General features: G+C 37.9%; 5 protein-coding genes across 5 annotated transcripts; all 5 read left to right on the top strand.

Moving 5' to 3' along the window:
• Positions 1–38,114: 38,114 nt before the first annotated feature.
• On the top strand, positions 38,115–38,892 carry LOC114470144 (perforin-1-like). The gene is made up of 2 exons (XM_028458156.1): positions 38,115–38,298; positions 38,410–38,892. The coding sequence occupies exons 1-2, from the start codon at positions 38,146–38,148 to the stop codon at positions 38,671–38,673; spliced, it is 417 nt and encodes a 138-aa protein (XP_028313957.1). The 5' UTR covers positions 38,115–38,145; the 3' UTR covers positions 38,674–38,892.
• A 6,587-nt stretch (positions 38,893–45,479) lies between these two features.
• LOC114470202 (GTPase activating protein 1-like) lies at positions 45,480–46,237 on the top strand. The gene is made up of 2 exons (XM_028458221.1): positions 45,480–45,666; positions 45,747–46,237. Exons 1-2 carry the CDS (start codon positions 45,514–45,516, stop codon positions 46,032–46,034), a joined length of 441 nt encoding a protein of 146 aa, XP_028314022.1. The 5' UTR covers positions 45,480–45,513; the 3' UTR covers positions 46,035–46,237.
• Positions 46,238–47,438: 1,201 nt separating this feature from the next.
• LOC114470234 (perforin-1-like) lies at positions 47,439–48,089 on the top strand. The gene is made up of 2 exons (XM_028458298.1): positions 47,439–47,622; positions 47,701–48,089. The coding sequence occupies exons 1-2, from the start codon at positions 47,470–47,472 to the stop codon at positions 47,998–48,000; spliced, it is 453 nt and encodes a 150-aa protein (XP_028314099.1). The 5' UTR covers positions 47,439–47,469; the 3' UTR covers positions 48,001–48,089.
• Positions 48,090–53,734: 5,645 nt separating this feature from the next.
• On the top strand, positions 53,735–55,041 carry LOC114470287 (perforin-1-like). Its single transcript, XM_028458395.1, has 2 exons — positions 53,735–53,897; positions 54,589–55,041. The coding sequence occupies exons 1-2, from the start codon at positions 53,745–53,747 to the stop codon at positions 54,850–54,852; spliced, it is 417 nt and encodes a 138-aa protein (XP_028314196.1). The 5' UTR covers positions 53,735–53,744; the 3' UTR covers positions 54,853–55,041.
• A 3,575-nt stretch (positions 55,042–58,616) lies between these two features.
• LOC114470318 (perforin-1-like) lies at positions 58,617–59,368 on the top strand. The gene is made up of 2 exons (XM_028458457.1): positions 58,617–58,812; positions 58,926–59,368. Exons 1-2 carry the CDS (start codon positions 58,654–58,656, stop codon positions 59,187–59,189), a joined length of 423 nt encoding a protein of 140 aa, XP_028314258.1. The 5' UTR covers positions 58,617–58,653; the 3' UTR covers positions 59,190–59,368.
• The last annotated feature ends 12,721 nt before the right edge of the window (positions 59,369–72,089 follow it).

The raw sequence follows: 72,089 nt of genomic DNA, 5'->3' as shown, positions 1-72,089 counted from the left end.
ACTGCCCAAATAAATGGGGGTCGTTCCAGAATTGGAGGACATTTTGGCTTCGAAACTTTTGAAAAATAAACCTTCTCGTTTTCAGTTTTAGATTCGATGGTCGGAGCCCTTTTTTTGAAATGGGGCTCGGGGGCCCACCCCCATTTCCAGTAACTTCCAAATTTATGGGAACATAGTTGTGTGATATTCCATTAGGGACCCAATGGACCCACCCTTCTTTTTTCGGCAAGCTCCAATAAAGTTGTTTTCTCATTTATTTGTGAATCAAATATTGCGACAGTTGGTGGTCCCAAAACATTCACACATACCAATATATGAATGGGCCCCTTACTCAGTATGTGCCACGGGGGCCCCAATTTCAAATGACTACTCCTCCGTTAATGCCCGTTGAATCGGGCTGAAATTTGACATGTATAATTAATGAGCGGATGTCAGGAGCTTCTTGAAGACCTTTTTGAAAGGGGGTGGACCCCCTTTTCCGGTAATTTCTAAATTTATCGGAATATACGTAGTTGTTTGATATATCGTTTCAAAGGCAATTCAACGTAGATTACAATTTTAGGTCACACAATTTCATTTGTTTTACTCGGTGGAACCGATTAATTTGACTGAATTTTCGGGAACATAGTACGTGCTATTCGCCATGGAGACGTTCCGCGGGCCCGGCTGTAGTTAATCAGAACTTGTTTGTTATGTATTCATTATTAATAGGTATTAGACTACAAAACGCTTGATTGGCTCATCTCAGGCATCAAAGGCATACTTTTTATTACATGTTTTATTAGTTATTGGTTGTATTTGGCGTAACCCTGTTACCAACATTCAGATACCTGGAAAGGTACATTAATTCATTTTCAAAAATATAATATCTTTACTATTAGGCATAGAAAGTAACATTCTAACTGAATAGGAATTTGATATCAGAAATTATTTGATTTAAATAAAATCAAATATTTTTAAAAATCTAACTTTCCCAACTTTTCAATATTGGCATGTTTCACTCTACCTTTTCCAGTATTTATTTTCAAATAATTGCTCTAATACATAATGCACATGGTTATTTAAACTCTTTTAAAGGTCAATAGATCAAATCCTTGAGCTAAGAAATTAATTTGCACTATAGTTTCAATCATTATATACTGTACATGTGTAAAATAAAAGCTCAAGACCACACAAATGTCATTTGATTTTTAATTAACATTAACATTTACAAATTACTAGTCTGCATTAATTTAATTAAAAAAAAAGTTTCAAATATACTTTTAACAATTTAAATGTACTTAAATGTACGTTCAAAGGTTTTTCACCATTGAACACAAGTAGGAACGAGTGAAATCCTGAGTCTGGTCAGGTCCTTCCGTTGTTAAGTGTGGGAAGCCTTGACAACTACACAAAAATAATTATATTTTAATTTACTACTTCGTATGCACTCATTTCATAATACAGAGGCCAACTCTATACCAAAAAACAATTAAAAAAACAAAAAACACAATTCTTTTAAAAAATAAAAAGAAAGAACGCAATATTTTGCTGTTTCCGCGGTTATAAGATTGTGACAAAGGCTGTAGGACAACATTAAAACAGAGAAACAGCGAGAGGGAAAATGGAGCGCTTTCTTGCCCGTGATATTGTACATGATATGAGTGACGAAAACTTTCAGATCCTCCCCCTCCCTCTCCGCTGCTCTCCTGCCCTGCCTCCAAAGTCCCCCCCCCCAGAGGAGGCTGGCGTTTAAACCACACAACAAAACCGATAGGACTGTCAGGTCACTTCATAAAGATATCATCTGCTACCTTCTTATAAAACAACACCAACCAGTATCGTTAGCATTATAATTGGAAAGAAGCTACTGGGCTCCCTTTGTGTGCTTCTTCCTCCAAGGGCGCAGCTCTGACAGCGCACCTCTGTGCCAGGCTGATCATCAATCGTCTGCCTTCTCCTCCAACTTGGATGTCTGTGCCTTCATCTACTCCTCCGGACTGAGCTCCATAGGCACACTACATCTGAGCATTGCTTTGGCTCGGCCATGTCAGGTCACGCCGCTGCGATCACACACACTTCCGATCACCTGGTGTAAATAAAAGTGCTCATATGAGCTTAAACGTTGACGCTGTGTCCCCCCTTCTTTTTTGTTGTGGCTCAAACAAGCCTGGGCCGTAACACAGAGGTATCGGCTCTCAGAGATGTTACGAGAAAGTTATGGACTGCAGCTTTAAGAAAAGAAACTATATGAAATGCAACCCTGGTATTGTAGTGCAACCCTGTTACTCTAAACAGGGATAGGACTCACCTTTTCTCTACTCGTGCTGTTGGGAAACAGTTTGACGATGTCAATTCCATTGTTTGATGAGACTCACTGTTTTCTTCATCCATTATCATGCTAAAGATGTTAAGCTAACAGGCTTGCACCAATTTTGTGGGACACAGATTCCTTCCATTATAATTGTTTAAAAAAAATATTAATCAAAACAAATTATTACAAGAGACATCTATCAACAAAATAATACAAAAGAAATTAAACTTCAGTTGCATTTTAAGTGTTTTAGTTGAGGTTCAGTTTGGTCCTCAAGGGGGGTGGGACAAGAGAAAAATGGCATTTTAGGAGGTATTTCAGACACATTTGGAATTTAAAAAAATATTTTCAATCAACATTTTCTCCAAGTTTATTTCGATTTGGTGTCAGGGCAAGAACAATTTACTTATCAACTAGTTGCTTTACCAAATTGTACATGGATTTTAGAAAATGTAATGGCTGGGACGTAAAATGTCCTTCAACTCTGGAATTACCCATGGACTGTGTTTTATATCAAAATGAATGACGATAAACTCACTGGATTTTTCTTCTCCCTTTTCCTTCTTCTGTTGTTTTCTTTGAATGTCTTCTCTACTTGTCAACACACTTCCCCTTGTGTCTGGAAACAATATGAATTTACTACTTGAAGTCCTTCAGGATTGCGTCGTGTTTTGCTGCTAATTTGTTGCTGCCTTCTCTCTATCAATGACAGTCCCTTCTCACCCTTTGGCTTCCTCTTCAATCTTTCATCCAACTCTCCTGAGCATCTGTCTTGGTCGACTTTTTATCTCTGTCTTTGCTCACTTTCTCTTTTTTCCCCATTTCTTCACTTAGTTTTACAGTTCCTAACATACCACAGTCATGACATCTAAACATTTATTCTAACCATGATTGATTAGAAGGGTCCCTAATATACAGAGCAAGAAAAAGGCACAACATGAAATAGACTTTTCTGCCATAGACATACATTAGCACAAGATGGATGGCAAAGAAAATGCATTTGTTATGATTTGGCATTTTTATTTTATTTTATTTTTTGGTGTCGTGTTTTCTGGTTTTTTGTTATTGTTATTTTTTACACCTGAACAAATGTGAAAGCACAAAGGTTCTCCGAATGCACACTGTGCAATGGAAAGGTGCAATAATACTAACATGACGCCAGTGTTCTGTGTTGCCCACTCCTCACTGTAGTCAGTCCAGGAAGTTTTGGGAAATAGCTAAATGATGCTCTGTATTTTTAAGGCTGACCTGATACCTGTGGTTAGCGTGCACAGAACTGGACAGGGGTTACACGAAAGTATAAATGGAACACTGAAAAGTTGCTAGATTTGTCGCTTGTTGCTTTTTGAAAAAAAAAAAGAAAAGTGGTACCACTTTACTTGAAGTTTTATACATAAGACTGACATTAAGCTGTAATTATCAGGACCTGACACCTGTCATTAGTATGAATAAGGTGTCATAAAGGCTGTCATTAAGTGTTGTGCGTTACCCTAACCCTAATGGCGCGTTCACACCAAACGCGTCGAAAGCGACAGGTGTACATTCACAATACATGGTGGACGCACTTCTAGAGAGCGTCAAGGGTCCCACTGTGCATCTCGCGCCTCCTGTATGGCGTGTTTTGAAGGTTTTCGCATGGTGGACGCTTTTTGCGTGCGTCAGTCGCTTCCAACGTGGTCGACGCTGGAGTTGGGAGTTGTTGAACTTTTGGGACATATCGCGGCGCGTCGACCAATCAGGAGCGTTCCCCAACCGTGATGTATTCAGAATAATAATAATAGTAATAATGATAATAAGAAAGAAAAAAAACACTAACCGGAAACGGAGGCAGATGGACAGGCTCTTCTGCTGGAATAGAGCGCCTGTAGTTGGTGTCCTGGTAGGAAACAAACTGGGAACGGGAGAGACGGAAGTAGCGCTGAAAGCGACTCTCATCCAAGCGCAGCTCTGGTGATTCCAGAAATGGCGCCGAGGAGCAAATAAAGCCAACCCACTCTCTCCATAATGTAGAGCCGATGAACGGGAGTCGGAGGCGGCGTGTTCATTAAGGAACTCCAAACTTTATTCTCCATTCAACCACACTTTTCTATAGTCCTCTGACATCACAGTGCACACAATGAGTCACAGCAAAATACATCAGCCCGGAAACACCACCTTCTCAACACAATGTTCTCCACCACTTCAGTCACTGGGTGAATTATGAACATAACTGATCGCCACAATATCAATCATTGTATGAATACCACCGGCAACAGAGAAGCCCCTCCCCTTGACGCGCGTCCCGAGCATCTTCGACACTGGTGACAAGCGTCTGTATTCAATGAGCACAAGCGTCCAACAAACATATTGGTCTGAACGTACCATAACCCTTCATTACTCTAATCCCTAACCCTAAACTTAATCCTAACCCTAACTCTACGTAACGCCGCTATATCCCTCCACCTAACCCAAAAAATGCCAACATAGCTCCAAAGGTGTCATAATTTAGCGAACAATGCTTAATGACAGCCGTCATGACACCTTGTTCTAATTGATTTAAGCATCTACGATTCGTACCAAAAATGGAGTCAATCGCTGCACATTTAGGGGTGGCTCACTTTTTCACATTGTTGACGTTTTTTCCATTTTCAGGGATAGTGTCTGAACTGTTCTAATTGTTCTCATTAGGGCTGGGGGTCAATAACATTTTCAATTATTCATGTTCAATTACAATTCAGCTACGATTAAAGTGACTTTTTCCCCAATAACAAATAAATAAATATATTTTTTATCCCTTGAAGTCAATTACAATTATGTTCTGAATTACTGAAATTCAATTACAATTAATCACAATTAGTCTGAAATGAATTACCCCATAAAACTTAACCTTCCTCTTTTGTTAGCTTTCTAATGATAACGGGTCTTAAGTCGAAAATAAAAGCAGATTTGGACAAAACATAAATCAAAATGCAATCCAGAAAATTTGGAGAACTTTTACTTATACTATCATATTGTGAACCACCCTAATGCACACTAAACAAAAATGACTGAAATTCAATATAGTGTAATCAAGAGACATCATACATCAAGGGCTTGTATGTCAAAGACAGTTTTTAAGATTAGATTGTACATGATCTCGGACCTTTGATTTATACCAACTTTAAAAAATGAAAGAAATAATTCCCAAGATACTTCCACTGTGACGGATATTTCATGAGAGCAATTCAAATCAACTTTATTTATATAGCGCAAATTACAACAAAGTCATGTCAGTGCGCTTAACAAAATATAAAGTTCATAGTAAGAAAGGAAGAACCCAACAAGCAATGCAATCAACATTTTTTCATATACTGCATTATCACCAATACTGGCATGTCTCAACTGACTCAGTTTTCCCAGTAGATTTCTAAGCACGTTTTTAGGCATGATGTTACTCACAGTGGAATTATTTTGGAGTATACAACTACCAAATGTCTTAAAGTAGCCCGGCCGAGGCTTCAGCACGGTTCCGCAGTCGGAATCTGCCGACATCCTTTAGAGATTTGGGCTTTGACTGAAAGAGTAGGGACACAGATATCCACACGACCACTGAAGCAGCAGAGGGAGCCTGGAGATGGCTTCAGCTCAAAAGATGAGCACTGAGGGGATCGGAGCAGTTGGCCATCTGGACACAAGCTGTGGTCTGTTCAGACTCAGCTGTGTTGCATGGTGGACAACATTAATATGAAACATCAAATTGTTCCAAGGACAACATGCCCAAAACAAAAAGTCCTAAACTATCAGAGAATTTACTTTCAGAATGTCATTTATATTATTTACCATTCCAAGTTGTGTTTCTAAAATAGGACTGTGTTGAGAGTTTTGGTAACACTTTACTGACAATACGCTGTCTTTATTATGACATGACATGTCATTAGCATGAATAAGGTGCAGAGGTGAAAGTAATGGATTACAAGTACTCACGTTAATGTAACTGAGTTGCTTTTATGGATACTTATACTTTTTTTTTTAGTATATTTCTAAATCAGTAATTTTACTTGTACTTAAGTACATTTTGAAAGAAGTGAAGTAATTCGTTACATTTCTACACCCAACCGTTACTGAGTGAATTATTATTATTTTTGTGATTACTGTTGTTTTTTTCTGGTTTATGAAGGCACATTGAACATAATCCATATGTTCTTAGTGGTGCCATTTGTCAATCAACACCCTGCCACTTTCATGGGTTCAGGTTGTGGTTTCTACCTATTATGTTGTTACCTACATCATGGCACATTTGGGAAATTTGCACTGTTTTATAGTTCATGAATGTAGCTATACTTACAGTAGAGTCTGATAAGTTTTTTTATTTTTATTTTTTTTTATTTTGAATGGAATGCATTGATGTTACTTATTTTATTTTTGAAAATGTACATGTTGACAAACCTTTTTATGTTTGTGGAAAATAAATTAAGTTCCAATTTTCCATGATTTGGCCTCTTCCTTTTAAAGTGTATACATGAGATGTTTACTGTATGCAAGGGAAGTGTTGGGGTGAAAGTAACTAGTACAATTTTATTCAAGTAACTACTTCTACTTGAGTAGGATATATCAGCACTCTTTAAACCTCTGATAAGGTGTCGTTCATGACCCTAACACTAACCTTTCGTTACCCTAACCCAGGGGTCGCCAACACAGTGGCCGCAGGCACCAGGTAGCCCACACGGACCGTGTGATGTGCCCACAGGCGCACAACCAATAAGCTCCATCTGATTTACGCTCCAGGATTCACAAAGATAAATACATATGAGAATAAATACTGCTGATAAAGTTTTAGTTTTGAATTAACCATCTTTAAATGTTTATTTTCACTGTAACATTAAGACAAATGTTTTTAGGTGTTAAAGATCTGGTGTATGATCAGTGTGTATGATATATAAGATTAGTTTTTTTTTTTGTTTTTTTTTTTTAAAGCAAATTTTATGAAAATGAAACAATTGGAGAAATAAAGAGTTTCATGTTGAATATTTCCTATACCTTTAAAGTTACTGATAGCCTTCCTTATTATCTTATCCTCTAATTAAAGTGAAACCGTAAAAAATGAAGTATGTAGTGCTTTTCTAGCTGGTAGACCTTCAGACGATACAGTGTCTATGAAGTAGCTCATAGTTATACAAAGGTTGGTGACCCCTGAACCCCTAACCTAAACCCTAACCCTAACCCTCCCTAACCCCACTAGATCCCTCCACAAAAAACAGCCTTTATGACACTTTAATCATGCTAATGACAGATAATGATAGCGTATTGTCAGCCTTATATATAAAACTTCAAGTAAAGTGTTACTGATATTTCTTCATTTTACTCCTACTCGGTTAAATCTTTATCAAGGTGACTGACTGCAGAAGTAATTTCAAGACTGATGCTTGTACTGCTGAACTTTCTCTTCTCTCTGTGTGCTCGAACTAAAAATAGGTACCACTAAAGTATAATCTAATAGACAAGACAGGCATACAGATGCAACCACACACACCTCAAGCTCCATGTCAAGACAATTTTTGTGGGGAAATACAGAGCTTCCTTAGCTTTAATGGATAAGGAAAGAAGCTGAATTTGCTGTGGCTTTTCAGCCGTGGAACTAAAGTGTGAGCAGGATGTGAAATCAAATCGTACGGAGGGGAACAAAGGGACTCCAGCTGTCACTTTCCACAAAATCATGTGGATTTAAAATGTGGTAACAGGTTGATAACACAAAATGTCCACCCATTCTGTTGACACAGGTTATCTTTCGTCATCACAGTAAATATCATGCTGGAAAAAATAGAAAAACTGTTTTTCTTTTTATTGGAAATGCAATATGACATAATGCAATACTTCTACATATAGCCTTTACATCGGGCTGATTTATTGAGAATCTTTACATCTATAACTGGTGTTTTCTTCTGTCAACTACTGACCACAAAACCACAAAAGACGGTCAAGGTACCGTAAGTTCCTGTTGTTGTAAAACTGCCATGTTTATTATTAAATGCTTCATTGTTATGATGGACCAGTCACCACCAAATTCCGCCCAATTGTTCTTCTAACGTTGTAAAGCCTGCCAGAAGCAATGTTTTCTATTCCTGTTAATCTGCTATCTAGACCGCCTCAAACAGGTCAAGATTAGAGTTGTTATGAATAAAATGTTGTGCGCTTTCCCTATCTCAGCTAACACCAGGCAAAAGGCGGAGTCTTGCTATCGCAGAACCAACACATAGAAATTCACAATTACATTTACAAACTGAAAAGTTAAAACTCCTACAGGCAATTAGAAGAACTCAAAGTATCCTTCCAAACCAATGCTTCCTGGTCACAATGTAATAATAGAGTGAATTACATTGTTCATTTTCCCTCTTGAGCTGTTCTAAACCAAACCAACAAGAGTCTGTTCTCTACCTATCCTTGACTATTTGGATATCACGTATCTAAGTACCTGTAAACATTAATAACTTTAAAAGTTGCAGCGAAGTGCACATTTTAAAACTTTCAACCTGGCCAATTATTATTATTATTATTATTAAGTACATATCAAGTACAGACAACAATGCAAAAACTACTGTTATTCTTACTCAAAAATTCTTATTAATTTTAATATGTTTTTTAAGCATTTACTTATATTTTGTGCAAGTTTGATAGAGCAACAACTTGGGTCAGTTAGAAAAAAGGTATAAGGCAAATACATTTGTTTACCTAAAGCTGCTCGAGATATATTTTTAAGAGAGAAAGACATAGTGTAGGCCTCATAGATCAATAAATCAAAAATAATTTGCTTGAAAAAAGATTTAAAAGGTTAAAATTGCTGCTCGAAAGTGTATTTTGTAAACACTCTTATTGACGTGTATTGGAAAAGTTTCTTGCATTGTGGGCTGCGGAATCTCTTAAACGGATAAATAAAAGTGTTTTCACTTCGTAAAGTAGGACAGTGATCGGCTTGACACTGTTTTTGTTGTAGTTATCACCTCACTCTGCAAGACAATTCGATCTTCGCCTGTAAAAACACTATAAATGTGTAAAAAAAAGTCACTTTGGCAGTATTTCTGGTAGCAAATCACAGTAAGAATAAAGTTAAAAAGAAAAAAAAAAAAAAAACACTTCGATACATTTGGCCTAGTGTGACACAAAAGGTTATCTCAAATACATAATGGCATGTTTTCAAGTCAAGTCACAAATCTAATGGCTACCTCTCTCAGGCGGCTAATCAAATTGCACATATTGCATTAGCACGGTGGCGTTAATCATCCTTCCAGTGCCTGTTAGTCTGGCTGGTACCAGTGCCTACAGATACGCAGCATACAATAATTCATTTGGCTGTAGTGTGAATTTTCACAAAAGTAGTTCTCTATGTAATCTACAGATTGAACCCAGAGGCTCAACTGTCGCACAGCTGGTCTGACAACCATGGCACAACCAAACTAAGCAATATTGTTCATGAATGGAAACGTTATGGGGTGGATATAAAGACCCTGGAGTAAGTTTATTTATTTAAGATAATGTGAATAAATAAAGCTCTATCGCTATTGTTTGTTTGGTTACAAGTATGGATATTCATCCTTTCAAGGGAATATCTCCCACAACCCATCAAGAACACGGACTCAATACAGAACTTTAAAACACTCCTCAAAACCCACCCGTTGAAAGTTGCTTTTCCTTAACCTTTATTTTATTTTATTATTTTGTTATTTTATTTTTTTAATTTATGTTTGTCTTATGTAAAGTGGCTTTCAGTCTCAAAAAAACACTATATAAAATGGATGCATTATTACTATGATATCTTACATTTTCTCTTTTGCAATCTACTCTAAACTATGTTTTTTCATCATGAAGATTAATGAATAAACAGATATAGAGTCATATATTTAGATATATCTTAAGATCGACTTTGATTCATATTTTTGACAGATTTAAAAAAAAAAAAAAAAAAAACCCTTTAAGATCTACCATACCAAAAATGATCTGACCTCCACACAAAACAAAAAAAAAAAATCGCATTTTTCGTCCAGGCTGCAGAAAAGTCTCATGGCTTAGTGTGAAATACAAAATTGCTCTCTCGAAGTATTATTGGCACAAAAAACAAACAAATCTGTTTATGATACCAGATGGTGTGGCAACAAAGGTAGAAGAACACCTGTTGCCTTTCATTTTCTAGATAATAAAGTATTAAATCAAATCTCTCTAAAAATAGACTTCTGGGCTCAGAGGAGCTGGATGATATTTTTTTCAGATGTCAATTTGTGGCCACCAAATCTGCACTAATCAATATCTGCTCAGATATTCACTGAATTCTTTAGCGATCTTTAGAAAGAACTATACAGGGCCTGGTTGGCTTTTTCTTAAATGTTTGGAGCCCAATCAATTTGGGCTCCAAAGTGTGTGTCTAAGTGTGTGGGACACATTAACACCTTGCACAAGTGTTTTTCAATATCAATATAAGTGATGGAGTGACCAAAAAGCACTGCTATGTTCAAGAAACTCATCACAGGCAATTGAATGACTGCAGTCGCTACAGTCGCATTTGGTGTGAACCTTACGTCAGAATGATTGACAATTAGGAGGACCAATAGTCTAGATGATCCACCCTGAATTGGAAGCCAAAATAACATCCTCCACAATACCTTTAATTATATGCAGAATAGGATAACGATATGATTCAGTGACATAAAGTCCCTCTGTTTACAACTTCAATCCATTACATTCTCAATTCCCTTAGCTCACATTTCAATGCTCATATACAAAGCATCACTTTGATGATGAGGTGTGTGTGTGTGTGTGTGTGTGTGTGTGTGTGTGTGTGTGTGTGTTAGTAGAAAAGTCTTGATGAAATAGCTGTTGAAATAACAGAGAGAAAGAGGGAGTGGGGGGATGTTGACAGCTCTAATTAAAATCCCACCCATTAACTCAATGTTAATTGGATGATTTATTCTCCCGGAGTATTGACTGACATCACATAATGTAAAAGGAATTAAATTGAATGTGAAAGCGAGAATTTCTTCTTGTGATGTGGAGATTGCTGAATGAAATCTGCAGTTTTGAGAGCACTAATCCCCATTAGTTGTCAGCCAATCACAATCTCTGGGTGGCTGAGAGGCGGTGAAAAGCTCTGACAGGGTTATGAAAGAGAAGTATACATTTCTCTTCTTCAATGAGACACAAACATATCAAGATGCTGATTAGACAGCATGATTATTGCACAGGTGTGCCTTAGGCTGGCCACAATAAAAGGCCACTCTAAAAATGTTCAGTTTAATCACACAACACAATAATTGTTATGCTGACTGCAGGAATGTCCACCAGAGTTGTTGCTCGTGATTTGAATGTTCCTTTCTCTACCATAAGTCGTCTCCAAAAGCGTTTCAGAGAATTTAGCAGTACATCCACAACCGCAGACCACATGTAACCACACCAGCTCGGGACCTCTACATCCAGCATGTTCACCTTCATGATTGTCAGAGACCAGCCACCTGGACAGCTGCTGCAATAATACGCTTGTATAACCAAACAAATTCTGCACAAATTGTCAGAAACAGATGTTCATCTGCATGCTCGTCGTCCTCATTGGGGTATCGACCTGACTGCAGTTTGTCGTAATCGTAATTGACTTGAGTGGGCAAATGCTCTCATTCAATGGCGTCTAGCACGTTGGAGACATGGAGTGGCTCATGGTGGTGATGCATGCATAATAATGCTGCAACATGAGCCCAATGTTGCAAGGATCTGTACACAATTCCTGGAAGCTGGAAACCTTTCAGTTCTTGAATGGCCAGCATACTCACCGGACATGTCACCCATTGAGCATGTTTGGTATGCTCTGGATCGGCGTATATGACAGCGTGTTCCAGTTTCTGCCAGTATCCAGCAACTTGGCACAGTCAATGCAGAGAAGTGGACCAACATTCCACAGGCCATAATCAACAACCTGATCAACTCTAATTTTCTGACCCCCTCCTTAATGAACAATACTTGAGAGAAATAGGTCTTTTGTGTATAGCAAAAATGTTGTAGAGATCAGCTCATGAAAAATGGGAGCAAAAAAAGGGTCTAATGTTGTAAATTAATGATAGGTTGGCGGCCGCTCTCTGCTTCATTTTGCTGCAGTACCACACATGAACTGTTGGACGCAGTGTCACTTCACCATTTAAATTGTGAAGAAAAATTGCGCAAGGGAAGAACCTACCTAAAATCTCAAAAGTTTGGTACCCTTTCACTGAAAACTTATGGGCAATGCCCCCCACAAACTCCGCTTTTGGTTTACACATGCTAACGGCATAAAAATGTAACACAATTTATTATTTGTTTTTAAAAAAGGTGCTGGCTTGAGACATAAATAAAGCTGGTTTACTCACATAGAAGTAAAAGCTTAGAGGTCGCTAACCAAACATTTACACTTAACAGGCAGAAAGTGGATAAATAATGAAGGATTAAACATGTTGTCAACACCTCACTAGAGATTATTAGCTGTGATGAATTCAAATTACTATGAGTTTAGAGTCCTCTCCTGAGTAGATAACATCTGGCTTAAAGACGCCCACGGTTACAGCTGTTCATGCACGTGAGTCACAGAACAAAACATGTGGTGGCAAATGTGGATCAGTGCACTTAGATGGATGGATGTAAGCCGAAGGTTGGGCTGTTATGCGTATATATATATATATATATATATATGCCTGGTTGAAGTGTGTGTGTATGGGAATGAATGTGTGTATGTGTGCGTGTGCGTGAGTAGACCGCTTAAGATTGGCTGAGTTATTTAGACATCTCCATAGTCCTTCAATAGAGGACTTCAAATTGATTTAGCTGAATTGCCTTTCAAAGCTACTTCAATTTCACCCCTATGCAAATTTCCACTCCTCTCTCAGTCCAACATCTCCCTTCCTTAGCCAGTTCACAAGCGTATCTTCATCGCCTGTCCTCCATTCTCTCCCTTTCCTAACCTTTAAGTTTCCCCCATCACTTTTTTAGTCGACATTTAAACTTAAAAACTTGTCCTCTCACTTTCCTTCATATTCATCTCTCAGTAATGGCGTGCAGCAGCTAAGAGGTCATGTGTTAGCAAACCAGTCTCACTGCCAGTTAGTCGGCTTGTCAGCAAATTGTGCGTCAGTGTACGAGTGTGCACTTGAGTGTGACAGCGAAGGAGTGAATCATTTAGTTTGCTCCTCTTGTGTGTAATGCAGTGTGTGTGTGTGTGTGTGTGTGTGTGTGTGTGTGTGTGTGTGTGTGTGTGTGTGTGTGTGTGTGTGTGTGTGTGTGTGTGTGTGTGTGTGTGTGTGTGCGCGTGTGTGTGTGTCTCAGGCTCACTAAGAGACCTTGACAACATCAACACAATTGAAAGTCCATAAAGTGGCAGCAGCGTTTTAGCTTATGTACCTGGAAATTACTTTTGGCATAAATTGCTTGTCAGTGTTGGCAAACACACACATTCACACACAATCTTACACACACACACACATGCACACGTACACGCACTTAACTTAACGCTATAGCTTAACACACAGATGCACTGTAAAACAGCAGACCTGGCTCATTGATAGTAAAGCTATGTTACAGACTAACAAACAGCTACTGGCTGCACATTATTTTGGATGGATTCAGCAGGAGGAGGAGCTCATACTCAGATTGTGCCTATTGATTCAGTTAACTGCACACCATGAGCGGGTTCTTCATAAGGGCGATCAGGGCGTTGCCCAACCAAAGGGGAAAAAGGAGGGATTTTTTTTCCCACAGTGTTACAGGGCTGTGACAGTTATAGACAGTTTGAGCTGCTTTCTATGTCATTGTCCAATCAGCGCAGGGCCGTGCTCCATGAAGTACCGCCCCTTTTGGACGACCTCAGTCAAATCGCCCAAACTGCTCTCATAGACTCCCATGTAAAAACATTTTTTTTTCTAATTTCAGTCGTTACAATGCATTCCTTACGGGTTCTGGGAGGGCTTTCACTAACGGGGTTTCGTCAAACCTAACGTGAGCATAGCCGGCAACAGAGTGGCTGGAAACGATGTGGTTGAAACTGAATTTACTGTGAATTTGCCAACGTCCTCAGCACATTTAACTGTGCACTTCAGGCAATGCCAACGGTTTTAACAGCTTACTGCCTTGCTCTAAACTTAGAAGCATCGACATCACCTGTGAACATGGTTTTCAACACCTGCCTGTGGCGATCAAACTGTATAATTTATCTTTGTAACTTCACAGCTTGATTGTTGTATATATCTAAATCATATTTGTTTATTTGCATTATTTTGTAAATATCTGAATCATATTGGTATGTATTTATATTATTGTTATTATTATTATTATTATTATTATTATTATTATTATTATTATTATTATTATTATTATTACTACTATTATTATTATTATCTATCCTACTTTTTTCTACTACTGTAATGTGTGTGTTTCTGACCCCTGTTTTTAACAGTCTTTACTTAATTATACACTTATTCATTGTTTATTCTTTGTCTTTGTTAATGTTTTTATTCTTTCTTTGTGATGTGTTCTGTGGCTGAAACAAAAGCAATTTCCCCCTGGGATCAATAAAGGAATTCTGATTCTGATTCTAAAAACAGAGAAACGCCATCTCTCGCGTCACTGACATGGGATAAACTGTACTCCACTCAAAGTAAGTGTGTGTGTGTTCTGATGATGTTGGTTTTTAATAGTTATCTTTTCATTCAAATGCTGCTTTCAGGCAATATGTTTATTTTTGCTAATCTATACAGTTGGCCTGATATTAGTATTTATAGTCCACTGTTGAATGTGTGCACTTTCATTTGCACTTAAAGATGGTTAAGCTGCACAAAATCTTTAAAATGTTGTTACCGATATGGCAATCTAAACATATACTATATTTACTGTTTGTTTCTGTAAATACAGTATAGTTTGTGCAATGTTGAGCAATTTCAATGCACTTCCCCTTAAATTGGATTTATATGAACTATTTGTAATTAAAAGAACTACTTTAAAGAACTCTAAATATAATGATTTTGACTTGTATGTAGTCCCCTTTGGTAAAGCAAGGGTGTTCGTCCATGTTCAAAGATATTTGAAGGCAGTGACGTGACGTCAGGGTAGGCAAGGTAGGCAGTGTCGACCCAAGGGTGAATTGATATTTTGATTATTTGTTTTAATTATAATATGATTATAAATTATTTATTTTTCCATTTCCAATAGCCTACAGTACCTATAAGTTTGAAAGTGTCCACATTTTGTGCGTTTCATAGCCCAAATTACTAAACAGCGCTATTTCCTGGAACAGCTGCCTCCGTTCCCATTGCGTGTTTTCACGTGTTTGCGCATGCGCAGTCAGGTCCCCAAGATGACAACCATTTACGTCCAAAGGCAGCATAGAGAGCTGCCTTTGGACGTAACCGCGCTATGCTAAATGCTATACGTAAGTTCACAGTACATTTGTGAATTCATGCCATGTTGACCGCTGCTGCTCTCTCTCTCTCTAGCTAGTGGGCGAGATAACACTACAGGCAGGATGACAGTGCCAGAGATGATAGAGAAACTTTTTTTCTGAGGAAAAACGACAGATTTTAAAAGATGGGAGACCGACACCTGAGTTACCAGACCTTCAGCAAAGGTAAAGTCAGAAAATGTTTCATACTTTCTACAGTGAATGGTACAAAAGGAAGGATTGACTTTGTGGATGTGCCTCACTGAGGCTGTTCCGAGTTGTTGTTGTTGTCTTTTTCTCCTTGTTTCTGTGTTTCCAACTCAAACAACAAATGTGCTGCCGTGTCATGAGATATATCTTGTTGGGAGAGTATGGAGGCTATATTAAATAATGTAGTTATCAGGCTTCTGCAGAGCTTGATGGTGAGTTAATCATTTGAATCAGGTGTGTTGGAAGATGGAAACATCTAAAAAATGCTGGCTCCGGAGGACCAGGATTGTGCACCCCTGCCTTATTCTGTGTGACTTGGCTCACAAAATTATGAAGAATTAATCTGAATTCTCTTTTATCTTCATCGCCATCAAATCATTTTCCCAACTGCCTTTGCCTCTCATTGTCTATGTACAATTTTCTCATGTACTGTATATCCTTTCATGCTTCCCCATCATCCATCCATCCATCCATCTTCTTCATTTGCATGCCTGTTTCTTCTGCTGTTTTGTATTTATATATTTATCAAATGTTTGCTTCCTTTCTCTCTCTGTACAATTTTATTTTATTAAAAGAAAAACTTTACCTATTCTCCTCTCAATCTTTATTTCATCTCTTTTTGTGATCTTTTAAGCCTGGTCACTGTGTGTTCTCATGTTTTTAGGTTGTGTGCTTGACTTTAATGGATTTAAATAAAATTTCTGCACCAGTTTTGACTTTTTTTCCATAATAATTGGAACATTTTAGCACAAATATGAGAGCACATTAGCAAGTCCATGATGACTTTGTCTCATTTCCCTACCACACGCTGTTAAAAATGTGAATCAATAATATTTAAAATTAAGTCTTATATGATATTGTTTGGCTTTTTAGTTAATTTTTTTTTTTTTTACAGTAGGTAATCATTTCATTAACACATGGTTGACCAACATATGAGGGAAATTAGATACCGCTCCACTTCCTCCCCCTTCGTCTGCCAATCTACCATCGCGGAACATTACAAGGTTGCATCGAGTCGCATTGATATAGGTCGATGGGTCATCGTTATTCTTTTGGAGATGGACATTTCTGAGGTGAGAGCCAAAATCATATTTACCTGTTTGCTGTTGTGATGCGCGGCCTTGTTTCCGTGCACAGTTCCGCATTGACTTTGATTGACAGTCTCCGCTACAAGAAGTCAAAGTCTATTGGCTGGGTGATCATGCCACTTTTTTACATTTGTATAGGGGTCTATAGGACGAAGGTTAATCTACTGATAATGACCTCACAGCAAAACTTGAGGAACATTTTCAGAATTTCAAATGTTTTTGCACAATCTTCAATACTGTATTTGTTAACATTTTTTTTTCATATAGTTCAGATAATTGCGTTAACATAAAACTAAATCAGAGGTGTCACAGTGACTTAAAACCTAAACATTTAATGGAAACATGCATTTTAAACTTTTGCATATTCGTTAGGAGCCCTAATCTCCAGTATGGACTTAAGCACTTTTTTACGTGCCTACAGTTACGCGCCTCTGTCCTGCACGTATTCTCTGGTCCAGGTTCCTGACACATCCACCGCGCGTAAGAAGGTGTTCTGAAGCCAAGGATGTAATTTTTTTGGGGCTGTCTAGAAATCATGGAACATGGAGTTTTCCCAATGCTTGTAAACGTAATTGAAATCTGTGAAAATGATAAAGCGCACTTTTAATTTGAAATGCCTTCATTGATAACAATGTAACAGGTTGATTTGATCAGATTATTATTGCAGTGTGAGGATAGGCCGCATTCTTCTGTTCGAGTCACAGTTAAAATCTCTCCTTTTTCCCCTCACATTAACAATATATTAATGTTTGTGTGGAAAGCCTGATTTTATAAACTTCTTCTATTCCTGCATTCAGAAATGATCATCGCATCAGTCAACATTTATCATCAATATGGTACCTTCTCTAAAGAGTGACAGAGTGTGACGCGCTGGAGTCCTGCTCTAACACAGAGGAGACTGAGATGTTTGCATTGAAACAGAACCATTGGCTTTCTACGTAATACGCAGTTTTAAATATAAATTGTTTCAAGCCTTCTGCAGCGAGTCCGAACTGAAGCTGAGCCTCATTTAAAGATGTGTGGGAACAGTTTCTGGTCCATCCTCTCATTTGCATTTCACTAACCTCTGCATATGACAGCTTGTTTCACTTATTATTTACTCTGTAGTGGATCAAACTGTGGCTTTATGTTGGACATAGTATGAAAATAGTTGGATTTCCCTGTGACCAACATAGACAGAAGTCTGACATCTGTCAGAGTTTCATATATCAAGCAGCAGCAGCAGCCGAGGCGCAACTCGGATGCTCACAGCTCCACAATGCAGCACCTACCGTCTCTGCAGAAAAAGGAGTGGAAGGCACAGAAATATAATTAAATGTACCACATTTTGTCCCTTCTAGAACTGTTGAATGTAAACATATTGAACCCCGTGACAGTGTAACAATGTGGCGGTGTCAGTTTGGATAGATTCTTTCTGGGAGTCTCAATATTATGAGTGTGTGTAGATTAAATTGTAACTGAGTTCAAACTTCTAGTGAAATAAAATGTTTTACCTTCTTAGGGCACTGCCCTTATTCCAGGTTCAGAAAAAAGAGGAAAATAACTAATAATGCACGTAAGGCCAGATTTGAATGGGAACACCCACATTTCAGGTTCGTTCCACCCAGAGTGCGTAACTGGAATGAAGGCGCACAGTGACTGACTGAAGTGCAGCGGGAGAATAGCGCGCAGCCAAAAACAGCACCGCTGCATGGCTGACTTACACGCATGGGAGAATAGACCCCTAAGTGTTTGAGCTGTATCACCAGAAGATGTTACTGTTAGTAAATCATGTGATAGTCATGTGTCTGAATGCGCTTTTGATGATAAGTCAAAAGCTGAATAATAAAACTTTGTTACAAATTTGTGAAAGAAATGTCTTTGGGGTCATTTATGTCAACTTTTAGTTTCAAACACATGTAATATTCTTTTTATTTGTGGGGCATCGCCATTTTGGAGATTTCAGCAAATTAGTGTTTGTATATTTAGTTGATGTCATGTCAGGCTAACTACATTTTCTGCTCAAATGCTACTCTATGGTGAAATATCATTTTGATACAACATTTTAGTTCTTAGTTACGCGTCATCCAGTTTCTTGGACATTATGATGTTATTCCTGAGAAAACCAGGAACATTACAGTGGATGGACTTTGACGTTGCACTATCTACGAAAAGAGAAACCAGACTTTGAAAATACAGGTCTGCAGCATTTGGGTCTATAGATCCCTGCTTTTCTTCCAGCTGAACAAGGAAGACATTGTAAAATGGGTATGACTGCACTACTGTCAAAACCATTGGAAGCTTTTAACCTTATAAGTAGGCTATATGTATTGTAGCTACATATACACTTATTGCTTGAAGATTTACTTCCCATATTGAACATGACCGGCATGAATTTATACACATACTGTGTACTTACTATTGCTTTAAACACTTCTCCTGGTTCATAATTAAAATGTGTATCAGTTTTGTGCCACAAAAGTAAAATGGAATGTATATCTTCTAAACTATTCACTGTAACCCAAATTGACTTTTTAAATGTTTAGATTCAATAACTGCGTGACTTGGCCGACTGTGGAGAGCAATAAGAGCAATAGATCATGTTCACACGGTGAAACTGCTCTTTACAGCATCCCAGCAGGCAGAGGCTTAGAGTGAGACCAATAATCCTAAAGTCAAACGGCAAGTCGCCTTCTGCCATCTGTCCCTGCATTTACTGCCTCCACATCCCCTCTACCAACAATCTTCAAGCAGAAAAATACTGCCTGAGTCAGAGGGATGACTGCTTCTCATTGATTTGATTGGGGAATTTGTTGTCCCTGCCTGGTTCTTAACCACATGCTAGGAGGATCTAAAGAGGCAGGAAGCAACTTGATTGCCGGTAAATGGTTAAAACCTCTTACCTTTAGGTGACAGGGAAGCCTTTTTACTTCCTTTCAGTCCCAGAGGATTTTTAAACAACATTAACTCAAAATCACTGTACAGTTGTTAGAAGCAATGTGGCTTGCTTTACGTATTTAGCTTGAAGCTATGTATTAATATACTGTATGTCAAGGAATCTTTAGCTTTGTTGCTTCAGATAGTACAGCGAAGTCAATTGTTAAGGCTAGCACCAAGGTGGATTCCAGCTACATTAATCCTAAAACTGAAAACTGTGTACTGGGTTATTTAGTGACGACAGATTAGATGGATGGATGGATGGATGGATGGATGGACTAAAAGAATCATGTGAAACATACTATAATTTACGTACCATAAAGCACATCACTACATTGGCCACATTCCAATAATTTTGCAAAATTCCAAGAAAAATTCACACAAAGGCTGCATCGCCACATAGGCAGCACGCTATTGGATGACTCGGCCAATCAGAACAGGTAGGTAGGTGGGCTGCTATGCTCCCGTTCGCTTTAATGGAGATTTCCGTTTTTCAACTGATAAGTTTGCTTCTCAACATGAAGTCTCCACCTCACTGCCCCATTGTCTGTTCTTCTTAGTGTGAACTACCATGGAGCGATCACAGTGAGTCCGGACTCTGAGTCAAAATGCGGACGTGATTGCTTCTGAAGAAAATATAGGTGGTGATTTGGCAACTTTATGGTGTTTATTGTTTCCTTCTCTTACAAACTGGCTGACTTTTCCTTTATCCAGGCTGTTCTGATCTCCGCTACATCTCCATCTGTCAGTTCTCCTTACGTAAGCTTCTTCATGAGCCTCAGAGTACAGATTGTGTAAATTGACAAAATGACTGATCAGAATAATTCAGTGGGAGCGCGCTCGATTTAATTTAAAGAGTTTCCTTGGTCCACCTTAGCGGTGACTTCATTGGTCTAATGTGACGAAGCTCAATTTTTTGGAGACATGAAGCTTGTTCAAAGTGTGGGAAAAAAGTAGCGGCTTATAGTCAGGAAATTACAGTACTACTTGCTTAAGATCAGCTCAATTAACTAAGAATCTATGATGTGGTTTTGAGCCCTTGCACAAATATATAATTAATGCATTGTACTATAGTACAAGACAAACTATATAGACAAAGCAAGATTAGTCCAAGAAGTCTTCTGTCATTTCAACAAAAATAGCTTCTTCAACAGCTTGACCCTTCCCTGCCCTTTATAACAATTCCCTTTCCTCTCTGTCTCCGACTTTCCCTTTATTTTAAGCTTTAGTGAAGACACCTCATTCCAGTCTGTTGGTTGTTCCTTATCATGCCCCAGACCAAATAAAGCAACAACACTGTGTCTGACAGAGCAATCAGGCAGCAACAACAGAATACGGGGGGAGTTTTTAGCCTGTTTGTCTGCCCTAAACAAATGAAGGCAGCAGGGGCACTGGCTTACATCGGGGGACAGCTTGTAGCAGATAATGCTCTCATTTGGAGGGAAATTGACCCTGGGCGCTGAATTTACAACAAGATAAGTTATTCGAGCTAGAAAGCATGTAGGAATTTATTGGAACAACAAAGAGCGAGAAAGAGAAAAAAAGAAATGAGATTCTATAACTCCGCAAGGAAGTTGGGTCTCCGTAGAGGAATGGAAGAAAGGAGCGATAATTAACCACCAAATTAAAATGACCAATGTAAAAAAAAAAGAGGTGTTTTTTCTGCTCCCAAATCATTTAGAGAAAGAATCATGTGTTCAGTTTTATTGCCTTTTATTATACCCATTACTTTTTTTTTTAGATGAAAGCTATTCTTATGGCCACAGTTTTGTTTTAATATTCTTTAAGTTATCCTCACATAGTTTATCATAATGTACACCAGTTCACCTGGCTAAAATGAGCCATCATAATATCTTGTCCAAATGGCTCCTAGAGATCAATGGCTTGGTTCACTGGGTTCACACAGAATGTTCTATAAACAGGTCATGAGCCACATCTGTGGTTTTAAAGGATTGCATTAAACATGTGTTGACCGTCTCTGCTCTGTGCGTTTCCCAAGTGAATGGTCAACTCTTTGATTTTTAATGAATCATACATTTGAATACTGAGGTGGTCTTTTACAATGTACGATACCTACAGAGTCAAGCTTTGGAGGGAAATAACATGTTTAGCTGTAGCAGTCTGCAAGACTTTGGTAGGAGAACATTGAAATACTGTATGTACCTGTATTAGGCTACTGTATGTAGTGGCCTTAATTCTTTATTTTGCCATATGGTTAATCATTATCAGTCTAAATACCATTTTTATTTTCGGTTGCTGGCCAAATAGATGTCTATACATCTGAAACCCGAAACTGGTCTTTGATTAGTCACCGTAATTGCACCCCTCTCTGTATTTTACATGCTGAAAGTGAATGACTTCACTGTTTTTTCCTAAAATGTGATGGAAAGCTAGAATGAACTGAGATAGCAAAACTTTTGTTCACCTCCACTTCCTCCCGTATTCTCTAAAGTCACACTTCCACAAGATTGAACCCACATCTGATATAAACATAACAAATCTCCCCAATACAAAGCAAATAATTAGCTGTCCAACAGAAAGACAGCAACATCTGCATCACTTTTCAGGCCCTTCAGGTGCATTATTTGTCACTTATATTTCGGGAACTATGTCAAGACATGAAGACATCTGATTGGTTCTTTCCATTTGGAACGAATGGCCGAGAGTAATTAACCAATTGCACAGAGGCATGTTTCTTTTAATTCACACAAGCTTCGGTATTAATCAATTCTGACGTAAGCGTACGCTACAATCAGATCTTACGTCAGGTCTGATCTCGTGTACGCATATCTGAATGTGTGGATTTGTGCTGCAGGACAAAAAAATCTGACTGAGTCTGAAAATAAAGTATTAAAAAAACCTCAGCTTTCATTTAAGCATAACCATACACACATTCAGAACAGATCAAATGGGGATGGGGGGGTGCACGGGCTCGTGCTCGCAAGCCTGTCTTGTCTAAATGTAAAGAATTATCTTGATCAAAAAGCAGGGATTTAAGCTTTTAGGCTGTGGATTAGTAACATTTCATTTAAACCATCATTTGCCGTTATTGAGAATTTAATTCAAACCTCAGCCCGAGTCCGTTCCAATACGGAAACGCTGTTCAGAGCCTCCGTTATTCTCTTCCACAGAGTGTTTAAATGAACTCCTTAAATTCCAGTTTTCACATTCCTGAAAAGCACATTTTAGTTTTTCTTCTCCTCCGTTATGAAGATGCTGATTTTCATCTCAGAAACGTTCATTTCCATGCCAAAGGTTTGTTTTACTTCAGTGGGTGGGGCCTCCGAACATGGAATATTTAAGGGCGTAACATGATAATGAAGATCAAATTTAGCCACCACATTTATCAACACTCAATCATTTGTACACCGGCATTAGTCAGATACAAATGTTTCATAAGTCCCATGTTCCTTCTGTCGTACGACACAATGTGCACTCAGATTTACACACATTTTTCCGCAAGATTGATAAATGAGGGCCAATGTGTTGAGAACTCTCAGGATGTGTGTGTGTGTGTGTGTGTGTGTGTGTGTGTGTGGTTATTGCTCTCATATAGGTCAACAACCAACCTATGTCTCTGCACATGTACCTGCGCTCTGCTGGATTGGAGGATGAAATCCAGTTAAGCCCATCAATGTTCAGACAGCTGGGTTACAAAGGCATCAGAAGCCGTCCTGTGTGGCAGATGTTGTGCTGAGCAACTCGCCTCTAAACCTGGTACTTATAATGTTGTAACTGGGTATCTGTAGTAAACTTTGTGCTGTAACTGGGTATCTGTAGTAAACTTTGTGTTGTAACTGGGTATCTGTAGTAAACTTTGTGTTGTAACTGGGTATCTGTAGTAAACTTTGTGTTGTAACTGGGTATCTGTAGTAAACTTTGTGTTGTAACTGGGTATCTGTAGTAAACTTTGTGTTGTAACTGGGTATCTGTAGTAAACTTTGTGTTGTAACTGGGTATCTGTAGTAAACTTTGTGTTGTAACTGGGTATCTGTAGTAAACTTTGTGTTGTAACTGGGTATCTGTAGTAAACTTTGTGTTGCATTGGGTTCTCATATAGAACATTGTTAGGTATCATAGAGTGACGGTGGTAGAAGGAATTGTGGTTTATTTCTCATGCACATGTTTAGATGGTTTAAAAGCACTATGGTTTAATTTATTGTCTTGTGATCCTCAGGTCATGAGTTCAAACCCCAATGGGTTTCTTTTTCAGTTTTGCTTGGTCTTGCTGACTTGGTCTTAATTTCGTAAATTGATTATATTGTTGTTAGGTATTGATTTTTTTTCCTTCTGCCAGGGTAGTTGCTCTCTTTTCTCCTGTTTGCACTCACGTGTTCCTAATCCCCTGATTACCTTCCCTCACTATTCAAGGAGCGACAGTGTGTTTTGTATTGCATTCCTTGGATTGTCACTCCCTCCTCTTCCTGACTTCTGTTTCTCTTTTGGTCAGTTGGTTCGTCGTGGGATATTTTGTCAGTGAGTTATTGTCAATACTTTGTGGATTAGTTTTTTTTCTCATTAAATACATTTTTTTTAGGCTTGTGCATAGATTTCCATCTTGATGCTGCACCATTTTTCATCATGGTGCTGTTTCCCTTTTGTCGATATAAAATTCTACACATATGTAGATTGCGCTCGTGTGGTGTTTGAATAGGATCGCGTTCAGATCAGTGTGCTGCACAGCATGTCATATTTACCAGCAGAATGAACATATTCTGTAGTGTTTGATTAAACAGCCTGAGCCTGGCTTCAGCTTCCTCTGAGGCCTAAACCTCTCTGATCCTATCAAACCAGTGCCACCAGGACACACCAAAATATAAAACTATCAGCACAACTGGAAAACTCTAGTCACTGTAATAACATACAAAAAATATATGACAAATGATCTTTTTCCCTGTGCTTTAAGGGTTAAGTATTCTGGAATGGCCTGTAGGTAAACCATTAATGCACTGGGAAAGCATTAGAAAACGCAATGCGTTATCCATATAATAACATTTCTGTGTGCATTTTTGTGTCAATACATTGGCGTTATGCAATTTTTTGAATTTCCCTCTGTATAAGGTTTCCTCCTGGATTTTTATTTAATTTTTTTTATAACATAACTGCTCTACTCTACATATCTACATATCTACTCTAACTTTTAGGCTACCAACATATATTGAGAACTCTCAGGATGGAAGCACCATTACAATTTAAAGAAGAATGAGTATACAATCAACCTTTTCTTTAACCCGTATTTTGTATTCATCAAATAATAAAATCTTGATAAAATAACCCAATGCATAGTAACTTCTAGGCAAGCACATGCATTAGAGAACATGCAAACTTCACACAATAAGTGCACCTTTCTCATTTTTCCTATTTGCGCTCTCCTTTAATCCTCTCAGATTCTGAGATATTGAGGAATCACTCCCTGGTATTTTCTATTTTCTAACACATTAAATTGTTTCTGCCCTGATTGATATAAGCTTCTCTGGCTATCTAAACATTTCAATATATATAGACATATCTATATTTTCCTTCTCTGCACGAAACCACCTGCTGTGATCTGTGGCTGTAATAGCAAAGCATACATTAAAAAAAATAATCCTAGATTACCTATATTGTACACAGTCTCATTCTGTCACTTGCTTATATATGTGATTATCTTTAGAAAATCGTACAATAAGGAAACTTGGAACCAATATTAGATAAAAACTGTTTCAGTAATGCCTTTCAAAGTATCTATTCTGTGTTAGTAAAGTGATCAAATGGCAGTCTGGCTCCACCTGTAGTAGAAATAAAGAAAAGCTGTGTAATGCATGTTTTCTTTAAACAAACAGAACCTCACAGGAGAAAAGCACTCTGAGTGCAGAGAAAAGAGGAAACTAAGCCTTTGTACAGTGAAAAAAACTCAACAAACTGAAATGGTTCAGAGTAATGAAACATAGTGTCAATTTTCATAACCTTTTACATCTTTCTCCACGCTTTGATTTATTGATCTATGAGGCCTATACTGTCATCTCCAGCAGCTTTAGGTACAAGACACTATGTGTTGTTTATGACATTTTGTTAAATAATTCAATTGTATTATAGTACAGTACCCGTCGGAAGTATGTATTGGGGCTCAAGTGGAGTTGTCAATTATGGCCAAATGAGTATGTGTTTGAAGGTTGGATGTACATAGAGGTGTACATACTCTGTACTCTGTAGTGTTATAAAGGGGTTACCCTCAAGCTCCCAGGCCTCTGGTAGAGGACCCGAGCTTGAAGGAAAAAGAGGCCGCCCGCGGTGGGTGAGGAAGAGTTATATATATATATATATATATATATATATATATATATATATATTTTAATACAAAATAATTTTTCTGATGTACTTTGTTGCCTTTTAGCTTTCATCTTCATAGTAGTATAATCCTTTGTTTGTTATAAAAGAACGACATGCAAACTGATGTTTAAACACTGAACATGAACAGTGTGTGTACAGGCATTATGTGTGTCTAGAACATATTTTATCATTGTTGATTTTACCTGTGGACACAGTCTGTGCAAACAGAGAAATGGTGGAGTGATGGAAAACAACTGACAAACTAGCTTGCTATTTGTCCTTTGTTATAATAAACAAACTAAAGGCTTAGGGTTCTATTTTGGTTGTCTAAATGCACGTTTGCAATGCAAAATTCAGTGTGATCGCGGCACAGTCCAGTTGGAAAACTACTGTTTTCGTACTCGAGACCACATTTTAAATGTCTTGTTCTTGTCTCAAACTCAAAAGCATTCTTACTCTGTGTTGGTTTGGTCTAGGACTATCCGGACTAGCACTGATTTCTGCTGTTTAACTTTATTATTGTGATAATAAGGAGAAGCACTTGGTAAAATTATTCTGGTGCCTACGACCGAATCACACCAGTGCTGACATTTCATCATAACAGCACTCTCTCAAGTGAGATATTGCTTATATAACAGTACAAGCACATTTTATTAGTTAAGAGTAATAAGTGAAAAGAGGTTGTGATTTGTTCGCTTATTTAATCATTTGGCTCTGCCAACAAAAATAAATAATCAAGTGGAAAGCACACACACTACGTTCACACTGCAAGCAAATGTTACTCAAATCCAATCTTTTTGCCCATATGTGACCTGTATCCAATCTATTAAAGACAGTCTGAACAGCAATTTCGATTTTAATGAACTCAGCATCATTGAAGCCGCTGGCATCCCTATCCCACCACTGTTTACTTTAACTCCACATCCAAACAGTCCGTTGTAAAGATGTAGCAGCCATCACTGCAAACAGCTAAAGCAGTACTTCTCACAGTTTAAAAACAATACAAGGAATATGTCTTGGTGGATGGTACGAAGAACAAAAAACAAAAGAAACCAGAAACACTATATTAATAATAATAATAATAATAACTTATTGATCTATTTGTCCACTAATCTCCTTTTTAATGTGTTGTGTGTAAGGTGGTACCTTACTGACTTATTGGTGTTTTATTACAAGTTACGGTATGATTTTCATGGATTGTTGCTGCCGTACAGCTTTAGTCTAGAGTGGTTCCCAAATTGTTCACAGTCCTGTACCCCTTCAGACCTTTAATCTGAAGCAGTGCCAGCCTCAGCCTCTTTGGCGCCCTAGGCAAGATTTTCTTTTGGCGCCCCCTTATATGGCGTTTTTTTTAATACCTAGTATACATAGTTATATTTACATGATTTTTATATTATTATTATCAGAATCATTCCTAACACTTGCATAGTGGTCTTCACCATATCCACAAAGACGCTTTACATATTGAGAAAACATGAGCAAAATTACTTTTTTGACATTTTATTTCATTTTGATAAAAGGGTTTCACATACACATAAAAGAACATAAACAAGTAAATAAAATTTAAATGCTTTGGACTAAAATGTTTCACTATTGATATTCACATTTGGTGAAAAGATGCAAAACTTCCAGGTTTAACATAACAATACTGAAATTTCAGTAATGAACACACATTTAACACACAACTTAAACAATTGCAGTTCTCAGAGGTATTGCACAAAGAAACTATTTAGTAAAAATAGTGTCATTTTCTGGTGGTGATTTATAAAAGAGCTTTAACCAACACGAGCTAAAAAAGAAAAAAAAAGTCATAGGATATGCATGATGTAATTGGAAATTGATAAATATTTAGATATTTATGAATTGAATAAAAACTGTACACATTTAAGATTTAGCACAAAGCAGATAAAATTAGAAGAAAGTCATTTATTATTTATGAAGTATATTGACACAGAATACTAATAAAAACAAGTTTACATATAGAATAGTTTTATAAAAAAGTAAAAAGGTCTTGGCTAAAATAGAAATATTAACGTTCTTCTTAATAATTTATACATCTATACTATGTTTACCTATCTATAGATCATGTCAAATCATTTATTGATAGATAGATAGATAAAATGAATAAGGCCCCCTGTATAAAACACAAACTGACGTCATTCCTTACTTGTATATAATAATACATAGTTCTCCAAAAATGATGTTACACTACAATGAAATAAATTAATATACAGCTGTTGTTTTTTCATACGTCGCTCTACTAGCTTGTTTGACTATAATGGATTAATAAATTATCATGGATCTTCAAACACTGGCTTACCACTGGCTTTTCCACATTTTTCCTCCTCTTCTTTCCATTTTATTCTTCCCTGGTCACCACCAACAGTAAACAACTGGTCCAGCTGCCATCACGCCTCAGAACTGATTTGTCAATTGATTTGGGGGCGGGAATAAAACAATTTTTTTTTTTTTTTATTAAAACTAGACTTACTAGTTATTAATATGAATACCAAGTTTAGTTTGATAATAACATCAGCACTTTGATTGTTTAATGAATAATAAAAAAAATTAGAAATTAAAATGTAAAAAAATAAATAAAATATTCCAATTTTGTGCCCCCTATGATGGCTGGCGCCCCTAGCATTTGCCTATACTGTACTGCTTATGCCACGGGCCGGCCCTGATCTGAAGCCATGTACCCCCTACTCCTGCACACTTAAAAAAGTAATGCTGGTTTTTTCAACGTTAGGGTTGTGGCCCCATATGAGGTCACCTGGAATTAAAATGGGGTCCCCTGAAATGTCTAATTATTTATGATAATAAAAAATACTGATTAAAAAAGTATTTTATGTAAGTATGTAAGTAAATGTTTTAATTATTTATTTATTTTCAAATTATAACACCACACACACATGAAACACTTTCACTTTCTCAAATACAAATGTTGTTCAAATAAAATGCAGTTAAAAATATCTGAGCTGGCACATCGTATCACTTTGTGCACTAATCCTGGCAACAACAAACATTATCAAAAGCTATATTCTAGAAAGAAAGAAAAACATCTCTGGAAAATAGGGTCACAACCCAAAAAAGTTGGGGACCACTGATGTATAGTCACTTACAATGTAGCCCTACAATGAAGTTTGTCGATATGATTATTTTTAAGAAAGAAAAATAATCTGTAACCAAGGGTAGTCTTACATCAACTAATGTGTAAATTGTGGTAATGCATGGAAGCTTCAGACTGCTGGTCCATTTATATTCTAGTTTCCAATTTTAATTTTTTATTCATGACAATTTGCGTACCCCTGGGGGTACCTGTACCGCACTTTGGGAACATCGGGTCTAGAGAATCTAGACTGTCTGAGTAAAGATCAACTAAGTTTCCTGTTTAGCAGTCCATGCTCGTCCATTCCAACACTATAGCTTACAAACTTCTCATCATGAATAAAAGAATAGCATTGTGGTTAGAAGTCTAGCGGTAGGTCCTAGGCCTGTACCAGCATTACAGAGCTAGAAGTCATATTTTGAGGAGCCAGTAGTAATCTTTTCCATTGAATGGAGCAGCTTAAAGGGGTTTAGACACCTTGTCAGGACACCATTCTGGTTGTTTTCCATGACAGTTGTGTCAGACCAGGCCAACTGGCAGCCAAGGTGAGCTTTATTCTCTGGCCTGACTTGGGATTTATATAGAAAGGGCCAGAATTCAGAATTGGATTGGGTTTGAAACAAACTAATACTGCCGTCATAATCTTTTGTCGGCTAAAGAATTACAAGCATTTTCTATTCTGTATTTGTAAAGTCTAAGACCATCTTCTCAAGATGCTAAAAAAGGAAACTGGCCAAGACAAAAATTGCTCAAGGCTTATTTGTAGCTCTTTTATTGTTGAGAGAGAGAGAGAGAGAGAGAGAGAGTTCCTTCTTTTCCATTCTTGGCTCTCTGTTAACTGTCCATGTGTATTTCTATGGAGAGGAATAGATAAAAACACATTTGTAAAATTAAGAGAACGAGGGCAGAGGCTAAGTGAGGTAAAAAAGCAAGAAAGAAAATGTACAGCTGCAGAGAACAAGGTAGGGAGGCAACAAGATGGATAAATTGATGGAGATCAGAGTAACAGAGAGGAAAGTGTCCCTTTTACGGCCATCGAACCCTTGACCTTTGTAACGAGCTGCTAAGTGTCTAAACGTCATTCACATAACGAGTTATGGCCCCGCTGACACTAAATGGCAGTCAATGGACAGACATATGGCCCACTGGGATTGGATGAAGTCAATGGCCAGTCAGAGTGAGAGCCATATTGCATTAATGGGAGCAATACAATATAGTAAATGGTATTTAGCAGACACTTTTTTTTCCAAAACGACTTTAAGCACTCATTGAGTGCTTTTATTTTTAGAACAGGTGGCATACATTGGAAAGCAGATTTACTCAAGTGTCAAGCTATTTAGTCATGGAGCTCTTACCAAGAGGTGAGTTCAGATATTGATACAATAGTATTCAAGTAATCTAAGTGGAAGATGCCCTTATATCTTGAAAAGAAAAACACATTGTAGCAATTAAACAATGCAGTTCAATGGAAAAAAACAAAACAAGACCGATTAACTGTATGCGTGACCGCTGTAGAATTGATGGATCGTAACGTCCACGTCTCTCCAGCCAGTTTCTGGTCCATCACATTGCCGCCTTTTTTTTTTTGAAGCTCTTTTTGCTGAGATTGAGTGTCTATCCACTTCTTGGTTCTTCTTCTTTCTGTTTCAATGACAACACTTCAGACTTCTTCTTCTACTTCTAATTTTTATGTTGCATTTCTAGAAAACAAACCCCGACGTGTTGTGTATGGACGTACAGTGTGAGCAGTCAGGTCGTGTCAGAGTGTCGGTCCGTATAGTGTGAGAACATGAATCATGAGATACGCACTTAGCTATTGATTCGCACAATTTGAGCTGGAGCTGAGTGCAACAATTGAAAAAAATCATCGCAGTGTATGCCCTCCTTTAGGTAAACAAGAAGTGTTATCTAATTTTACTAATCCAGACAGACGCAAGTTGCGTAACCCGGACCTTTTGCTTTTTGCAAACGACATCTATCGACAAGAAAAATTTACATTTCTGTGCTTTTTAGTGGAAGCAACAAAATGACAAGTGTAGAGCAGCATCAAAGTGTAGTTAATGGTTGTCAATAAGCCTTTTGTTTGTGTTAGTCGGATGTGAAATAAATGTTGTGGTGTCGTCCTCCCCACTACTGAATTTAATCCAAGATGACAAATGTTTGTGTTTTGTTGTTTAAAAAGTTCCAGGACCCTGGGATCAGCCTCTCGCCATTTATTTCTTATTGACCATACTTCACGGTACAACAGAAAGGAGGTTTTCAGCAATTGTGGGAACTGCACAAATCAATGACCAATAACACTGGAGTCACTTTTTTGTCAGCAAGGTAGTAAAAAGTATGTATGATTTGGAGAATTTTGCCTTCATTCTTTGATATGTTTCTTCCTTTAATATTCTCAATACAAAACTTTTCTTTCTTATCTTCATCTATGTTGCATCAGCAGTTACTTTTGTTCTTTTCAATTCTGCTTTCCATTTTCTTTGTTGACACACACTTTTCTCTATTCTCTGATTGTTTGCTGGATTCAGAGCCAAAGATGGATCGAAAGAAATCAAAAGTGTCTCAAAATGGCTGATCTTTTCAATGCCACAGTACCCAAAGGACATTGTGTGTCCACGCCAAAATCAATCTTATTCTTATTAATCATCAACCGGGTCTATGTCGGGCTTTGCAGATGTCTGATCTGTTAGGTTTATTGTCTGAAGGTTTCAAGTCTTGGATTTTTTACATTCTCCAGTGTATTATTAAATGAGTCAAATAGCTAAAATATATTTGTTCACTGTGCAACTTTACAAGTGTTCAAAGCAGCGCCACACCTATGAATGATGCCGTGTGGAATATTCTGGTGCTGATTATTGTCACCAGCATTTCTCAGTTTGCAGATGCTAATGAACGGGTTCACTGAGTCACTGAAGTTAAGTAAAAAGTTAAATATAATTAAGCAAACACAGGAATTTGTTATCTGTGGATTATTTATGCACATGTTCCATTTGTTGATATTTGTGTTGTATGTTGTGTTTGTTTTAGTGTGAGAGGCAAACTAAATGTAATGGTATTGTGGAATTGTCTTCCCAATTTGCAAACAGTAACTTTTATTTAAAATGTAATGCTGTTAAATATTTTAGAGAGTGTACGCTTACATCAATGCACAGAATCTGTATGAAAAGCCGTTTGAGCATGAATTTGACATTGGTGATTTCAGCCATAGTTTTGCTCTACTAGCTCAAATTTGGAGTACATGTACTCAATTTTGATTTACTGGTACGCAAGTAACTTTACTGGTGTCACTGGCTATGTTTACATGGAGCTTTTAATTCCCCTGTAATTCAGAATAAAAGTTAAATCTTCTTTAAACTGACCTTGTAAACAATTAATTCAGATGGCAAATGTAATTTGGCTGATTTATTCCAATTTTGATTTCAAAATAAGTAATTCCGGTCGTTCTGCGCATGCTCGGCCAGTCGAGATGACGCATGGTGACGACATAATCTAAGATGGCCGCTCGGACTCAAGCCAAGATTAAGAGCCTTAGAAGACATCTATATCATGAAAACAGTTGATGGAAGGAAGCATAAACATGCAGACATTCCCATGGACACACAAACATCAGCAAACAAAACAGGCTTCATCGGACGGGTGATACTAAAACCCCCGAAACGGAGTAAATGCTTCCCCGTACTGCATGCACAGACTGTAATATCTCCAAGTTTATCATTGCACCGGTTGTTAGAGCTACTAACTTTACCAGGGAGCAAAAATGTATTCCTGGTTATTGTTTTGCAGAGTTTTACTGGGCTTTATTTACCAGTGATTAGTTCCTATCTCCCTTCTCCTGCTCTGTGGACCAAAGTGAAACAGTATGTTATTGTCGAACTGCTGCTTCAAAACTGCAATCAAAAAAATTGTGAAAAGAGGAGTTATGTGAGTCACTGGGGGGCATTGCCATGAATGTTTACATGAGAGCTTTAACTCCCCTTTAATTCAGGGCAAAATTCAAATCTTCTTTAAACTGACCTTGTAAATACCTAATTCCGAATGAAAATGGTAATTCTGAAATAAATTAAAATCAGAATTAGGTGGCTATTCCAATTTTAATTCAGAATTAAATAATTCCTCGATTTTGTAAACGTTTAATTCCACTTTAAGTGAATTTGATTTGTTCTGAGCATGCTCGACCAGTCGCAATGATGCGCAGGTGACGACATAATCCAAGATGACCGCCCGGACTCAAGTCGAGACTATTTATTTATGAAGAGCCTTAGAAGACATGGATATAAGGAAAAAAGTGGATGGACGGAGGCATAAACATGCAGACATTCATAGAAACTTATTACACACACACGGACATCAGCAAATGAAACAGGCTTCATCGGATGGGAGATACAAAAACCCGGAAACATCCGGAAATATTTCGAAGATAGAGTGAATGCGCTCCCGTACTGCGTGCACACAGGGGCGTTTCTAGACCCCCTGGAGGCCCTAGGCAAGAAGGACTATGGGGCCTTCCGTCCCCAGAATGATGATGAATGAAGTCCAGGAAAAATCAGTAAAAAAATACTTTATAAATAATTAACATATATAATAAGTAATAAATAACATGACTAAACTAAATGCAAACTTTACATACAGTAAATGCCAGAAAAACAAACTACTGAAATGTGCAAAACTTTAAGTATGATAAAAATGCAACCAAGCAAAAAAAACAACAAAAAAATAAGTACACTAACTATAAACATTGAATTTTCTAACCATTTCTCATTGTCATTTTTGTAATTTTCTTTGGTGAATCTCCGCGGTGGGTTTTCTGAATTTTGGGGAAGTCCATGTCTGAGTGGTTCTTTTCTCACATTTTGACAACGAGCATCGAACAAATACTTTATTCTGGGAGAAAAAATAATTGGCTGCAAAGGACTAACTTATTGTGTGGCTATGAATGTACAGTATGTACACAGCCATTGGCAACAATATTTATGACATACTGTGTAAGCAAAACCGGACTATTTCTTAATATAAAGCTGTTTAAATTGGTATAAAATAAGAATAAAAATGTGCTCTAAGTTTGTCATACCACAGAAGTTTGTTGTTAACCACATTGTTAAATTTGAATAATTACTATATACATATAAACACACTTTATGAATGTGTTTAGAAGAAAATGGCTGAATTCACTTTACACTAGGGATGTAACGATTCACTCAACTCCCGATACAATTCAATTCACGATACTGGGTTCACGATACGATTTTGTCACGATTTATTTTACAAAATGAGACTGTAGACAAATGATGATTGAAAAATATTCCTTTTTTGGGGGGGAAAATACTGTACTATTTTCCTTTTCTATTTTTCATTGTCAAAAGAATTCCTTGATAAACTATTCAAAACAATGCAATTTAGCTAAAAATACATCTTGAATAAAATAAATAAAGGAATAATACAAATGAAGAAGCCTATTAATTAAAATTTTGGTTCTACTGTAAACAATGCAAAACTGCATAATAGTTTTTTTTTTTTTGTTTAAGTGCAACTGAAAATGTATTTTGTGCCTTAACAATTGGACTTTAAAAAAAACAGTTAATGCATTGTGTTTACATCAGATACCCAGTGGTCGGTTGGCATGCAGCTATACTAGCAGTGAAGAAGAGACGCTATGCTAGCAGACAGAGCTAATAGAAAAATGTGACTTTTACAGATATTCAAGTAATATTACAGATATTCTTTCGGTGCTAAAGGGGTAAAGAATCATTTATGAACATGTTTAAGAGTAGAAGGCCAGAAAGAAAGTAGTAGCAGATTCCGCCCACCGCCAATACTTCTGGACAAGAGAAGGATAAATATATATAGCCCTCTGCTGTTTAAAAAAGGTACTGCGATTCAATTTTCACATTATCGATGTGAACCGTGATACCTATGAATCGATTTTTAACTGCCTTACGATTAATCGTTACATCCCTACTTTAGTGTGGAACAAAGTGCCATGGACTAACTGAGACAAACTTTTTTATAATGTAACACACATAGCTTATACATTCTCACTTACCATCATCACGTTTTGTCTTTTCATCCTCTTCCTGGGCTTTATTTACCGGCTATATGTTCCAATCTAGGTTGTAGCCAGAAATAAAAGGTTTGTTGTGTGTTTTCCCGATAGATGTGATACACCACGTTTGCTCCCATTAGAACCCTTCCCAACCACCAGACCTGAAGCAGAATTGAATAAAGCCGATTGAACGTGTTTTCCATGTAAACTTAAATTTGGAATTACTGTTTCCATGTAAACACGAAGCACAACAATTTCATTCTGAATATTTTAATTTTGAATAATTAATTCTGAATCAAAAAAACATCATGCAACCATGGACAATGAAAGAGAATGTAGGACTGGTGTGATGTGTTTGGGTTTTGCCGTATTTTTAAGCAGTCTTGCAACACTGTTCTGGATGTACTGAAGCTTCTATTTGAGATTAAGAAGGTATTGTGATAATTTTGATGTAGGGTCAGATGAGCGATGAAGTACAATAACCATTTAAAAGAAAAGTGGCAAAATAAATTCAGTTTTGTGATTTATTTATGTTTTGATTGCACTCCTAGAATTTCTCTTGCATGGAAAAAACTATCATGTTTTTTCAGTGTATTTCAAATTGTTTGAATATTAATCAAGGACTGAAGTAAGAACTACTTTCTTATTTTATAAATATGTATAAAAATCAGCTTACTGTGTAAATAGAACAAATGTAAGCCAGCACTTTTGTTGTATTCAAATATTACAAACCTTTCCCCCTAAAGCAAGGTGAGATGTAAACAAGTTTTTTTTGGAGAGGCTTAAAGTTGTCTCATGCTGTGTTTACTCAACTAAAAGCAAACTCTCTTCGCATTTGGCTTGGATTTCTTGTTCTGTCAATTTTAAATAATTATACCACTATTCTTATTAAAGCAACAACCGCAACAAGGGAAAAATGATCAAAAACCATATCCTTTTCAAAGTTTCATTATTGTTGGCTTCGTATGATACTATATTTCATCCATTTGATCCAAAACAGGAACAGAGTCACCCATCCACCCTCACATTCAAGCACCAATGGTAATCGATCTACCATTGGGAACAACTTAGGGTTTGCTGTAGTGGTGGGACTAGACTAAAAGCATGTATCTAATTAATTAGAGACTTTGTCATTAGTTAATCTTGATTAATCTAAATTAATCGCATAACAATATTTGACACAAGATGCAACCAATTTAAATTGATTTGGGTATATGACTGAATCAATGAAAACAATAAATGAGCTTAAATAACAAAATTGTGTCTATTATTTTCATCACTGGTGATTGCCCAAGGACACTTTGACACATGGACAGGTTTCGGCGTAAGATCAAACCCCCAACCTCTTCCTCAGTAGACGACTGAGTCACAGTGGCCACGGTACTGTTGGTTTGTTGTCCAGCAAACTACAGTTGTAGCTTCAGGCTTTTGGAAAGCTAACACTAGTCATCACCATCATCTGCATACAAGACTGAAAGTTACAGTACATTTAAGTATCTCATAACTGTGTTAACACATTCTCAAAAACATATGAGATTATAGACTAAACAAGTAAACAAGGTTTTATCACTTTTCTTGAATTCCTTTCTAATTACTCTATAAATTTTAATGTAACCTGTGACAGAGAAATACTTCTTTTCAAGTCCTGCTGGGCAAATCTATACATTAAGAAATTCAAACATTAATTTGCTTAATTTGAGCTTTTAGGATGTTTCTTACATATTGATATTACAATTTCCTCAAACTCACTGACAGGGACGTGCATACCTATGGGCCTACACACACGCACGCACATGCACACGCATACACAGTAATTAACAACAACAAAAGAGCCTTTAACCATACAGAGATAGTAATCGACGGCTCAGTTAATTTCTCTCTAGATTGTCAGGCTTTATGAAATTCCTCAAAGAAAAATAAGTGCATTAATCTGTTTTCAAAAGAACTGAAGACCGAACCTTCAATTTGGAGAATAAAGAGAATATGTAACAATAATATTTAAACCCCTGCTTTTTGACACAGGTGCAGGAAGGAGACATTAAAGTGCTTTCAATGTTCCATTTGAAGTTTTACTTCACTGAGTAAAGCAAAAGATTCAGCAGAATATATATTAGGCTGGAAATGTTTAAAACCAATGAACCAAGAGTCACCCTAATACAGGGCAGAAGTGTTTCAGACTCACTTTGTGGAAACTTCACAGCTGAATGCCTCATGCCTATATTCTGGCTTGCGTCTAACTCTACAAAATCAAGCTGTATACATGTCAAAATGTTGGTGTGTTAATAAAATACTAAAATATGAACATTCTTGCATGTCATTGGTGTTTTTCTTGGTTATCTGTATGGATCATAGGTTGGGGCTCATATAGGATGAGAAAAAAAACACTCATTGGTCAGCAGATGAAAAGCCAGGTCATAGGGGACAGTTGGACATCTACTCAGACATGACCCAGTAAAACATTTCCATTTTTTGGCTCATATAGAATGAGAGTGTTACAAAAAACAACCATTGGTCAGCAGATGAAAAGCCTTGCCATGGGGACAATTGGACATCTACTCAGACATGACCCAATAAAACATTTACCTGCTACTAAAACCAAAATAAATAAAATAAATCTATCAACAATGATGTTACGGTTAATGTGATTTTAGGCAAATGCACTAGCCAAAGACAAATTGGTTTGTGTACCTGTTTAAAGCTCCACCCTCTGTTACTCTCTATAAAACTGTCAGCCTTCAGCTCAACTAACAAACCTTTTGTTCACTCTGTGTGGCTAAAGAAGGACCAAAGATGAAGATCTCCATCATTCTCACATTGCTTGGCTTTGTGTTCCTGCAGGACTCTGCAGCTGAATCCTGCATTGGGAAAACCGTGAAGGTTGTCGTAATAAACGCCCATCACATGTCAGGAGATGGACTTTCAAGACCAGATCCCTACATCAAGGTATGTTGTTGATTCCTTTCTTCCTTTCGCTTCTTTTTTTTTGAATTATAAATATGTTGTCCCCAATGTCTTCATGTTAAAGACTTGAATTTTTAAATTTTCTTCCAACAGATCACAGTTGGAGGAGAGACTGAAAAAACCAAAGTGATTCATAATACTCGAAGCCCTGTTTGGTTCGAACATTTCAAGTTTTACAGTCCTAACAGTAATATCATGACAATTGAGGTGTGGGACAAAGACAGCGGTTTCCGTGGCGGTGATGACCACATTGGAACCTGCATGGAAGAGATGCATTCCAACGGCATGGACTACACCTATACTGAGTGCGACGTCAAACACAGGGGTGTTGTTAAGCTGAAATATAAATGTACTTAAATGACAACTTTGCTCATATAAAAGGAATGTTGACTCAAAATTTATTGAAAAAATCCTTTCAGTGAGACCACAGGGATCTCACTATGCAGTAATCTAATTCATGCTAATTGTGCTACAAAATTAAAAAGCTGTAACAGTCCTACGTGTAAACAACTGGCAATCTGTGCTTTCTGCTACATAATAACACTGACATGCAATAAACATCCAATGAGAAAATAATTTTGTCTAAGTTAACTCCTTCCATCCTTATTACATGTATGTTTACTCAGGGGAACCAGATAGGCAAGGCAGGGAATAGGTGTTTGTAGAGCAGATATCATACACCAGTCCTTGTGCTGTACATACTCAACATGCAACATTTGGACAGAAATGTAACAATCAAATCAAACAGTGCAAGATGTGAAAACAAATGTATCAGTAAAACAGTCAAAATCATTGAAACAAAGCTTCAGTAATCAGGTAAAAGCAGAGTTTTTTTTTTTTTTTTTCCTCTTGTCTGCACATGCTGTCAAAGGTCAACACTACAAGAAGTGCAATCATTATGAGACATCAATGCATGCTTTGTTATTGCAATAAAATAAATTGATTTATTTTATTGCTTAAATGTGACCATCACCAGCCCTCCCTAAGGAAGGGTAAGAAGTCTTATTATAGGGAGGATATAAAAAGGGAGAGCAGTGTTACACCTAAGTGGAGAGGGAGGGGGAGGGGAAAGGGAGCAGGGAGGAGAGACTCAAGGTAGGAAATAGAAAGGGTGGGGAAGAATAGATTGTTTTCCAGTGAGGGTGAGAATATATTGTGCTTATTATGTTGTGTAAGCAAGCCAGTATAGTGACAAGTGTGAAGCTTAGCTATAATGGTGGTGGCTGTGGACAGGTGGAATGAGTGAGTGGTAGTATCTAAAGCAGGTATTTGGGATTAACGTGTAGTATAAGTTTTATCCCACATCCCAGGCCAGCCCAGAGAGCCCCACGCTCGAGACCCCAGCAGCGGAGCCAAGGCTCACGCCCAGCAGGCACTCGCTGGCGGGCCCAGAGCCAGCAGGGACCAGACCCCTGGCCAGAAGGACCCGGAACGGAAGCAGCACCAAGAGCAGCGCCCCCAGGGACAGCGACCACGCCCATTGTCGCTGAGGTTACCAAGGGGATGCTGCAAGTTGACCCGCCGGCCCCCAGGCACACCGACCAGGCACCCCAGTGCGCGCCAGATCGCCTTTCCTTGATGCCGCCCGCGCGATGAGCCCTAGAAAGCCCCCAGCGCGCCCACCCCCTACACCGGCGCGGCAGGCCACCCCAGAACCACACGCCTCGAGGCACGCCCCCAAGGCAACCAGGAGACGAGACAAGCACCAAGCCCCACCTGTAGGGAAGGGGCACCCCCACGCCCCACCAGGCCGGCACCGCCCGGAGAGACCCCTCAAAGAGAGCCCCCAGCAACACCCCCCCACGCCCCCCAGAGACCCACCACCTCGCCACGCCCGACCGCACCCTCCCGATCCCCACACGGCGGCCCAGCCATCAGCAGAGGGGCCCGGCCCCCACAGGACAGGCCCAAATGTGTGAAGTTACCCACCACTTCCCTATCCCCTGAATGAATGTATGTGTTTAATGAATGTATGAAGTGCAATTAAAAAGGGTGGATGGAGGGGAGCGGTGCTCCCCATCCAACCTATGTGTATATATGTGTATGTGGTGCAATAGCTTCGGAGGGTGGAAGTGGTTGTCCCACCCTCCGGGGGGTTGGTGAGTTGAGGTGTAACTAAAATTGGAGGGATTAGTAGGGCAGCCACAGGTGGGAGTGCCGCCCCCGTGCCACTACTTAGTAGCACAGGCGGCGGCCCCCTCCACCCCCAGCCCCACCATCCAGCCCCCCAAGGGTTGGGTATGTGAGTGTGGTGCAACAAGTGGGTGAGCCAGACCAGCTGGGAGTGAGTGATGTGAAGTGCCTATGTAGGAGGCCTGTCTGGTAGGAGCCCGGCCCATCCGCGTGGCAGGCCATCGGAGAGGGTAGATGGCGCAGATGGACACGCGGCACTGCGGGCCCCAAGGACGCGCCGAGCAGCACAACCGGAGACCACCCGTGGCACCCCCCCGAACCATGCCGGCCGTACAGAGCACGGCCGGCAGAGTTAGTCTTTCTAAGGCATGACACCTTTCACTTGGAAATGTTCTCAAGGTGGTAGAAGGCCATAATGTTGAATGATCCAACCAGAATGTCAGATCAGAGTCAATGAGCACACCATGTTTTCAGACTTGGTCTCAACCCTGCTCTAACTAATCAAAAGGTACGTTTGTGTGAGTGGGTTTGGGGGGGGGGGGGGGGTTGGGTTTTAATCAGACATGTAATAGTTTGTTAGTAAGAGCTGTAGGTCACACATGTTATTGTGGCATTCACAATGTTTCTTGAATAATAATTAAGCCCCAAAACACAATTTTTCTGCTGGAAACAAAAGTATTTGGGTTTGAAGGCATGTTGTTGATTGATTATTGTCCAACTCTTGACATATTAGTTTATTTGGCATTATTTGTTGTAAAGATGTGTGCCATTATGGGGTGAAGCCCAGCTATTACAATGAAATTTTGCTATTGGCTCTTCTGTCACCGAACACCATAGTTGGCCCGGCCCCTTCTATAAAAACTAGCACCCGTTGACTCTGAAACTTGTGGCGAGTACGTTGGATTGGGTTAATTGCAAATGAGAAGTATAGTGAATATTGAGTAGGTAGATAGCATAGCATAGATTGATCTATAGAGATTTTACAGTATGGACTGAACATGTTTCAAGTGCTCCAGAAGCCCTGTCAATAATCAAGGCATTTTTTTAAATTTCCAGCCACATCAGGCTGGAAATCAGGGGGTAGAGGGTCGTCTTCTGATCGAGAGGTTGGGGGTTCGATCCCAGTACCTGACTATGTGTCGAAGTGTCCTTGGGCAAGACACTGAACCCTAAGTTGCTCCCAGTGGTCGACTAGTGCCTTGCATGGCAGTCTTGTCCCATTGGTGTGTGAATGTGAGTGATTGGGTGAATGAGCTGATATGTAAAGCGCTTTGGGACTGCTTCAGTGTGGTTATAAAGCGCTATATAAATCAAGTCCATTTACCATTTGGGCTCTCCTGATGCCACTTGTGGTGTAAATGTCATTGAATGAGGGCAGGGCCACAAAGAGAATGCACTGAACACCCTTTTTACTGTGGAGCAACTTTACCAACCGATGATGGCACCAGTGGCTGAGAGTCTTGGCCTGCCTTGCGCAGATTGTAAATTTCAGCCTCATAGGTTTTTGCATTGCCAGATAGTTATAGCAATAGTTTGTCATTTGGAAATGACGAAATGTGTCCACCCCATGAAGTATGTCACATGTGGTCAATGAGAGGCTTGTTTTAACCTACAAAAAATTGTTCTTTGGTAAAATATGAAGCGTTGAGTTTCGCCCATTTGCATTGCAGTACAATACAAATACTCCAATGCAGGGAAACCAGACTTCTGTGTTAGGTGTGTATCTTTACAAAACCCTCCTACACCACTGTGGCTTGTACATACAGTATATTATTTGTCTGCACACTCCCTGTTTCTTGCATTTGTGAAGAAATCTCAGAGATGAAGATCGTAACAATTGCTGTCTTGCTTGCAGTTGCACTTATCCAAGGTTCTGCTGCGTCTTCGTGCGCAGGTAAAACTGTGGTGGTACGTGTAATAAATGGCATTGGAATGACAGGAGATGGTCCATCACCTCCAGATCCTTATGTGAAGGTAAGTTTGTGATTTCTTCTGCCAATCCTTAATCATACAGTCATTTTGTCTGACAGTAATTGACAGTTTTTTCTGTTATATCAGATCACTATTGGTGATGTCAACAAACAAACAAAGGTCATTCACTCAAATCGCAGCCCTTTCTGGTACCAGCACTTCATATTTACTGGACCCAATGGTGCACATATGAGAGTGGAGGTGTGGGACCAGGACAGTGGATTCCGTGGTGGTGACGACCACATTGGGACTTGTATTGACAGATTGTCTAGTAACGACGACAAATACACAAACGTGCAGTGCAAGGTCCAGAACAATGGTGTTGTGAATTTGAAATACAAATGTTATTTTAAATCACATGAGACCCATTTCTGAGTAGAAATAATCAAAAACTTTTTTTGGAAATGTATCTCAGTGATGGAAAAAGAAACAAAAATCTTGTACAAATGACATTTAAAATTAAGAAAATATGCAAATTGTCATGATTTGCATTGTTTATGGTGACAGTACGATTAAAATGCGCTTTTGTTGTAAAATTCACACTTCACCATTGTATCTATATCAAATGAGAAGCTAAAGGCTCCATTATGAACGGTAATACTTAGCAGTGTTGAACCACAGGCTTTGACATTTTTTTAACTGCTATGTCAATACCCATAACTTATAAAAATAAGATTAAGAATAGTTTTTTTTCTCCCTTTAACTTTACACAAGAAGTTGGAATTTCTTCACCACAATTATTCTCTCTTTTTTTTCTTTGGTAATGTTCAATAAAATAATGGAAAAATATATATGTTTAAATTGCGACATTTAAATACAATACAGGACAATACACACTACAACCAGGCAACACTTAAAGAGATGTGGTTCTCCTGACTAAATAAAGGCTAAGCTTGTTGCATTCCTTAGAGACATTTCTCCGAGAGTCAAAAAAATGTAAATGTTACATTTAATAGTTTAATAAAGTTGCCTGTCGGGGTGAATACAGCTCATTGTTAGGCACAATGAGCTGTAATTTTAAATGTGTTGTTTGTAGTGATGTATTGTCGTTGAGTATGTATTTTCTTAAATGATTTATTTTTATTCTGTGTATTGTATATTATTGTACATCTTCCTGCAAAGGGACCACAGATAAATGTTAGCCTTATTAACTTTGGCTTGACAGTTTTGTTTTGCATGACCCGTGTCAAATAAACTAAAAAATGAAAATATTGCTTGTCTCTATGTGATGGCCTATGTCAGACTGGCATCCTGGTAAGGGTGTATCCCATTTTGCGTTGGCGTGAGCTGGGATAATAAAGTAAACCACCTTGACCTTCTGCCAGAGAAAGCAGGTACTGATAATGAGTTGATATGTAATGAATATAAAGTTATTTTGAGGATGTTTACAAGATGTTTACAAGAAATGCATGGAATAACTTTGAATAACTTCATAAATTATGTCATTAAAATGCACATGCACACAATGACAGTTGGGCCATTGGAGTTCAGTATAAGTCTTTGAATGTTTGCCTAAAAACAAAAAAAAAAAAAATCCTAATTTTCCTTAATTGTGTATTAGTAAAAGTACAACAAACAAAAACTAGTAAAACGTGTGACATACGTCACGTGACTGTCTGTTTTTTCTGTTTTCTTGTAATGTTCATGTGACAGATGACAACACGTGACTGTAATAAAAAGACAGTTTGAACCTTGTCTGGACATTTTTATACCTGATCAGTTAGCAAAGCCAAAATCTATTAACAGTGTTGGATTCGCAGGATAGGATCATGTTTTATTTTACTGATTCTTTGCGATGTGTCATTTATATATTCATATATACACATATCTATAAGTATACTGTTTGGGTGCATCACTTTGCCAGAAAGTGTCAACATTGCCATTTCTACTATATTGTTTGTGGTATTTAAAAATGTGTTAAAGTAGTTTATATATGGTACAATTTATAAACTTTTTATTCTGCCTCTCTGTATACCTTTGGGACATTTGTAATATTTACGATTCATTACAATATGTGAAAACACAATCAAAATACATAACATGCTGCATTGCGAGCTGGCAGTTACTGGTCAATGGTCAACACAGGGGAAAACAAAGATGAGAGAGGATCTGAAAAGTGGTTGTGAGTGGCTGGTATTCAACCTTTTGTTTACCTTTAAAATGTGCACTATACAGTTTGTGGGGAGTGGGATTTGTTTACATTAAGAATGCATGCTCGTAAACATTTTTTTTCTACAGTACATGTAATGCTTAGTACTGATTAGTGATTACTTCTTTCTAACTTCAAACGGTGTACCAGGGATCCAATTTTCATTTGAGTTTGTTCATTAAATTATTAGAATATACTTTATAAAAGGTTCACTTCTGTGATACATCCAAAGTTCCATATCACACCTTTTAGGCATTCTTACAACATTGTTTTTAAATTAAATGTTTATATTTTTTTTTACCATTTTTATGTATTTCTGCAATCAACTAAAATAAAAACTATTTAAAGAAACATGAAACCTTAAATCTATTCTGTGGTACTCATAATGTAGATTATTTTCGTTGGAAAAAAAATTGGCTGGTAACTTTAAGGATCTACTAGCCATGCTGGCTGGTGATCTAAAAAGTTAAATTAAAGCCCTGGTTATAGTGGATATTTGCTAGCTGGTGTGTTGTTTAATTGGGGTTAAAGTTTGTCTGTGCGTGTGTGTGTGTGCGTGTGTGTGTGTTCCTTAAATATCTCTGCGGATCAGCTTCTATAATAACCAGTTTAGATAGTTACTGATGATACTTGGCACAGGCAGCACATTAATGCTACTTCCAGAAGTGTTCGATAGTAGAGGTGGTAGAGAAAATTTGGCTATTTTGTATCATTAGTGACAAACACTCAGTTTGTGTCTCTTTATACTTGATGTAATAAGTCCATAACTGTGATAGCAAGGGTTAAGTATAAAAAGTGTCATTCAAATAGAAATCTAATGATGTGTATAAATACTTATCTAGAGGTGTGTCCCTTGAGAAACCCTCCCTTCACCTCTGTTGCTTACTGTTTATAAAGTGGCAGCCTGCTCTCATGCTCATTTAGTCTGTGAAATAAGACTAAAGATGAAGTTCGGTATAATTGCTGTCTTACTGGCAGCTGTTTTCTTCCAGAACTCTGTAGCTTCTTCATGTTATGGAAAAAATGTGGAAGTTATCGTGATTAATGGCATTGGCATGACCGGAGACGGACTATTAAGACCTGATCCATATGTGGAGGTAAGTTTCTTCCTGGAACACAAAGTTTAACAAACCAATGACTAAATACAATTTTTTCGTGTGTTTTTGCATGACAACAGGTCACAATTGGAGACCTCTCCAAAAAAACCAGAGTGATCCACTCGACCCGTAACCCTTTTTGGTATCAGGAGCTCTTATTCAATAATGTCGACAGTAATGAGATGACAATCGATGTCTGGGATCGGGACAGTGGATTTCGTGGAAGCGACGATCATATCGGATCCTGCACGGAAGACCTGTCCTCTCACTACGATGAATACGTTCTTGTTGAGTGCCATGTCGCCAAAAATGGCATTGTGAATCTGAAATATAAATGTTACGGTAATTCACAGGAGGAGGAGTACTAAAGAGAAAAAAAATCCACTTTTCAGTTCAGAAATGCATGTGGATGCAATGATTATATCTCCATTGGTGCTGAGAGAGCTAATATCTTGTACAGTTTGTATTTTCTGGATTTTTTGAATCCATTTGCAAGATGTACAATAAAGCTTAAACACACCATGTAGGCAGAATAAAAAAGCAAATAAAAATAAAAACCTGTTCAAAGCAATGTGCATTTGTTACTTTATTTTAAAGCATGGTTTTTTAGTTTTATATATATATATATATATATATATATAATTATTTTTTTCTATAAATAATTTTACTGTTTTCAATTTAACAAAATTTTGGAAATAAAAAAACAAAGAAGTGCATTAAACTACGCAGAGAAAAATGTTCCTGAATAAATTTGTCAGGTTGAACAACTTGAAAATAAATGAATATTCTACCAACAGTAAATTATCAGCAAAATAAATAAGACAAGTTTACATTACATTCAGTCTTGCCAGATATTTGATTTGAAGAATTGCTAAATTGCTGAAACTCAACCCTTCAGTGTTCCAACTGTTTAAATATATCAGCTGTTTATTTGCCTTGTTTCTTCTTTCTCTACAAAATAAAGTTCAAATCCATCCAAAGTGCAAGAAACAGACAGATCTGGCAACCAAGTGAAACTTTGGTGGTGTTTGGATTGTCATCTTGGAAACCTCCAAAGACTCATTAACTGCATCTGGAAAAAAAGAAAGATAAGCTAATGCTACTTCTTTTTGTGAACATTAATTAGTGTGCTTTGTAATAACTGTTGTGGAATATTGTGACAACAAACTCAAAGCCACAGAAGGAAAGTCGTGGGTCAAATACATTTTACTGTCAAAGTTGCAGAGACAGATAAACAGGTCTGTAGCTCTGTAGCTATTATTTTTTGCACCTTGCCTGCATATGTTAGCAAAGATTAACACCATGCATGGGTAGTGCAATCTTTTTTTTTTGATCACAGCTATGCACTTTTTATTCTTGCAAAAAAAATTATGTTGTGTTGATAACGATACTAGTATCGGTAGGAGTCCCGCAACAGTTCTAAAATACTGGCATTGGTATCTGCAAGTGCTAACTATTAACACGCTAATTCCATTTACAGCATCAAATGCTTCTTTAAACTACTATCGATAGTCAGCCGAACAGAAGAATAAGCCGCCAAACAGAATTCACCAAACACCAAACAAAGAAGAATCAATAATGACAGACACTCACATTTTTAGTTTTTGTCTCTTTTTTCTTGACATAATAAGTCCATAACTGTGACAGCATGGGTTAAGTGCCATTAGTGTTATTCTAATCGAAATACATTACTTCTCTGGAGGTGTGTCTCTTTAAAAACTCCTCCCTTCACCTCTTTGGCTTACTGTTTATAAAGTGGCTGCCTGCTCTCATGTTCACTTGGTCTGTGAAATAAGACTAAAGATGAAGTTTGCTGTGATTGCTGCCTTACTGGCAACTGTTTTCATCCAGAACTCTGTAGCTTCTTCATGTTATGGAAAAAATGTGGAAGTTACCGTGATCAATGGCATTGGCATGACCGGAGACGGACTATCAAGACCTGATCCATACGTGAAGGTATGATTCTTCATGGAACACAAAAAAAAAAGGAAATGTTGTCTTTCTTAATTCTTTTGTGTTTTTGCATCCCAACAGGTCACAATTGGAGACATTACCAAAAAAACCAAAGTGATCCGCTCAACCCGCAACCCCGTTTGGTGGCAGGGGTTCTCATTTAAAAACATCAACAGTAATGAGATGAGAATAGAGGTCTGGGACCAGGACAGTGGATTGCGTGGAGGTGACGATCACATTGGAACCTGCATGGAAGACCTGTCCTATCACTCCAATGGGTACACTCATGTGCAGTGCACTGTCGCCAAAAATGGCATTGTGAATCTGAAATATAAATGTTATGGTAATTCACTGGGGGAACAGTACAGAATAGGAAAATAATGTACTTCTCAGTTTAGAGATGCATGTTGATGCAATTAAAACATCTCCATCATGTGTGTAATAAAATTTGGTCTTGACAGCTAATATCTTGTACTGTTTGTATTTTCTGAATATTTTTATCCATTTACAAGATGTACGATTTAGCTCAAACACACCATGTTGGCAGGATGAAAAAGCAAATAAAAAGAAAAACTTGTTCAGAGCCACATGCATCTGTTACTTTATTTTAAAGTGTGGATTTATATTTTTTTTTTGAATATATTTTTTTGAATATAGATAATTTTAGTGTTTTCCATTTTACAAAATTAGCATTTTTATTTCAAAAATAAAAACAAAGAAGTGCATTAAATTACACTTGAATGAATATTCTACCTACAGTAAATTATCATTCAACACAATGAAAAAAGGAGTTTATCCTCACTGATCACATTCAGTGTTTTCAGATACTTGATTTCTCATTAAGTAGTAAAAGAGTTGAAGTGCTCAAACTCAACCCTTCAGTGTTCAACTGTTTAAATATGTCAGTTTTTTTTTTTATCTGCCTTATTTACTTTTTATCTACAAAATAAAATTCAAATCTGTCTAAAGTGCAAGAAACAGATAAATCTGGCAACCGAGTGAAACCTTGGTGGTGTTTGGAGTATCATCTTGTAAATCTCCAAAGACTCATTAACAGCATCTACAAAAGAAAAAGACAAGCTAATGATATTTCCTTTTGTGATCATTCATTTTTGTGCTTTGTAATAATTGTTATCACTGATGAGAAGTTGTCAAATGCATAAAGTCATATGTCAAACTCAAGGCACGCGGGCCAAGTTCAGCGCGCCAGAGCATCTAGTTTGGCCCACAGGAATATTTTGTTTAAACAAAAAAATACTGCAAAAACATGACTTTTTGTAAATTATCATATAAATTGGAGATGAAATACTATGGAGGTTGCAGTACTGCAATACTTACAGTATTATCAAATCACAATTTTCAAAAACCTGGAAAATTCTCGCAATTATCCAACAGAAATCTGACAAATTGCATTGCAAATTTCCAGAAAATTAGTTACAATGTCAAGGAATTTTGACCAATTGTCTAACATTCAGGATTTTGTTTGAATTTGTGCTTTTTCCTTCACAAAAACATGGATTTTTTTTTTGGGTCCAGCCCACTTGAGGTCAAACTGGGTCGTATGTGGCCCTTGAACAAAATTAGTTTGACAACCCTGAAGAGATGAGATCATTAGAGATATTGGAGAGATTCTGTCTCAACAATAAAGGACAGCGATGTACATATAACAATCTTTGTTTAAAAAAAAAAAAAAAAAACCTAAACCAATACTAGACAGTAAACTAGATACACATCATACCCTGTAGCCAGAAAACCTTAAAAAAGGGAAACTTATTAACCCCTGTTTATCTATTCCTATTTCCTTTGGCAATTTTGCAACTTCTTTTGTCCCATGTTTGCCCCTTTTCAAAAGTTCTGACATTTTTTTCAGACCCCCCCCCTTCCACACACACTTATTTTCCATGTTCTTTTTTACACTTTTATCCTTTATTTAATATTTTTTTTTACCACTTTTTATCCAAATAAGCTAAATTTTGCCAAATAATTACAACTTGTTTCATTTTTCCCGACATCTTGCCTCTTTTTGTTCCACATTTTTGCCCATTTGAGCTATCTTTGCCATTACATACCACCTGGTTCCTTATATTTGCACATTTTTTAGCCACTCTTGACTGCTGTTGGCCCATTTTAGTAACTTTTTACTCTTTACTTGCCATGTTTTTGTACCATTTTTGACCACCTGTTACCATGTCTCCCTCCTCTCGCTCATAATTTTTTTTTTCTTTTTTTAAATCAAAAACGTAGCTGACCGGACCGGATCACTTTGGGTAGACGGACCACCAAGACGATGCCCGGTATGCAAAATGGTCAGTCCACCCCTGGAAGGTACTGGCATGTTTTATTATGGTGTACATCAAACTGGTAACATCAGATGATTTCTTAAGCCTCAATAAATGTGGCCATGAATAAACAACAAGAAAGGAAATGGCAAAATACAACTCATCCAAGTACTTTGAAACAATATGGCATTTTTTCTGAAGAATTGCTTTATATCAGTCAAATGTTAGGGTACTGTGATGGTGTGGAACTGCAACAATTATTTAGGACTTGATTGTCTTATCATTGCTTATAAAACCTCATATTCTTCTGTCAGAGTATGTAGCCTTGTCTTGCGAACAAATTGCTTGGTTGGATTACAGTAATAAGTTTATCACTTCCCAAAGAGGCTTAAGTTTGTTTAAGTTTTAGTTGAGCAAAGTGTATTTTAAAAGAACAGAGGCATTATAGTTCTGTTTAAGAGATGGGGGGGGGGGGTGCTTTAACATGTTATACTCATTTGAAAAGCCTGGTGTGATTTCACTTTATTATGGTGCTATTATGAGTGTGGATTTAGTAAACTGCTGAGTCTCAAGAGTGACAGCTTGAGCTCAAAACTCAATTTTGCTAAAGTGTCACGTTGGGAATAAAAACAGCTCTCTCCATGTGACATGTCTCCTTCCAGGGATGAAAAGTACACAGAAACTCTCATTCTCCCAGTTAATGTTGACATTGATCCCTTAAGCATGGGAAAATGCTTAATAGTTTGTTTAAGGTGTGAATTCTAATTGTGATAGTTAAGGCAAAACACAAGACCTCACAAAAACTGGCTCAAATTCCACAAAATTCAAAAAATGCTGCTTTTTCAGCCCTTTTCAGTAATTATTTAGGTGTGTTTGCCTAAGAATTTACAGAAAGTAATAGGTCTACTCATTATTTCAAAAACTGAGTTTTCATGCAACTCATATTGACAAGATAACAGTTTACACAAGAGCCCAAACACACAAACATGACAGAAAACAAAAGGTATCGTGAAATAAAAACTATTAAAACCAAGTCTAAACTGTCATGTTATTGTGAAATCTAACATAAAACTGAAGTAAATGTAACAGAAGGAAATGCTCGCAAGAAGAGCGTAGAAGTAGTCTTGGATTGAACAAAACTTGTGCTAATTTTACATTCATTTATGCACCTTATTACCCGTGTCACACAACTAGCACAAAAGGTACAAAATGACAGATTGTAGCATAATACAGCACATGACTCTATATTCTTAACATTACTTATTTTGTCCACATTTAAAAAAATCTGAATGCTCACCATAGACTCACCCACGTCTTTATAGGTTATAAGCTAAACCTGTGTCCCACACCCCAAACCGACTCATTTATTGGTCTGAACACACCAGCCGTTGGCTCATTAAAACACTCAAGATTAGTTTTTCTTTGCACTTGTTAAATTCAATTTAACTTTATTTATATAGAATATGTTAAATAATGTATGTTTCTGGCCATGTTAGTGTAATTGCGAATATGGAACCATACATTTCTATCCACTGAACCATGTCTGTCTATCCTTGTGACATCACAGAAAAAATGGCTGATTGCTGGGTCAATAATCTTTCAAAAGGCTTGCAGAAGCCTTGATATGTGATGACAGAATCTCTCCTGGTCAATTCTGGTGAGTCTGCCCTAAGCAGGCCAGATACCATTGTAAACCAATAGTGTTCACCAAGGTCTCTGCTAGCTATTGTTATGACTATCGCTATCAGCAACATGCAAACCCTGAGAGCACGGAACAACATCGAATTCACTGAGACACACAAACTGAAAGTCTGTTTACCTTGGAAGTCCAGACTGGTCTGCTTCCCAAAACCCTTTGACAGATGTGTTTACATCTGACCAGCAACCCTAAAACTTGACTCCGTCTCATTCATCCAAAACCACCCTGACAGGCCTCATTACAGCCCCCCCCCACCCCCCTCCCCTCAAGAACCCACAAAACTAACAAAAGTTGTATTCTATCTGTAATATTACAAAGAGTGACTAAGAATGACCCAAGTGACACTCTGTGAAGCAGAAGCAGCACAGATTCTACCAAGCTACCCTATAGACCCCTTAATGGACCACATCACGAGTGATGTCACAACTCTGGCTGGAGGCAAAAACAGAATATGCCGCTGGCTAAAGTCTGTGGAGGCTAGTAATTTTACAGATTTAGAATGTCGTCTTATTGTGTGTTTGGGTGCCAGAATAGGAGGAATAACGTTAGTTGACGTAAATTAAAGTTTTATTAGATTCCAGCGGACACTCGTGCTCAGAAAAAAATAAAGAGAGGTTTTGCATCCAGGCTATAGCCCTGTCCAAAAAAAATATGTCACAATATTTATTAACAATGGTCTATATTTATTAACAAGCGTCTACAGTATATGCTCCCTACTGCCCGTGCTGGCCATGATGGGTATTTAAATGTTTGTCAGCACGGACACATTGCAAGCACAGGCGTTTCCCCTCAAGGTTTTCCCCCATTGTTAATATTGGTAAATAATATGGTACCTCTCAATTAGTTTGTATTACTTAATGGTTAAGTTAAAACGTTAAAATCTCACATACAAATACAATATTTGACTTACAATATATTATGACATCAAAAGCTTGTAAAGACCAAAAAGCTGTAAATATTTGGCTTTTGAAGTACAATCACATGAAGAACTTTTGGAAACAACAGAAAAGTTACTCCTTTGTTTCTAAGATTTTCAGTTTTTATCCTTTCACTTAATAAATATTAATAATCATAATAAATCCTTCAATCCTTCAAAATAGTGTGTTCTTTCAATAATACAGCTTTTCTTTTGGTTGTTCTTCTTAGGCAATATATTTTTGAATGGTTTTCATCCATTCGTGTTTTTAGCAAACATCAATCGTCAGGCACACAATTTCCTGATGGCCGAGTAGAGCTATAATGAGACAACAGGTGGTGCTGGTGGAATGTGCCAATTGCCGGAAAATGCCAAAGTAGAAATGAAAGAAGAAGAGGAAGAGCTGACCACCACACACATAATACCTAGATTTAAACCTGGGATTGCAAACCTGCCGGGAAGAAGAGGAACACATTTCCTTGAGACAACAAATAAGAACTACTTCTACCACAGCAATAGGATGAAATGTTTAAAAAAGTGAGGGAAGAAGAAGATTTTAACAGGCCACAGTGATGCAAGCTGTAACAAAAGCACTCTGAGAGCGAACACCTCCACCATAACCAAATATCCTCTTTGCCAGATATTGGCAGTTATCTGGATCAGTGATCCTGATCATGGTATCACAAATTTATATCCCCATTAATATTGATACAGTAGGTTTGAATGTTTGGACATCCCCCATTTAAAAAAAAAAAAAATCAAACAAACGTGTGCTTAATTGTACAATCCGGCTCTGATTTGAAAGAAAGTCAATGAGGTACATGAAGAAATTATGAACCACGATAAGAATTTTTGAAATTACACCAAGGATGAGAGATATGGATTCTTTGATTTTTTAAACTGACTCAAAATCAGTAGATTGATTTGGATCCTCTCCAAAACGTAATGCAACCGTCCATGTTTTAAGGTCTTTCTTTGGTTAAATTTTTGTCAAACTCAGTTAAAATCATTGTAGAACAAGTATTAAATGATTGCTAAAAAAAAGAAATAAAGTTGGAACTCTCCTTTCATGTGAATCTGAGCAAAATACAAATAACAAAAGTCACGAGAATGTACTCATACACACAATGTGTGAGGTGTGTACCTGTGTAACTCCACCCTCAGCCTTTTGGCTATTTGCGAACCAAACAGTCTCTTTCTTCTTCTCTTTGTAGACTAAGAAGGATCAAAGATGAAATTTGCAGCTATAATTGCTTTGCTGGCATTTGTGCTTCTCCGGGTTGCTGTAGCTGAAAACTGCTATAATAAGAAGGTGCTGGTAAAAGTGAAAGATGGCCATGACCTGAATGGAGAGGAGGATACTGAACCAGATTCATATGTAACGGTAGGTCACCAGTTAGAGATCACTGTGGGTACCAGTACTTGAAGCCCAATTACCCTGATTTGGATGTTCTCCTTGAGTGTGTATGTTGAATGTTACATTATTTGCAGACTAATTGCGTGTTTCCACTGGCAGTATCCGCTCTATTCTCTTTTTGCACATTTCCACTGGGAAAAGTACCTCCTTCATGGTACCCGGTGTTGCTTTTTTATTACCTCCTTTGTTGACGTTAAAAAAAAAACAGCCCTGGTGTGTAAATGTGACGCCGGCACAAAGTAGACAGTGATTGGGTCTGAGAATCATCACAGCGTGGCATCATCAACTTACACACAGAGAGGAAGCATTTGGCCACCATGGATTTTTGTTGGCGATCTTGTGAGGTTGGCAGCAAAAAAGTGCAATCCGTGGGGTCTGGCAGTTTCGCGTGTCAGGTTGGTGCTCAATGGAAACGCTCAGGAAAAACAGCATAGAATTCTGAAAGCAAGAAGTGGAAACGCGCCATAAGAGAGTTTGTGTCTGATGATCTGTCTTTGTAACTGTTGAAATGATGGGTGGGTAACTGAAAATGTCACTGAATCAATGTTCCATTTCTTTTACCCAATCAAGACTATTTTCTTTGTGTTTGTTTTATTTCATGTGCTATTTCAATGTATTTATTATTCCATTCTAATGAATTTCTTGTTTTTCCAAACAGGTGAAAATTGGAGATAAAATCCATTCTACACGTGTAGCGCGTTCAACATGTGACCCAGACTGGTCAGAAAGGTTCACCTTTGACTCTGTTGATTCTAATATCATGAAAATTGAGGTTTGGAATGAAAATGGCGATGATGATGATGATGACGATCTCTTGGGAACTTGCGAAGAAAATATGTCAACAAACGAACTCTATAACACTCATCTGGAATGTGACATAGGGGAAGATGGTGTTGTCAACATGAAATACAGATGTATTTAGGACTAATGAAAACACCTTCGGAAATGCAACTGCGTCAAGACAAATATCAATGGACTTCATTAAAAGACGTCTGAGTGGTGGCAATTTTTTTTTTAAATCAATAGACTCATTTGAACGAATGTCATAGTGCACATACACGACAGCTATATGATGCTACATGTAAGGCTGGGGGGCACTTTGAATTATCTTACTGCTAAAATAGAATTAAGAATTGTCTTTCAATAATAAAATGTTTTCCTTTGCTCTCTTTTGCAAACATCTTTACATAAATATGTGACTTGGTAAATTTAATAAAAATACATTTGTTTTGATTTCTGAATGCTATGTAATACAGTGTGGGAAAATAATTCTATATTATATGTTGGTTGTTTTGAAAGAATAAGTCTGAATTCATAAATCATGAAAATGGGGGTGGGGGGATGGTATGAGTGGCATTGGTCACCCCACACTCACTGTGTGGGCCCACCTTAGCCACCCCAGTAGAATTGACGCACTTGCCTGTAGCCAAAAATGTTTAAAAATGTCAAAGTGAAACCTGGGACATTAGAATAACATGGGGGTGTCCTGACTGCTAAAAGGTAATAAAAACCTTTGATCTCAGGGTTTCTCAAATTTCAAGCTTCACTATGTCACACTGAATCAACACATGAAACAAATTTTATTTCCCATTGACAGCATTCCATTTACATTTTCAGTCTAGCTTCATTATCAAGTGGATTTTTAAAAAGATGCCTGTAGTAGTCATATCTTCTTCTTCATCTTTCTTGGTTATTGGTGTGTTGCAACCAACTTGAATAGGTGCATATCGCCACCTACTGTACTGGTTTGTCTAAATTTTAGTACCATTTACTTCAGAGTACAGACATTCAGAAAGTTCTGTACTAGTCACCAGGGATGGAAAGAGTACAGAACAATCTACTTAAGTAGAAGTGATCTTACTTAAATTATCAAATTTTACTTAAAGTCTTCTTTACTTAAAATCTAATAAATTAAAAGTAAAAAGTAGATCACTTAAAATGTACTTAAAGAAAAAATTACTTAGTTATATTAGTACAGTGGCATCACAGAGTACAATTGGAACAGTGAAAGTCACCTTCAACACTGGTTAAACGCCAAAGAGAGCATGCGTGTCTTAAGGTGTGATTTAAAAACAGAAAGGGAGTCAGCCTGTCAAATGTACAGAGGCAGCTCATTCCACAGTTTGGGACCAAAAACAGAAAACGCTCGGTCTCCTCTAAGTTTGCGATGCGTCTGAGGGACCATAAGCAACGCTTGATCGGTAAGACACAAGCAGATCAGACAGATAATGCGGGGCAAGGCCGCTGAGACATTTAAAAACGTTTTCTTTTTTTTTTTTTTTTAAATCAATTCTGTTTTAGTCTGTGAGTCAGTGAAGGGAAGACAGAACAGGTGAAACATGATCATGTTATCGTGAAGGCACGCTGCAGCGTTCTGAACCAGAACGCTACAATAGTCCAGCCGTGTTGTGACAAAAGCATGGATTAGTATTTCAAAGTGATGCTTTGAAAGTGAGGACTTTATCTTTGCTAGTTGCCTCAGAAGGAAAAAACGATTCTAGGTTTACCGAGGCGGAGCTGCCAGAATTGCTCAGCCCAATTAGGAGGACTTCAGTCCTTCTATCACTGAACTGCAAAAAGTTAGCAGACATCCAAGATTTGATTTCATCAATGCGCTCCAAAAGATGAGTGGTACTGAATGCATTCTCGTACTTAAGGGGCACATAGATTTGGATGTCATCAACATACAAGAGATATGACACCCCAAATCTAAGGAGAACAGATCCTAGCAGTAGCAGATACAATGAAAACAGGTGTGGCCCGAGGATAGACCCTTGCGGTACGCCATACGACAGGGGGGCTGTGGAGGAAACACAGTCCACAACTTTGACGCAAATACTCTCCGTTAAGTAAGATTGGAACCATTTCAAAACACATCCCCGAATGCCAACCAAATTTTCAAGACAACACAGGAGGATTTCATAATCCACTGTATCAAACGCAGCGGTCAGGTCCAACAGCACCAAAGCCACAGTGTGGCCACAATAAAGCTGACTAAATATTGTGGAGGTTCTTAAAACCAGACTGAAAAACAGGGATCTCATGCTCATCCAAAAATGTCTTCATCTGTATAGAAACAATATTCTCCAAAATCTTAGACAGAAATGGGAGAAACAGAACCATTCTTCAGGGGGCCTCATTTATAAATGCTGCGTACGTAAAAAAAGAAAACGTACTCCACTTATAAGCAACGTTTGGGATTTATAAAAAAAAAACCTGGCGAGATAATGTGCGCACCTCCATGGCAGCTCTGACCTTGCCGTACGCACAAAATCGTGGGAAACGGGAAACTCCGCCCCCCAACAGCAGAAGGATGAAATGACAGCTCTGTGATATAGATACATTTGTGTGAAATAATCAAACATTGCACATTTCACTATACATATCATATCAAGGATATAATTGCCAAAAACAAAGGAGGAAAAATGTATACTGAGCATGCAGGATTTATTTTACTCTGCAACGAAATCTATTTCCAATGTAGCAAAGAACTGTTACTTGAAACAAAACTGACTTAAGTAAAATTACAGATTTTAGAAAGCACTCAAAAAAGTAGGAGTACACAAAAAAGCTACTCAATTACAGTAACGAGAGGAAATGTGATTCATTATTTTCCACCCCTGCTAGTTATTTGATTTTCCTTTGTATTTAGGTTTTTGTAGAGCTTTTCTCAATTGCTTCAAAATCAAGGGTGTGTGTTGGAGCTACTTTTGTCGTGTTACTCCTAACTCTGGTTTTGCATCAGAGCAGCCACAGCCGGCTGCACTATTTTTATACGAGACACGACTGAGATTATGCTGGGTGAGACGAGTAGGAGAGTGAGTGGACTTGCTGGAGGAGGAGGATAAAGATGCGATTTACAGGAGGAAAATACAGTCAAGAATTATCCGTCACAGAACCCACTCGTACAGCTATTGCAACGTCACGTCATTACAAGCGTCTGGCGTGAGCAAAATGAAGGTGACCGTGTCTCCCTGACGGACAGGTTTTATCCAGTCCTTGCTGCTTTATAAAACATTTGTGCACTAAACTTCTAATATTATCCTAAATCTTTTGATAGAGCTTGCAGTTCACTACAGGTACGCTAAGATTGTTTTGCAGATTTAAATATAGGACACAAAAAATAAAAATAAATAAATATATATACTGTATATATATATATATATATTCTTCCTTCTTTTTTTAAATACAAGAGCAAACTTGCTTTTCTTGTCTGTCAGGTGTTTGGCTTTAGGATGTTGACATAGGCTGACCTAGGACATGCAAAACCTGACATTTGGCATCATTCTGAAATAAGTTATATTTGTTTGAATGCTTCCATTTTTGCTGTAAAACTATGATTAGTCACAGTTACGGATCTTTTTGTCATGAGCTGCTCCTGCATTATCTTGGTCTTCATCAGACTTTATATGTGGAGTAAGCAATAATATAGGATGACTTATAGGTTACTTACAACTCCAGCTATAAGATTCAGATTGACACATTTTTGGTGCTTACTTCAATGAAATATTGACTGAGGATTTAGTGCCAGTAAAACAAAACAAAAACAATGTTGTTTTTATGGTTATTTTAGTTTGATAATGCCTAAAAATGAAATCAACCAATGAAATAAACCTAACACACAAATGCAAACATTTGTCATGTTGGGCGTGTATCTTTACAAATCTCCTCCCTTGTTAATGATCGTCCAACATTTCGTCTTTGCTGGAGGAAAAGGCAAAAGATGAAGCTTACGGTCTTTGCCGGCTTTCTGGCAATTGCTCTACTTAGCCTTCAGGGATGTGCAGCCACATCATGTGCTGGAAAAACTGTTGAGGTCTACGTGATAAATGGCATTGGAATGTCAGGAGATGGACCTTCACGCCCGGATCCATATGTAAAGGTGCGTTTTGCCATCGACTTTAAATAATTTGTCAAAATAATGAGTTAGAAAAGTGTTTATAAAGTTTGAAATAATAACAATTGCACTGGAAAATGATTGTATACTCTCAACAGGTCACTATTGGTGGTCTGACTCAGAAAACAAAGGTAATCCGATCGAGTCGTAACCCTTTTTGGTGGCAGGGGATGGTTTTCAACCATGCCAACAGTAACTACATGACAGTGGAAGTCTGGGACCAGGACAGTGGTCTCCGTGGAGCCGACGACCACACTGGAACCTGTATTGAGAAACTGTCAACTCATGGCAAGAAATACACCAATGTGCACTGCAAGATCAGGCATAATGGTCTCGTCAATCTTAAATACAAATGTTACTAAATGTCTCCTTAAAAAAAACCAACAACAACAACAATGAGGGTAAAATGAAAGTGCATTGTAGAGAAACATGTTTTTTGTTGTTATTTGGTAAAAAGTGTATTACAAATGCATATATCTGTACTTGCTGAGTTCAGATAACATTGCACTTATAATATATAGAAATAAAAATTTAAGAAAAACTTGTTTGTATTTGTTGGTCTGCTAAATCATATTAAATAGAGGAAGTGTAGTTTCAGCTATTTGAAATTTTTCATCATTAGTATGGTGAAAATGTAAAGAACACAGAAAGAAATAAAGTAATATTAATACTGATGTTTGACAGTAGCTTTTTGCCAATATCTAATATGCTGATATTGTACAACAATAAATACAGATAAGTACATAGATCATCTCCCCACCAAGCTAATTTTAGGTCACATAATATATATTTCCATTAAAGTAATAGGTTAAGGCTACTTTTAATGCAGTGCCCCTGGTTGTATTTCACAAATAAACTTTATCTGTGCAAAATTAAAATACAAATTCAACATTAGTGATGGAAAAAGTGCCATATTCTTTTTATTATGTATTTATTTTTATATATGCTGTTTCAATATCGGGTGAAAAAACAGATAGACCGTAGACTCATATTACATTTTTTGTCTAATATCCACAGTGGACCAATAATATCACCCATAGTTCACAATGAACCATGCCACCATTGAGGAGCGTGTATTTTTAAGTTCAATAGATTTCAGCCACACACACAAAATCTAAGATTTAAGCGGGGGAAAAGGGAAATTAAATCCTAGAAATACACAAAAATACTTCACCATTTCTTTGCTATGACTACCAGTACTTTCCCCAACTTTGCTTTGCGCTACATGTTTCTCTCCTACCATTCGTGCTTTCCTTCCACCCTGCAGCAGGAACAAGTCAACAGCTCAGTGTCCTTTTCCTGTCTCATGAATTAACATTCCACACTGTGTCGCTATTGTTAGGCTAAAATGGGGGGTGGGTGGGGGAGGGGGGTATCTTCAAAGAGAGAGGACAAGGCCAGGGGGTGAGAGATGAATTGTAAGTGTGTGTGTTTATACATTTTTTTTCTTTCAGTCCCTTTAATGCGTGAAATTACACCTGCCACCTCTAAGTCCGTGCTGTGCTTCTTCACAATTAAGCTCTTCCTTTTCATATTTGAGAACCAAGCCATGATATCCAAGTCGACACTTGCCGATGGTCCTGGCAAATGCACAATCACCCCACCCTACACCTTCCCAATCCTTATGTTTGCTACCTTCTAAAGCAAAATTTTCTGCTAACGTGGTGCGCAATGCTATATTCCATTAACAATTCTGTTTCCCATTAATAGTCAGCACTAGATAGCAAGTTAATTAACTTTCTGGCCCTCATCTCCCCCGGCTATCAGAACACAGGTAGACTTTCATGTTGCCACTGTGAGATACTGGAAAGGAGAGAAGCGGAAAATGGTGATGGAGGATAGACGAAAGCAAGAAGTGCAGCAGGAAAATGAGGAAGTCGGGAGAGTTGGAGGGCAAGAACGAAATGGAAGAAGAATAGGATGTAAAGAAAAGGGGATGAGGTAAGAGGTAAAAAGTGAGGGTTGTAAGGTGGTGAGAACGGAAACATGAGCTAAATTGGATTTGGATGAGAAACCGCTGAAGGGGTTGTAAAGTGATAGAGACGTTGAAAATTTTTCATTTTTCCTCTTCATGTGCAGCGTTTCAACACCTGCTCAGAGCACAGCAGGAGATTAAACAAATGGAGATGATGTGGGAGGGGGACAGTTGAGGAGGTGAATGCTTGGAATAAAAATTGTTGCTTTCTGATCCGTGTGTGTACTTTAAGCTACTGAACATCTGGACCACTTTGTGTTGCCAACCTGCCACTTTTCAGACTACATTAAAGTGCAATAGGTACCTCTTATAAAAGTGACTTTTTGTCATATTTGCTAAAACTGTCACTATGTAAAGACAGCATAACATGAAACTAGTAATCTGTGTGGTTTACTCGCCATTTAGCAATATTCACATCAGAATCCTGGGGGAAGGTCTTTGGAGGCAGAGCAGGAGAGGGATCTGAAAGTTGTACTTGTTCAAATGTTTTTTAAGAAGTGCCCAATGTTGTGTGTTTGTGGCACTTATACATACATAACAAGAGGGTGCAATATTATTCACAATCTCTCACAAACTGTAGCTCCAAGTCACAACCAAGGAGGAGCTGTACATGTGCAGAAATACAAAGTGCACCCCTATACCAAGTCAATAGTTCCATGCCATGAAATTTCATCACATTCCTGTTGGTTTATGTAAAAAAATATGATGCAACTTCAACTCATATTTTTACCTTTTGGGATAGATGATCACTTGGTTACTTTACAATGACATCACAACAAATGCAACCAACATTTTAACAAAAAAATGGTTTTCAAATTTGTTATAAAGTAATCTTGTCATGATGCATGAACTTAAGCCAGAGGAGCATTAAAGGAGCATACTCTGAATAAAAAGCAACAAAGGAAAGACTAAAAGATATAGCAACTGCAAATGTGCAAAAACTTGTTTGCTTGTCGTGTGACATTTTAGCAACGACTCAATGCTTCTTCTTTGTCTTGTGTTAAAATGGCATTTGGCATCCAGCATTTTGATGCATTACCGCCACCACTGGTCAAAACTAGAAACGCAGTATTTTCAATACAGATCTACCCTGTAAGACCCACTCTTGCAGAATTACAACAATTTTTGTTATCCCCCCAAAAATCTTTTTTTTTTTTTGGTTCAACCACATAAACATACTCATTTGGTCCTATTGTTCAGTCTCAGAATGCTATTGGTCATACATTTGTATATAAGGCCTGCCCTCAAGTCAAGAAGTCATACAACCTCAAGAATCTTGAGAGCACCATCCCCTTGATTTACTGAACTAGATTTATCTGATTGAAATAAGTAAAATGCTTTACACATTTTTGTGTGTGTTTATGACAGTGTCTAGAACATGTCCATATGTTGGGTGAATGTGGTTGTCAAAACAACCCTGTTTCGATAGTTTTGATAGTAACATTAACTTTAAACTCCACATGATTTACACATTCTAGCCTTATATTAGATTGCATATATTTTTATTTTTTTAAATTTTTTTACATCAAGCAGACATTTTTATTTTCATTATCTTTTTTCCTGCATTTTGCCAAACTAATATAGTTTCATTTTGTCATGCACATAATCGCCAACGATTTCGCCACAAGGTAGGAGCTGCACTGTTGATTCAGACATACCTTTAACCAAGAGCTAAATATTTGCAAATGTTCTTAGTGTGACTAGAGCACATAACCTGGGGTCAAAGTCAGGATTATATGAATACGCAAACATTCAATTGAAATTAAGTGAAAATCATATGATCAACAGACTGAAAACCTGCAACTTCACATTGATAATAATTCACTAATTTTATATAGCGCTTTTTAGGACACTCAAAGTTGCTTTACAGAATTAAGGCATTATTCTTTCATTCCACACTTAGTGGTGGTAAACTACTCTTGTAGCCACAGCTGCCCTGGGGCTGACTGACGGAAGCGAGGCTGCCATAGTGCGCCATCGGCCCCTCCGTCCACTACAAACACTCACTCACACACTTGCCCAAGTACACAATGACAGATACCACTGGGGCAACTGCCACCCCACTGGGGCACCTGGAATTCTCTATTGCCTCCCATCCAACTACTAACCAGGTCCAGACCTGCCTAGCGTCTGAGATCTAACGAGATCGAGCAATGGCATTAGGGTCTTGGGCACTTACTGACTTTTATGAGAGAAACAAGCAAAATTTATATCATAAAGCAGATCATATACTCGACTACAGCTTTTATTTTATTACTCAACATAGGGTTTTGACATGTGCGCCCAATTTAAAATTAGCCAATCAAAAAAGTTAATACTGATAGAAGGTAGACAGTAAAAAACAAAAACGATTTAGACCACAAACATACCAGGGAATAGAAATCCTATGGTATTTTAAAACTTTGGCGTTGCATGTTTCTTTCCCTTTTCAATTACCGTTGGTCGTTATTCACCGCAAGTAAAAATGAATAAGAGTCAATACATTTCCTACATGACCAAAAGCTCTTATACCTATATTCAGCATTATGGATTAGGATCACATACAATCCCACTGGAATGCTGGTCATGTTCTACTTTTATTTATGGATGCGTATGTGTCCATGTGTTGACCTGCATGTATATCTGAATCCATCCCTCAGGCCTTTTTTTTCAAGATCAAGGCCTTCATGGTCTCAGCTCAATAAAGAGGTTGTGGCAGCCAATTAGATCTCACTAAATTGATTTGGCCGTCTATGTATATTTTGGTGTGTTGGTGTACGTCTAATTCTGTGTTCGTCAGCTCCCTTTTTCAAATCAATGGACATGTTTTATTGGCTATGCCATTACACATTTGCCTGAATGATTGGTGGATAGAATGACCCAAAGAGGCAACTGTGTGAGTTTCGATTGAAAAGAGACTTATCAAATGTAATAATGAATGGATTGTTTAACAGGGCAAATAAAGTAATAATTGTTCTTGTTTTTTAATTTGGGCTCAAATGTAAGTTAAAGTAGATTTTCTATGGGATTCCTGAAATTCTTGAGGCCTAGTTCATGGATATTATTACATTTGGAATTATTACACCTTTGAATTTTGCATCTTTACTTCAAGGAGGTAATATTTATTATTTATTTTGTTTGTTTGCAGGATTTTAAGCTATGATAGACCTTACGTCATGGAAGATTCCATTACATTTTGGCGAGGATGTGGATCAATATACTGATTCTGGATCTGTTTAAAGTCCCTATCTGTCATTATTGGCCAAATTAGAAAAATGTACATCTTGTTTCGTAATTGAACGATCTTCATGAAATTTGATTCACTTATGTCGGGTTAGTTCCTCATTTATGTACCATTATCAGGATCACTGGTCCAAGTAACTGCCAATATGTGACAAAGAGGATATTTGGCACTTGATGGAGTTTTGCACTCTCTGAGTGCTCTAAATAGTGTGTTTAGTTTGTTGCTTGGAGAAACATGGAGGTGACTGCAGTTAGTTAATTCAGTGCTACAGTGCAGGAAATCATTCTTATGTTTCAACAAGCAGAGAGATTTGCAACTAAGGGAAATGTACAAAAGCATCCTATCTCTTTGGGTTACCTTTTCATCCTTTGAAGTGCATTAATACAGAGCTGTCAGCTTTATTTTGAAGTGGGCCTCGAACATGTCTGACTCAAAAGACAACATTTTTTAGGCGTAATAGGGCATTCATGAGCACATCGTCAGAAAATCTCCATTGACATTCTGTCAAATGGGAGGAGAATAAAAATACATACTTTCCATGTACTGACACATTTCTACTTATTTTGCAATCATTCATATTGAGCACAAAGAAGTGAGGTTTTGGAGAGAAAAAAAGAAACAAACGACAGAAATAACTTAACCAAGACAAGAGTTCTGTTTTTCCTGTTGTCAATTACACCAGCAACATGTGCCAATATCTTGGGCTGGATTCCTGTATAGATCCAATCCAAAAATGCCTTTAGCCTCCTACAGCCTAATGTAAACTCGGATAGACTCCAGTAATGCTTGCGACCTTGTAAAGCACGGGTGTCAAACTCATTTTAGTTCTGTGGCCACATTGAATTTCAGCTTAAGTGGACTACAGATTTTAGACCGTAAAATTAGTATTTTCAACATTGTTGTGCCCTTGTTTGCAACTCCATGTATAAATGATATGTTAAGTATGTAAGGCACTCACTATATGTAAGCAATAAGGGACAGATATCTTTATCACAATTTCCGCCAGGTACGGCAGGTGTTGTCGCTGCCGACATGAATAATGAATATGAATAATAACGACAAAACTAAAGATACCTGTTATTTTGACACTATCAACAAAACATCAAATGCGCACAAGAGAGAAGTCAATAAACACTTTGGTTTTGGAAAGCATGCACTACGAGCAACATTTATCCACCCGTACCTCTAGAACCAAGCAACAAAACGAACCAAGACAGGACTCAATCAACAACTAAGTCTTGTGTTTATTGTGGCCATCTCCTTATTGATTTCTGGGGACATTCACCAGTGTCCCCAGTGACCGCTAACCTACAGGTATGCACACTATGCACATCGTACTACACATTTGAGCAACAAACTTACCCGTGCGATTCCATCCCCTCTGCGAGTGCTGCAGCGACTCCGATACCTATTCCGAACCTGACAGCGCAAGGGACGAGACCATCTGGAGCATGAATCTATGCCCCGCTCCACGCCTTGCTCTACACCCCGCTCCGTTTCTGTGTTGCTTTCTCACAGAAACAATAAAACAAAATCTTAACAATGGAGGAGTAGTAGGAGCAATATCCTTAGACCTTCGCAAGGCATTTGATACCGTCAGTCACCCCACTTTACCTTTAATTAACTAAATTTAAACTGTCAACAAACACTCTGGCTTGGGTTAAGTCTTATCTATGTGGTCGTACCCTATGTGTCCGTATCAGTAACAGTACATTCAGTCTTACTGCTGATATCGAACTGCCACAAGGCTCTAACATCAGCCCTCTTCTGCTCTCCCTATATATAAACGACCTGCCATCGGTATGCAAGGATGTTAATATGCAGATGTATGCAGATGATACGGTTGTTTATACTTGGGGAAAGGATACTGAACAGGTAGCCAATAAAGTTACAGCAGCAATGGAGAAAGTTGCAATATGGCTCCATAATTCATGCCTCATATTAAACGTAAAGAAAACAGCAACAATGTACTTTGTTAACAAATATAAACTGTCCTCTTTCCAAACATAACTGTACAAGGGGGAGAAATGCAAAATGTCTCTGAATATTGTTACCTTGGTGTCATTTTAGACCCAACCTTTAGTTTTAAAAAGCATATCAAACAGACGTGCCAGAGTCTCAGGTCCAACATCAAAATGTTCAAATGTATTAGAAACTTGTTGTCATTGGCGTCTGCTCAAACTTTTTTTAATGCAATGACTATGTCTTGGTTTTGTAATTGTATAACATGTTGGTCCCATGCGAATAAAACCGCTCTGAGGCCGTTGGAAACGTTTCACAAACAATTGCTCAAAATCCTCTACCGAAAACCACGTCAACACCATCACTGTTTAGTCCTTCAAAAATATAGACTGTTCAAGTTGACAACATTCAAAGATTTCCATCAATACGACTAGCGCATAGAATCTTAAATAACTCTGCACCAGCACCTCTTAAGAACTTTATAATGTTCACTTCTGCTGTGACAACTAGAACCACTCGAGCCTCCACCAGGGGGCAGTGTACCGTACCCTGATGTAAAACTTAATTTGCACAATCATCCTTCTCATATAAAGCAATAAAGGAATGGAACGACCTCACAAAAGACCTGAAAAGTCAAACTGACTATTTTCTGTTCACTGTAGAACTTAAAAAGTGGCTGTGGAACAACCAAAGCTTCTCACACGGACAGTGAGGTGGACATTATTTTTGAACCACATTAAAACTTACCGGTAATGTGTATATATTCATGAACAGATTATTGTGTATTTTATGAAATGTACTTTCTGTATCAAACTTATGGTTAGTGTTTACAAAAAAATCACAGATGTATTTGTCCAGGTGTGTTGCTTTAAATGAGATGTGTGGATGTAATGTACAGGTGTGATGCTGTACGTGTGGGTGAGTGTCAGTGAGAGTGAATGTTCTGAGTATTCTTAATTGATTGTTCTTGTACATTTTACTATTGTAATTGATTGCTTGTTATTGTATGTTTTATACATACAGTATAACCAGGGACTACAATGGAAACAAACTGTTGTAATCTGGAGTAGCACATCTCTGTCTTTTATGAGCTTAATGTCTCTATGCATTGTCCCTTCAAATAAAATGTGTATTATTATTATTATTATTATTATTATTATTATTATTATTATTATTAATAATGATAATGATAATAAAGGAACATTTTGTGGAATGATTTGAGGAAAATTGTGTGATTTTGGCGAAATTGGTAATTCTTTCAAAAATTTTAGATTAAAAATAACTGCCATCGTGTGATATATGCACGAGAAAACTGTGAGCCCTGCAAATATTGTGGAATTTAATTGAATCTCTTTATTTGGAGCAGCTGATACATCTATAAATGCAATTTGGTAATTTACACAATGATTCATGTTTTCTCTGTTATTTTCTTTTTCTCCTGCGGGCCAAAGTGGATGCTGCAAAGGGCCAGATTTGGCTCCCGAACCTTGTATTTGACATGTGCTGTATAGGATAAGCAGGTACAGGAGACAAGATGTGACTACCATAGTTAACCTTTGATTCTGCACCAGTTTAAATCTCTGTCATTCGAAAGGTGTGTGCATAGGTAAAACTCTCATGGACAATAAATTAATATTTATGTCACATTTTATTTTTTGGGAGGGTTATTTGTTGTTTGGGAAAGGTGGTTAATTTTTTTTTATTTTTTTGCATAAAATGTTTGCTATGCATCCCAAAAGGACTGAAATAATAATAGAAGCCTTCACTGACAACACATTGATGGATGGTTGCCAAATGTTCAATTCTCCATAATATATCTATTTTCAAAGAAAGGGCTCCAAAATACGTTTTGCTTGTCCTTTCATTCCCACCTGTCAAAGTGACACATTCTCTATCTTTACATTCTGTTCATTTACTCATACATTGCTATTCTTGTGTGTGTGTGTGTGTGTGTGTGTGTGTGTGTGTGTGTGTGTGTGTGTGTGTGTGTGTGTGTGTGTGTGTGTGTGTGTGTGTGTGTGTGTGTAATTGAAACTCTTGTGTGCATACATACAAACACACACACCCTGTTGATTAATCAAGCCTGCACTATGTTACTTGAAGAGGTGTTCAGTTGAAGCGTCACAGAAATACAAACTGAAATGAGATGAATAAAATATGAGTGCAATAATGAATAAATAAAAGTGTGACTGCACTCATTTGAGCGAGTTAGAGGTATAAGACACATGCCACTGTCACGTGATCTGATAAAAGACCACAATGTGAGTAAGCCAACAGCTCGTCTAATTTCAGCTTTCTTTATGTCATTTGTTTATATTTCTTTTTAAACTGTCCTCTTCCAAATGTTTTCCATATATCTGCAGGTTAAAACAATTCGCAACTTAAAAAAGCTTGTCTTTTCACATCTGTACATGCTTATTGATTGCTAGAACCTATTGCAGCCAGAGTAACCATCATCATAGTCCAGTTTAAGGGAACCCGAAATCTCTGCACTGATATGAACAGAACACGTACCAGTTCAAACGTGCATACATAGAGCTGATCTTTTTCCATTTATATTAGCCTTTCCTTTACAATGAAGATTTGCAATTTTTGGTAGAGGGATCGTCTTCTGATCCAGGGACTGGGAGTTTGATCCCAGTCAATACCTGTCTGTGTTGAAGTGTCCTTGAGCGAGACAATGGACAAGCTCCCACATTGGTGTGTGAATGTGCTGATATTGTGAAGCACTTTGTGACTACCTTGGTGATTATAAAGCATTATATAAATCATGTCCATTTACCATTTTTCTTATATTTGTGTATTTTTTAGTCAAAGGGAATCACATTCTTACGTAACAACCAGCAGTCAAATCAGTCGATTGAAGCACAGCGACGGGAACAAAACCACAGTTCGCAGCATCAGCAGCATGTCACTGAAGACGTTGGTACAACCGTGGAAACTCCAGTGGAGGACTTCAACCAGTCACGGTGAACTTCAAAAGAAGAAATCAAACAGCAGAACTTCAAAAAGAGAGATCAAAGAGTAGATACTTCCTAGAAAAATATCAAAGGGCTCAGACCGAGTCTGAAGTGGCCCAAAGCTTACAGATATGAGACAGTGGAAACAGTTATGGGACGCAAGTTCAGGCTTGGTAACCCTGTAACTGGCCACCTTGATGAGGATGTCTAGTGTTAAAAAGGTCGAAACAACCCCTGGTTCAAAGGAACACTACTAAGAATGCATCCAAAATGTACACCCTTTTTTTGGCACAAAGGACAGTTAAACATCACGTCCCTTGTTTAATGATTCTGATTCTGTACTTATGGGTGTTTGAGTTAATCTTCTGCATTTACTCTGGTGGGACCACACAAAATTCATTTGAAGGCTCCACTTGGCCCCTGTGCCACCATTTGAACATGCCTGTTCTACAAGGCAATCTTTCTTCTGCACCCATAAATATAAACTGCTTAACTGTCACATATGAATGGATACATACATGATATTCATTCTCTGGATTTAATCCTTCCCCAAGGGGCAGTGGGCAGCCACAGTGAACACAATGTAGCACCCGGGGAGCAGTTGTAGTTCGATTGCTTGTACGGTACAGTCCCCCAGAACCCACTGACCCCGAGGCACTCAGGGCACTACAAAAGCAGAGTGATCACCTGTGGCAACAAGGCAGATCAGTGTTGATTGGCCATGGCTGTTAGAATTCCTGTTGGGACAGATGTGAGCAAGCTTATTCAAAGTCGCTTTAAGTCAAATTGCCGAGGTCGCAACAAAACCCTAATCAGACTGTGAGTGTATCAAAAGAGTGTCGAAATAGGAATGCAGCACTGAGACAGAGGAAGCAGTGAAAAGGAAAGAAGAGAAATGTGAGAAGTATTAAGATATTTCCACAGAGTGTAAATAGGGGACTAATTTGAAGTCCCATCAGCATTCACAAATAGAGCTGGTTTTATAAAAGGCACATTTGTCAAATGCTCGGCACAAGTAAGGCAAGGCATTAGAGCAGAAATTTGATATCTACAACTACAATAAAGCTGTAGGCTACTAGTACTAGTACATTTGTTTTACATGTACTAGAATGCGAGTAGTCTTTACTAATGATGCCAAAAGTGTCACTAGTACAGTACTACTAATAATCTTATATACTAATACTTGGACAGGGAAAAGTAAATTTAGGCTTGCCATTGGCTTTTGTTAAGTATAAATTAATTGGTTTTGTTTGAACTGCGTTCCTGTTGTGATTAAAATTTGTAAAAGTTTTAGTCAAGGCTTGGTGCTTTGTTTTATCAGTAAATATTTTGTTATTTGTCATACCTGTTCTATTTTTTCATGTTTTATTCTCCATGTATTTTAATACATTATACATTTTAGGTTACCTTTTAAAATCTCATCAGGGATATCAGATGGAAACTAGCCTCTTTTGCCCAATGGTACGTTCACACCAAATGCGTTTTGGGTGTCAAAATCGTGCCTCACGCACATAGTTGGACGCTTGTGCTCATTGAATACAGACACCAATGTCGTCAGGACTCGTATCAAGGGGAGGGGCTTCTCTGTTGCCAGTGGTGTTCATACAATGGATGATATTGGGGCGATTATCTACGTTCATAATTCACCCAGTGACTGAAGTGGTGGGGAACATTGTGTTGAGAAGGCGGTGTTTCCGGTCCAATGTATTTTGGTGTGACTCAGCGTGTGCACTGTGATGCTAGAGGGCTATAGAAAAGTTGAATGGAGAATAAAGTTTGGAGTTTCTTGCTGAACACGCCGCCTCCGACTCCCGTTCATTGGCTCTACATTGATGCCGTTTCTGGAATCACCAGAGCTGTGCTTGGACAAGAGTCGCTTTCAGCACTACTTCCGTCTCTCCCGTTCCCAGTTTGACAACCTGCTGACCCGCATCGGCGCTCGCATCTCCTACCAGCTACAGGCGCTCTATTCCAGCAGAAGAGCTCCTGTCCATCTGTCTCCGCTTAGCGTTTTTTTTTGTCATTATTCTGAATACGTCACGGTTGGGGAACGCTCCAATTGCCACGATCTTTGAAAATAGATACATTATGGAGAATTGAACACTTGGCAACCATCCATCAAAGTTCAACAATCCCAACTCCAGCGTCGGCGCGCTGGAGGCGCCGGATGCATGTCAAAAGTGTCCGCCACGCAAAAAGCTTCAAAACGCGCCGCACAAGAGGCGCGGGACGAGCAGCGGGACTTCCGATGCTCTCTAGAAGCTCGTCTACCATATATTATGAATATACACATGCCACTTTTGATGCTTTCGACCCGTTTGGTGTGAATGCGCCATAACTCTGGTTCATTTACACCATGCCTGTTCATTAATGTGCATTCAGTGACATTTTGTACCCCTTTTAAATAATCAAATTCAACTAAATTCAAATATATCACAACCAAGAGCTGAATTTGGTTGTAAGTCTAGCACTACTAGAGAATATTTTGTCTTTACTAATTGTACTAGTAGACTAAATACAGTAAAGCAAAAATCCTCTACTAGTAGACAATGTTGTGTCACTAGTACTATTAGTAAAACTTTGAGTTTTAGTAACATTTTAAGTCTACTAAACTACTAGTAACACAAAATTGTCTAGTAGTAGAACATTTTGCTTTTCTAGTAAGGTGCATATTTGCACACTTCACTGTAAACCCGAACTTTCAAAGTAACTAAATAGATGAAGAAGTCCAGGTGTACTGGACACAGGTCAGATAATGGAGCCCAGAGCTCACAGTAAACATGGTGATGCTGCGTTTAATTGTTATGCTGCAAAGAAGTGGAACACACTGCCAGCAGAGCTGAAGTCAGCATCCAATGTGAACACTTTTATATGAACGTTAAAGGCACTTTTTTTATGTACTGTGTATGATTTTGGTCATGTTGATGTAATGTGTTTGTTGATGATTTCAATTGATTTTACTGATGATTTTAAATGTTCTTATTGATTTTAAGCAGTTAAATGTTTCATCATGTAAAGCACATTGAGTTGCCTTGTGTATGAAATGCGCTATACAAACAAATATGCCTTGTCTTGCCTATAGTTTATAATCAAAGTTACAGAAAATGTTCTAACTTAAATGGGTCAAGTTGAGTAAATTGAA

This window comes from Gouania willdenowi, chromosome 9 (assembly GCF_900634775.1).
Source record: "Gouania willdenowi chromosome 9, fGouWil2.1, whole genome shotgun sequence".
Classification (NCBI taxonomy): domain Eukaryota; kingdom Metazoa; phylum Chordata; class Actinopteri; order Blenniiformes; family Gobiesocidae; genus Gouania; species Gouania willdenowi.
The sequence above is the reverse complement of the archived record's forward strand: the minus strand, read 5'-3'. Positions and strand labels throughout refer to the sequence as shown.

Excerpts from the sequence above, each read along its gene's own strand:
- LOC114470144 (XM_028458156.1), top strand. The coding sequence starts at position 38,146 with ATGAAGATCTCCATCATTCTCACATTGCTTGGCTTTGTGTTCCTGCAG. Across the intron at positions 38,299-38,409 it reads GACCAGATCCCTACATCAAG|ATCACAGTTGGAGGAGAGAC; the intron begins GTATGTTGTTGA and ends TTCTTCCAACAG.
- LOC114470202 (XM_028458221.1), top strand. The coding sequence starts at position 45,514 with ATGAAGTTCGGTATAATTGCTGTCTTACTGGCAGCTGTTTTCTTCCAG. Across the intron at positions 45,667-45,746 it reads GACCTGATCCATATGTGGAG|GTCACAATTGGAGACCTCTC; the intron begins GTAAGTTTCTTC and ends GCATGACAACAG.
- LOC114470234 (XM_028458298.1), top strand. The coding sequence starts at position 47,470 with ATGAAGTTTGCTGTGATTGCTGCCTTACTGGCAACTGTTTTCATCCAG. Across the intron at positions 47,623-47,700 it reads GACCTGATCCATACGTGAAG|GTCACAATTGGAGACATTAC; the intron begins GTATGATTCTTC and ends GCATCCCAACAG.
- LOC114470287 (XM_028458395.1), top strand. The coding sequence starts at position 53,745 with ATGAAATTTGCAGCTATAATTGCTTTGCTGGCATTTGTGCTTCTCCGG. Across the intron at positions 53,898-54,588 it reads AACCAGATTCATATGTAACG|GTGAAAATTGGAGATAAAAT; the intron begins GTAGGTCACCAG and ends TTTTCCAAACAG.
- LOC114470318 (XM_028458457.1), top strand. The coding sequence starts at position 58,654 with ATGAAGCTTACGGTCTTTGCCGGCTTTCTGGCAATTGCTCTACTTAGC. Across the intron at positions 58,813-58,925 it reads GCCCGGATCCATATGTAAAG|GTCACTATTGGTGGTCTGAC; the intron begins GTGCGTTTTGCC and ends TACTCTCAACAG.